The following is a 72,089-nucleotide window of genomic DNA, read 5'->3' on the forward strand; positions in this document are numbered from 1 at the left end:
GTGTTATGAGGTGAGGCACCTCTACCCCCTCTTTTATATTCCTTGGTCTTGACAAATAAGGAAAGTTTAAATAAAACCTTCCTTATCCTCTTTGCCAATGAAAGGAAAATTTAATTAAAATTTCCTTTCTTATTTCTATTTGGCCGACCACCTCAATATCCTTCAAACAATGAAAGTTTTAAACAAAAATTAAAACTTCCTAATTTGTTTCCGAAAATTTTAAAATAAAAATTTTCTTTAAAAATTCCCTTCATGCTTGGTTATAAAAAGAAACTTTTATAAATTAAAATCTCTCTATTAAAACATGTGGATGATTACAATAAGGAAAGTTTTCTCCAAAATTAAAATCTTCCTTTCAATCTACAAATAAGGAAAGATATCAAACTTTTCTCTTAATCTTTTGTAGAAACTATAAAAGGAAAGATTTAATTTTAAAACTCTATTTTAAATCATGAGGATGGTTACAAAAAAGAAAAGTTTTATCAAAAATTAAAATCTTTCTTTTAACTACAAATAAGGAAAGATATCAAACTTTTCTCTTAATCTTTTGTAGAAAGTTATAAAAGGAAAGACTTAAATTTTAAAACTCTCTTTTAAAATTATGAGGATGGTTACAAAAAAGGAAAGTTTTATCAAAAATTAAAATCTTCCTTTTAACTACAAATAAGGAAAGATATCAAACCTTTCTCTTAATCTTTTGTAGAAAACAATAAAAGGAAAGATTTAAATTTTAAACTCTCTTTTAAAATCATGCTTCCACATAAGGAAAGATTTTAAAAAATAAAATCCTTTTAATTTAATTGTGGCCGGCCACCTAAGCTTAGGTTTAAGCTAGGGTCGGCCACCTACTTGACCCATCTCACCTTGGTTTGGCCGGCCCTAGCTTGGGGTCCAAACTAAGCTTGGCCAACGACCTTAAGGTGGGTAAGAAGGTGAGTATGGGTGGGTATAACACTTTATAATTAAGAGGCTAACATAGGAACCGAGAGGATGAATTGATTTTGGTCTCCCGATGAACTTGAGCTTCCCGTGTTCGCCCCGAACACCCAACTCGAGTTCATCAATTATAACTCATACCACTAAAGAGTTATTATTGAACTATCGCACCAATCTCATATTACTATATGGGCTCCTTCTTATCATGAGTGTGTTAGTCTCCCTATGTTTAAGATATAGAATGCCCACTAATTAAATGAGTTACTGACAACTCACTTAATTAATATCTAGCTCCAAGAGTATTACCACTCAACATTATCATCATGTCGGACTAAGTCCACCTGCAGGGTTTACATGACAATTCTTATGAGCTCCTCTTGGGGACATCATCAACCTAGATTACTAGGACACAGTTTCATTCTATAATCAACAACACACCATATAAATAATATCATTTCCCAACTTATCGGGCCTATTGATTTATCAAACTAAATCGCACCCTTTGATAAATTAAAGAAATGAATATTGAGTATATGTGCTTGTTATTATATCATGATTAAGAGCACACACTTCCATAATAAAAAAGGTCTTGTTCTTTTATGCAGTTAGTATAAAAAGAACTTACCTTAAATGATCCTGCTCAATACACTCAGAGTGTATTAGTGTAATTTTATAGTCAAGATAAACTAATACCAAATTACACTATGACTATTCCAATGGTTTGTTCCTATTCATCTTAGTCGTGAGCTACTGTTTATAATTTATAAGGAACTGATAACATGATCTTCTGTGTGTGACACCACACACAATGTTATCTACAATATAAATTAATTGAATAACTACACTTAACATATTAATGTAGACATTTGACCAATGTGATTCTTTATTTCAAAATAAATGTTTACAAAAAGCTAGGCTTTTAGTATACACTCTAACATAGCCATCTAGAACGGTCATGGCCAAGGCCGTGGTCATCCAGCACGACCGTGCCCATTCAAAATTCTCCACAATTCCTACAAATGGTAGGCCATGCTAGCATTCCATACTTACTCCAGCATCGACCATGGGTATGCTGTGTCGTTGCCCGGAAGCAGCCACAGTGCTCGACACAAGCAGGCCATGCCTGTGGACAAGACTGTGTCAGGCATATAGAAACCAAGTATAAAAGTTTGATTTAGATCTAGAGGTGGGGATCTGAATTATGAGCCGCCTAAGGGCCCTAAAAAGACTTTGGAGAGCATATACAAGGGATTTTCGATGCCTTAACACATATATTTCAAATAAAAAAGCCTCCGAAGATGATCCTATACATCAAGACTAAGCTTTTCTTCCCTTTTTTCTGAATTTGTCTTGCTTGTAACTTGTTTGAATGATGATCTCTGGTTGTAACTCTGAGTTTATATAATAGACTTTTGATTCTAGGATTAGGGATTAGCCCTTTTGATATATAAACACTATTTTACTGAATCTATTGAGTTTGAATATTTCTTATTCAATGATAAGTGTGTTTATGGTTTAGGTCCATTATGTATACATTATCTTGATGCCAAAAGCACAATATTCATATTTTATGTGGTGCGGAAATGAACTGAAAGGAAAATCCAATCCTTTGATTCGTAGAACTTGAGACATGGTGAGTCATCCATGAAAGTAGATCGGTTTTCCATGAGGAGCAATAGACCATCATAGATATTAATGGATCGGTTCCAATTTGTCACCACACAGTAAGAAAAGGCAACTTGGGTGTTATAGCGTGATAGAGATCTCCTTAAGAAAGTAATCCCTTAGCTATGCTGCTCTAAAAGTAGACAACAAATTGGAATGAATACATCGGTGTAATCTCAAAAGTTCACATCGGATATCATACGATAGTCTACCTACATAAATAATAATTGAGGATATGAAATCAAATATAGATTAAGTGTTTATAATCATTATGGTGAAATCGAAATCCTAGAATTAATTTTTCCATCGAATTCTCTTATATCACTCTCTTTTCTCTTCTCTCATCTCACTAAATACTCTTCCCTCACCATATTCTTTGATTTGTTTCTTCTTAGATCTTTTACTCTTGCACAACTCAAACCCCATGATTAGTCTAGACAATGACATTTGTTTAGTAGACTAGTACTTAGTCACAATCTCTATAGATTGATATTTTTATTACTTGACAACATAACACGCACTTGCGATTTTCAAAATATCACCTATTGCACATAGCTCAAGGGGCAATACCTCTAGATATCGACCCAATAAGAGGCCAATCAATGATACACCTATTTTACCAATGTCAGTGATGCCTCGCCTTGACAATGTACTATTGGTAGATGAACCAATAATGCCTTCATCTACTAGAAGGGTGGCGGCTCAACATATCGCCTTCTTTGAGAATATTTTAAAAGAAGAATTATCTCAACATTTTTGAACACCGCATATGCCAAAGTACAATGGCTCATTTGATCCTATGGATCATTTGTGTCGATTTGAGAATATTGTTTTTCCACATCAGTATACAGAGGGGATTAAGTGTCGAGCCTACCACTCTAGTGGGATCGGCTCAACAATGGTTTAGTACTTTGTGATTTGGATCTATATCTTCTTTCGATGATTATGCAACACTATTTCTGCACCATTTTTCTAGTTCCAAGAGGTACATACTCAGCTCGCTTAGTTTATTTAATCTTATGCAGAAGCCTCAGGAAACTTTGCACCAATACATGTAATGTATACTTGTGCAGCATGGGAAATCCCTTCACCAGTACCCAAAATTCTAGCAGGTGTTTTTGCTCAAGGACTTAGAGAAGGAGAATGTATTTGTTCTCTATCAAAGAAGTCCCCAGTCGATTATGACATGCTTCTCGTCGGGGCTGAAAAGTATATCAATATAGAGGAAGTACAACCAGCTCGGTAGGAGCAAAAGGGGCCTAGGCCAATTGAGATTGTAGAATATCAGCTTGAGCACATAATGTTCAACAGAGGAATAACCCTACACTCCTTTATGGTATTCTGAAGAAAAGACTATGCAGATTTGTGATGAGCATCAACTCTTGAGACAACCTATGGGCTCGAAGTGAGGTCCTCAAAAACAACCCACTCCTATCATTTATGATTTTATTCAAGAATATGGGCACACAACTCATAGTTGTCAAGGACTAGAGCAAGAATTGGACCAAGTTATTGAAGATTATCCTTGTATGAGAAACATATTGACTGACCTTGCTGAGAAGACAACCTCCTCACTATCCTCCGAGAAAGGGCCACCTAGGTCCTCAGTGTCTTACTCCACCTCCTCAAAATTAACCTCCAACACCATCGCAAGGAGAAGCACCAGCTCAGGAGCCTAACCAATCGAGGAATGATTAATATGATCTCTACATATACTACTGATGGTGATTCCAATCTGTCTCGAAAGAGGTATGGTTAAGAAGAATGCATGACCATTCATGTACCTGAAGTAGAAGTTGTAGTCGCACCTGTCTTGGGATTTGGTCCTAGTGACCTGAAAGCCATCATCACTCCATACAATGATGCCCTAGTAAACATCCAATAGTCTCTAACTATGATGTTTCTTTTCTAGATGCAAGAAGTTCTATCAACATTCTTTATTGGCTAGTCTTAAAGCAAATGAGAATCAAGTTGGATGATCTACATTCTATCACCACCTCTCTGTTTGGGTTTTTTGGACATGAAGTACAATCGTTTAGTCAAATTAAATTACCTCTTTCCTTAGGCGAGGTACCTCAAAGGAAAACTATCCCGACCACCTTTATTATGGTCGATGCCCTTTTCTCCTACAATTTTATTTTGGCTCAACCATCTCTCAATACCTTACAAGTTGTTGCCTCCCCTTACCATCAGAAGATTAAGTTTTTGATGGGCGATGAAGTTGGGGAAGTTCGAGGAGATCAACAAGCCTGTTGAAAGTGTTATGTAAAGAGCATTTGAGCAGAGTAAAAAAGAACGATCAAGGAACATAGGCAAATAGGAAGAATCAACCAATGGAGAGAGTGCATAACATTAGCAAAGGGGAACATTCGCAAGTTTCTATGTTGAAAGTAGAAGTAGTTAAAATAGTCCTTGCTCGTCTAGAAAGAATTTCCAAGATTTCCAAAGATCTCCTCGCTGAATTAAAAGAATCAGTTATTGTTTGTTGATACGGGTTATGATAGGTTGGCCTATTAAATAAAGAAGGAGTTAGGATTGAGAAGGATGGGAGAAGTATATAGCCGAGTGAATGTATAATTAATCATGAATGACTAAGTAAAAGGCATTTTTGAGAGCGCTCGGTAAGGCAAAGCCCAACCGAGTGTAAAGACATTTAGCCTTATAGAAGCTTGTAGGATATTATCGGCCGAGTGAAGGCCGAGCGAGCATCAAGGTGTCTGCACGCGCTTGGTCAGGAAGTGTCTGACTGAGCATAAAGGCATTTAGCCTTATAGAAGTTCGTAGTATATTACCGGTCGAGCGAAAACCGAGCGAGCATCAAGGTGCTTGCATGCGCTCAGTCAGGCAAAGCCTGACCTGGAGGTCGTTGGTCGTGAGAGCATGCTCACTGATAACTCGTGCTAGGGTGAGAGTCTAAAGGCATGAGAGCATGCTCACTTATAACTTGCGCTGGGGTGAGACTCTGGAACCCAGACCGGGAGGTCGTTGGTCATGAGAGCATACTCACTTATAACTCGCACTGGGGCGAGAGTCTGGAGGCTCGACCTAGAGGCAACCGGAAAGTAATCTGGAAGCCTGACTAGGAATTAGTCTGGAAGCCTGACCGGGAAGCAGTTGTGGATTGAAGGAGATCTACCCGTAGACTTAGCCCAATCCACCTGCGATCATGAAGTGTATTACATAAGTTATCAGTTAAATTTCAATTTTACTCTGATTCCAACGTTGTGATGAGGCGCCAAATTTTTATCGACGCTTCCCGCCGCCTTCTACTCTATTTCCCGAGATAACCACATGGAATTTCCAGTCCTTGAGACATGGTCTTCGTAAGGTATGGTGCCACTGTTTTCATATCATCTCCATGATTTTCCTGTCCTTTCCATCATAAATACCCTTTTATAGGGAGCTGACACGTGCCCCATGAACTTTTCTTGTTATGATGTCTGACGCATGCTTTCTGCACGTGACCCAAGGGCGCTTCCCCCTCTTGATCTAACGGTTACCGTGTGTCCACAGTTTCAATTTTAGAGCTCGAATCCTGATGCTCCTTAAGGGTTTTGGTTTAAAAACCCTAAAGTTCTTTACCAGTTGTCCATCAGCGCTTCGTCTTCCTTCAACCTTTACTCCTTTGCCTGCTTTTGCTCGTTCACTTTCCCTTCCATGTAAGTGCTCCTTCTCCCTCATCTTTTGCTCCTTCTCTTGTTGATTCGGTAATGGCCGGCAAGACAGTAGTACCAGGGTATGCGTATTTTCGTTCAGATTTTGATAAGAGTGACCTCAGGTCTGTACAATCTAGTTTGTAGTGCTCTGAAGCATACCAGTGTCGCGTTCCCAGACCCAATGACCATCCTTATCCTCCTCCCGCCGACTTCGTGACCTTCTTCAAAGACCAGCTTCTCGACGGTCTTCGTTTTCCTATCCATCCTTTTTTTTCTCTCCTTGAGTCGGTATTTTGGTATCCCCTTGTCCCAGTTCACTCCTAATGCCTTCCGCGCTATGTGTGGAATGGTAATCTCGTGTCGCCTGTATGAGATCTCCTTGACTCCTCAACTCTTTCACCATTTCTATTCTCTTAAGCACTAGGAGTCGGGCGTCTTCATGGTGCAATCTAGGACCAGGTATAGATTTTTCGAGGGCATGCCATCTTCCCATAAGGCCTAGAAGTTCCACTTTTTTTTATGTCTAATTGCCCGAGTCCCTAACCTGACCTGTTGAATGGCGTCTCAATCTTCTCTCTCCTTTTGAGTTGAGAGATCATCAACACTGGCTTGTTTGTTTGACTGCTTCTGAAGAACTGGACGGAGTGCGACTGCGACTCTCTTCTCTGCTATGGGAGAGTGTGTTGTATACCTTCGGACTAAACCCCATCTAAACGCCTCTAAGTGCACATTTTGTAAGATCATTCGACTTTCCTTGCATACCTCCAATAACTGAGATATTTTCCTTTGCCTGCAGAAGTCGTCATGTTCCGAGCATTCGCCCTCGACTCTTCCGCGATGCCTAGTGTAGTCCTGCGGAAGCGAGGTAGAGAGATCATGGCTGGCCAGGAGGTTCCCCAGTCCAGTGCCTCAGTAGGGGCTACTGCTCAATAGTTGGGGGACCCTGAGGCCCCTGAAGCTGAATCACTTCCCAATAAGGTAGCTGTTAGTGAGAAGGCTCACTCTCTAGCTCCCGAGCAAAGCTTACGCCTTCAATGCAAAAGACGACGTGTTACTCCATCAGTCCAATCGTCACCCTAGAGGCTGCCTATGTCGTGGGCATCCTCCAAGGCCAAAACTCCTGCTCGGGTGAACACCCGAGGGAAGGCTCACTTTCGTTAGAGGCTACACCCTCTTCTCCTGTTCCCGTACCTGTCCAGGAGAAGGCAACCACCCGAGTGGAAGGCCAGCCCGAGACTACTACGCCTTCTATTCCTTCCTCCTCGAGCCAGGAACTGCCTTCGGCTTCGGCTCCTACTTCCTCTTCTCACCCCAAGGAACGTCTTAAAGGGTGATATGCCTTTACTTCTTCGTTCCAACTATTATCCCTTAAATTGCTAGGTCCCATTCCTTCTGCCAACACTTCTTCCAATTGCGGTCAGATGCAACTTCATGGTGGTCTGGCCGATTCATGGAAAAACACTGCCAACCAGATTTTGGAATGCCCCAAACTAGACTTGACCGACCAGTTCTCTCAACGACTAGTGTCGGTAAGTTTTATCTACTTCCTTTTCATATCCTTGAAATACTACTATTCCTACCCACGCTCTTGACAGACCTGCGTCATGGGGATGAGCCTCTCCTAGTACGTGGCCGGTCTGCATCGGGAGAACGAGTCCTTGAGGGCTCGCATTCAAGGGCGGGCGTCTCCTATGACCGTTGGTTGTGCTGTTGACCTGACCACCACTGAGAGTTTGCTTCGATCTCACATGCAGACAGTGGAGGAGCAAACACGCACTGCCAAGGACATGACTCATGCAGAATCAGAGAATGTGCAATCCTTGAAGACCGCCTTGAAGACCAGCGAGTTCAAGCTTAAGTCTGAGGGCCTGAGGCACGTCCAGATCCTAGCTGACCTAGAGGCGAAGGAGACAAAGGTGGCCACCCTCTCTTCGCAGCTGCGGGAGCTCCAAGAGGCACACGCCTCTCTGAAGATAGACCTGGCGGCTAAAACAGCAGATTTGTCTGCCAACACTGATCGGGAGACTGCCCGTCAGAAGTAATTAGATGCGACCCACACTGATCTCAAATCAGTGCAGGCGGAGTTTTCAGCGGCCAGGGCGGAGATAGTGGCCGCACGCCAGGAGTTGGTTAAGGCACGGGATGATGCAGACAAAGCCGGGGAAGAGCTGAAGAATTATCAGGCGGGCGAGAGCTCTCGTCTAGCAGCGCACAAGGCCTCCTTCCTAGCCTCCAAAGAGTTTGGATCGAAGATAGGAAACCTCATCGACTAAATGCTTTGTTATGGGGGTCCAGGGGCCTTGCTGCAGTTGCAAGAGAAAGGCTTGCTCCGGTCGACTCCCCCTAAAAACTTCTTAGACCGTACCCATCTCCTCAACGAGCTACCTGATGAAGCTTTCCCTACCTTTGAATAGTTTTGTGATCCCTTGTAACTGCCTTTATTCTGAATGATGATGTAAAGCTTCAAACCTCTGAGCGCCTTTAATTGTGACTTTAATCTTGAAATTTCGTTTTTTACTTTATATGACTATGTAACTTGTCACGTGTTTGACCCCTTTGTGGACATCTGATCGGCTTATCACCTGGGTAGGCCTCTACAAGGGTCGTTCCCCCTGATCGGGCGCTAATCATTACTGAGCGCTCCATCTTCCCGAACTGATCACTTAGTATACCTACTCGATTAGTTGTGAGCCACGGTGATTCTGCGGTCATCTTGCCAGCTCGGGCGGGGCTTACTGTAGCCTCGTCTACTTTTGAGGCCATAAAGACTTCGCCTCCACGTGTCCTTGAATCCAACTTCTCCTGACAGGACCGCTTCTGCACCATATTCCAAGACGATCCAACGGCCACCATTGCTTCTACGCCTATGGCTAACACTAGCTACCTCGTCTATGGATCACATGATTGACACTGATATCAAAGTTTTCTTCCAAACATCTCCTCGCACTACTATAAATAGTCTGCTTCTCTCATTTAGACTTCTCACGAATAGTTACAGTCGTCTTCCCTTCTCTTCCTCCCCCTACATTTTTACTTTCCGATCTTCTATTTTTTGCCTTGACCTTTCCATGGATTCTCCCATACCTAGGTATGTTCCTGGAGTCTCCACCTTTAGCGGTGCAAATCTGGACGATCTTCGTTTCGTGTATGAAGTATCCACAGCCATGCACATCATCATACCCTCCGAGATCCATCGACTCTTCCGACCACCTCAGGGCTATGTGACTTTTTTCAAAGAATAGGTTGTGGTCGGTCTTCGTTTTCCTATCCACCCCTTCTTTTCCAATGTGAGTCACTATTTTTGTATTTCGCTTTGTCAACTCACCCCCAACTCTATTCGGATCCTATGCGGGTTCATTCTCATCTGTGACTTGTACGATATTCATTGGACTCCTCGCCTATTTCATTACTTCTTCACTCCCCACCGTCATAGTGAGGGTATTTTCCGCTTCCAGGATTGTATCCAGACCAACCTCTTTACGCCCTTACCCCCTTCGGGAACAGAGTGGAAAGATAAATACTTCTTCCTTCACTTTTCTTCTATTGTGGAGTGGCCTACTGAGCGGCGCTTCTATATCCCTTCTGCGCCCCTTCTGAGAGATTATCGCTCGTACCCTATTTTTGTGGAGGCGTCATCACAGCTAGAGGGCTGGTGCTTCGATCTGAGCGTTTTGTTAACGGAGGATGTGATGTATTTATTTAGGTTGATTTCGTTCCTTCGGAGTTACCACACTCCTTTGGTAAGTGTTATCTTCACCTTAACTTTTTCTTGCCTTTCGTGCTAACCTTCATTTTGCTGCAGTCGACACTCTCGCCCGATCATCTTTGATCAAGCTCGATGACGTTGATTCTTCCAGTCTCCTCCATCGTCACGTTCCAAAATAAGTGAAAGAAATTCCCATAGACAATGTCAAATTGATCCTGGCCGGAATCTGAGTCAGACGAAGGTCGACTGAGATGTCGTTGATGTTGACGGAGAAGCGACTTGGACACCCTTAGCGTATGTGCCCAGGAAAACGGACCCCCATGTGGAACTGACGGATGACAATGATTAAATCGGCGGTACTTGGGCTCTGCACACACTCAGACAATCACACGGAACGTTAGAGACCAAAAATCAAGGAAAAAGTCCCCGGCACAGGCCCTCCGATGCTCAAGTTAAGTACTTTTCCCCAGAAGAACAATGTACGAAGGAAAAAAAAATTGTAGAAGACAAGTGCGAATGTGCACATACCTACTCAAGGGAGAGGACCTCCATTTTTATATGACCATGCGTACCTCTGGAACCTGATCGATGTCAGAGAATGTCGAGTGTCAGGGTCTGTCGGGTGATGAAGGACACGTGTCGCCCTCTTATGGATTGAGAGAAGGTTCTATTCGCAGATGACAATAAATTATTGGAATATTCTCTGACATATGACAGTTATTCCCTGATAGATGGTTACGATTCTCAGACATTGTTGTCGCCTAGTGTCTTCTGTCCCGTCCGGGTTTAGCTACGGGCAATTCGGGATGATTGTTAGGGCGTGGCGCCTGGCTCAAGTTTTGATGAGGGAGACAAGCTGCGACAAGGGTCTAATCTTTCACGCTTGGAGTATTGAAGGGTCGACCGGGAGTTGTCTTACTGAAAGTACCAAACCTATCTACGTAGATCAAGTTGAGGAAACTAGATCAGTCGGAGGAGGTCAAGGCTTACTCCAGGCCGCATCTTATGTCTCTGATCTAGGATCCTGATCTATCAGTACTCGATCAGGAATTATGCGGCTGATAATATTAGGCGGTCTAAGTCCTTCTCCCTAACTGTTGACTGTCACGTCCCCTTGACTTCTGATTATCACATCCTCTTGATTTCTCATTGTCACATCCCCTCAACTTCTGACTGTATGTCCTTATCGAAACCTACATTTATACAGTATCAGGGGCTTTATAAATCATAGGATGGCAATAGGAAGAGTAGGAATAGAAAGCACGGTAGCTTCTTAGTTTTAAAACTAATCATAAGTACTTGGCAGAGCGGGAAAAACGGAATCACCACAATCTGGTTAGTCAAGGAATAATAGGACTGAACTTGTATACAAATGCGGAAGAATTGCTGAGCCTCCAGTCTAATCATCCTATCCTTTTTTTTTCCTTAATAATGGGATTTTTCGAAAGTTTGCATATAAGAAATACCAATAATAGAACTTGAGGAAAAGCCCTTGGTGCAGACATTGGGTTTATATCAGATCCAATTTGGTTACATGAAATTTCGATTATCTGGTCAAGTGACAGTTTCATTACTCAACCTTGTTTACGATTACGTTAGACCATTTAATAGTTGGGGACGACCTCTGGTCTTAGGAAAACACGTGTACATACGAAGTCACAATGAGATACCTAGGAAAACAAGGGAAAAAACATAGATCATCGACCAGAAAAAACAAATAGTCCTCATAAGGTAAATGGAAAGGTTTTCAGACGCCTAGTCTTACAAAACAAAGCCTGTCACAAGCTAAACTAGCCTATGATACCAGTAGATTAAGAGCTCCCTGACGCAAGTTTGCACTTTTCTAACCTTTCTTGTAGATCTTGAACAGTGGCTTGTAGACTAGCGTTTGCTTGGAGCAATTCCTGATGTGTAGGAGCATTCTCATACATGGAGTTATTTTCTTCTAATTCTTTTACACGACCCTGCAACCTGGTCACAACACCTAGGGTTGAGACTTCTCAACGCAGTGATTCTCTCATGTCAACATTTTTTTTCTGCCTGCGCTTCTGTTAAGATGCTCAAGTGTGTGTTTGCCGCTTCACAGAGTGCGAACAGCCCACTATAAGACATTGGGTAGTTATGGTTTCCAAGTCTTTCAGCGCACCGTGATAGGCCGCTAAAAGAGGGGTTTCCAGTCCAACTATTCCTGTATAAGACGACCATATTCAGACCAAGTTGCAGGAAAAATAGCATGAAAAATATCGCTTACCCTGTAAGAAGAAGACCAAGGACACGCCACTTGCTTAAGGGTAATTTCTTAAAAAAAAAAAAAAGACAAAAAAAAAGTAAACCGGTGAGGAAGCTGAGTGGAAAAAAAGTTGAAAAGTTTCTTTAGAGCATGCACAGTCATGGAAGTTCTCCATGAACTCTTTCAATTCCACATTAGGACTATGTCAAAATTAAAAAATCCTACCTATCTTCTCACTATTAAAAAAACCTCTTAACAATTCTTTTATGGATCACATTAACAAAAAAACCTCTTACCAACTCTTTTACAAAAAAAACTTTAAAAAAACATTTTAATATAAAAAAAAAAAGAAAAACGAAGGAACGACTCTGTAACCACGAAGTCGCTCCTTTGTTTAATCAAGGGAGCTCCGTCCCACTATGGGAGGGAGCTCCCTTCCATTGGCCACATAGGCAGTGGGAGCTCCAAAGGACCTCCCACTATAGATGCCCTTAGTACTCTTGGGTTCATATAGCGTCTCTCCAGTGGGGCGGTTAAATTCGTAATAAAGGAAGAAAAGAAAAGTTAGGAGAGAATTTATGAAAAGGAGGTTGGATCTAAAAACTCAAATCAGTCAAACAACGGTATTATTGCGGATTCATATGATACTGGTTGACGATATGGCTAACTAATGAGAATATTAACTCATGGTAAGAAAAGTGTGAGAGAGAAGTTATCAAATTTAACCAGTCCTATGAAGTATGCAGATTTTTATATGTAGGGCAATTATTACCCGAAGGAAGATATCATCAGACATTACAATAATCAGTCTTATTCTTCCATCATGTGGTTCTAGCCTTACTCAACTATATGGATTTTTCTTATTTTATGGGACAAATATATCTTGATAGCCTCTAGACAAACTATAACGACCTATGCCAGATACTTTATATTCGTCTTCGGGACAACTTACAATAGTCTATACACTATAATATATTATACCAGCTTTCGGGCATACTATAATAGCTAATGCGCTAAATATATATTACTCTCCTCGGGACAAATTATATCAATTTATTTGCTAGATAACTTACTATTGCCTCCGGACCAACTATAAAGTCGCCACAGGCAAAATATAATAGTCAATGTGCTAAGTATAGACTTTCCATCTCCTAACAAATTATAACAGTCTATGTGCTAGTCTAATTATATAGATTTCTACCTTCGGACAAACTATAATAACCCTTATGTCATATATTCTCTGATTATAATATTCTAACTCAGCCCCGAGCCATCTTACTAATATCCCCTGGCCGGGATCGGTCTTTTGACCTTTTCAAGCTTCCTCAAAGGATACTTGGTAATATATTATTTTATTGACACTAGTCAGTAATATTTCTAAGCAGGAATCCTTATTTTGGTTTTCTCACATCTCCTTAACTGTATCCCCAGACAGGATTTGACATTCTCAGTTTATCAATATTATTCTTGAGCATAGATTAGTCTTTCATTTTTATTTTTTCTCCTTAACAACGGGATTTGCATTCTCATTTTATCAATAATATTCTTGAGCACATGCTAGTCTTTCATTTTTATCTTATCTCCTTAATGGGATTTGGCATTCTCAGTTTATGAATATGATTCTTGAGCACAGATTAGTCTTTCATTTTGACCTTATCTCCCTAACAACGGGATTTGGCATTCTCCATTTACCAATATTATTCCTAAACATGAGAATCCTTCGTCACATTACCAAGAGAAATATATTGGTATTATCAATATTACTCGAGGTTATCCATAAAAGATGGGGTTTCTTAATCAGTCCGTTTTGCTAGCTATTCCAATATTATTGTAAAGGATGTTTGACATCTGGTCGAGTTTTCTCGGTTATCAGAAGAAAGCTTTAAGGGAATCTAATTATTCACCTGGCATGGGGTTTTCTTTAGCAGCTCACCGACTTATAAAGAGGGAAGTTCTCTTTGTTGGAAATGGGGATAGTGGGGAACGTGGCCCATGTTCCCCACTACACATAATGGAAAAGTCCATTATGCCCCTAGTATATTTCCCTATATAAAGGGGGTCCGTCCAAGGCTCAGTGCGTGTGAAATTGGGCGTTGGAGATGAGAGTAAGAAGAGAACATCCAAGGCGGCGGGATTTGATTTGTGGAATTGCGGAGGGCTTTCCGATTCTGTGATCGCTCTTCCGATAGCGAGCTTCGTCATTGTCGATTGCGGATCTGCGGGAGATCGCTGTAAGTTTTTACCGCATTTAATTAATTCGTCTATCATGCATTTAGAACATATTTTCAACATTGGTATCAGAGCGCGTAGTTATTTCTAAATGCTTAGAGACGAATTATAAAATCGTTGTTCGGATGTTTTCTCGATTTGTCATTTTCCGTCGCTGTTTTGCACGACTAATGTGTCGTAGCATACACGTTGTGCCAAATTTATAAAATCGAGATCGCTGGATTTGCCGGCAATGGCAGTCTGTGGCCGTGGTTGGCGTCCTGGCTGGCCGGCTATGTGTTGGTGGCTAGGACAGGCAGAACCACTGTCGGCGATCTCGTCGGGCCTAAAGATGACTGGTTTATGGTACCGAAAAGGATCGATTGCCACCGGCAGAAGGTAGACATGACCAGCGACCGTGTCCGTCGCGGCGTGGGCGGTTTCCACGGTGTGATTGAATTAGGCAGTAGTGGGCGTGGGCAGCGTTCGTGAGGAAACATTTCATGAAGAAAAATTTGATTTATTTAAATCAAATTTATATATATATATATATATATATATAAAAAGATGTTGCATGCCATTAAAAAAAAAAACCGAAACCTTTTTTGATTTCGAATTGCTCTTCCTGTAAAATTTTTTTTTAAGCTTCTGTATTTAAAAAAAAAAAAATTTATGCATGTTAAAATTAATTAAAATTATGATTGTTAATCTAATTTTAATTAATTAGGTGGGTTTAAATTAGTTGGTCCAATTAGACCCAGTTTAGATTAAACCATTGGGTTTAATTAAACCAATTTGATTCAACCCCAAATTAATTTGGGTTGATTAATTAGAGCTTAGACCAAATATAATCAAATGACCAGATTTGTTCTAATAGGTCAGATTTGATCATAACAATTAGATTTGTTCTAATTGATCGGACTTAAACCAATGGGCATTGGTTTGATCAAACGGACCTGAGTTTGATCAATAGGTCTGAAATTGGTAGAAATGGAATTAGAGAAAAAAGTAACAGAACATAGGTACAAAAATCCCTATCCAATTAGATTAGTTCTAATTAAGGACAAAGAACTGAGCTTAGGATCTGGATCCCTAATCAACCGATCCGATGGATCTGACCAATAGATTAGTTCTAATTGTCGACTTAACTCCTAAAATCGAGAAGATTTGTTTTTCTTGATTTATTATGTTGGTACTATGCCTGTATAAATTGAAATAAGCCGGTTTTGTACTGGTTAGTCAGTTTTGCACTGACTTATTTTATTTTCAATTTTCAAATGGCTAGTCGTGATTTACGACAACATGAGCTTTGGGAGGAGATTAAGGAGCTTGATTTCGACCCTGTTCAAGGACTCGGATGGCTTATTGGTCGGCTCGATCGGTTGTTCTGGAAACTCGAGCGAGAAGAATTTCCAGTCGAAGACACACACAGAAGATTCGCTCTAGTCTATTCACTGCCAGAAAACCTTAGGCAGATAGCATTCCAACTTTGGGATGATTATGATGGACACATCTCGTACTCAGAGATGTGCAGACAGTTGTTTCATCTCTATTGGGGTCCTGAAGACCCAGAGGAGGATCCAGATGAATCTGAAGAGGATTCAGAAGATCCTGAAAATCCTCCAGAGGAGGATCCAGAAGAATTTGAAGAGCATTCAGAAGAGCCTGAAGATCCAGATGAATCTGAAGAGGATTTGGGAGAGTGTGTGTGGGATCCAATTGAGAACCTTGAAGCTGTCTTGCCTGGGATTACCCCAAATGAGTCCAGGCTGAGAGGGATTATATTAGGCACTGCACTAGTGTCTGTCCTAGTGGGAGTGGTAGTTGCCTATCTAGTTTATTAGAGTTCTGTTATTTTTATTGTCATTTTGTATGAACAATAGTTAGTCCATTTCATTCATGTCAGTTGGTTATATGTTAACAATTTGCAGCATAATTTTATATTAATGATATGTTCATTTATTTATGCTGTTTGCTTGACATGATGCATGATTAGTTTATGATGTATTAAATGATTAGTTCATTTAATTAAAAAAAAAACATGATATATTAAATGATTAGTTCATTTAATTAATGAATTCATGATATTATAAATGATTAGTTCATTTGTTGGGATGTATGTAATAGAATTGATTAATATTAATTTGATTGGTCATAGGGATGATGAGTGAAAACATAGTTGTCACTTGATTTTGTAAACCAACTCAAAGTAATATTAAGTCAATCATAAATTGCATATATATGATATACACTGAATACTAAATAATTTGTTTATTTATGATAGATTATGACAACCAAAAACATAATAGCTGAACTCAACAAAGGTGAAAAACTTAATGGGGATAACTACAAGATCTGGCACCTCAAGATACAATATGTACTTGAGGAACAAGAAGTTTTAGAGGCTGTAAATCAGGTTATGGAAGTACCTGTAGATGGTCCCACTGCACAACACAGACGAGATCTTGATGCTTATAAGGCATGGAAGAAAAAGGACTCCACTGCAAAGGGTATATTGATTAGTTCAATGGTAGACGACCTAGCTTTTGAATATGAGTCATATCTTACGGCTCATGAAGTCTGGGTTGCCCTTAAAGAAAAATACAGTGGAGTAAGTCTGAGCAAGCTTCGACAGCTGACAATTAAATTTGACAGCTACAAAAAGCGTCCGAATGTATCAATGGTTCAACACCTCAGGGAGATGTCGAACATGATTCGGGAGCTTAAAACTGTTGGTCATGAGTTGACTGATGAACAACAGGTTCAAGCAGTTATTCATTCACTTCCAGATTCTTGGGAGACCATGAAGCAGACCTTAACTCACAGTGAGAGTATCAAGACTTTCACTGATGTCTCACGCCATGTAGAATTGGAGGCGGAGAGAGTTGAATCCGCAAGGATTTCTGGACAAGCCTATGTGGCTGTAAGTTCTGCTGGATCATATGGATTCAAGAAAAAGAAATGGTTCAAGAAAGGGAAGGGAAAGAAGAGGGAAGCTGCTATTGTGGGACAAGGCCCAATCAAGAAGATAGTCAAGAAGACTGGAAAGAAACCTAAAAACAAGTTAAACAAGTTGACTTGTTTTAACTGTGGCAAAAAGGGCCACTTTGCTCGGGAGTGCACTGAGCGGAAAAAGGTAAATACAAGTGTGTCTTCTTTTCAAGAGCATTTTGTTGCTAGTTCAGTGTTGTTAGCTGATTCTTATCCTTTGTGGATTATAGATTCGGGAGCAACCAACCATGTAGCTCGGGAACGAGTTACATTTGTTGAGTACCGTCGGGTACCAGCTGGCAACAAGTGGATCTATGTGGGAAATAATGCAAGAGTTGAAGTCAAAGGAGTAGGCACTTGCAAACTCAACCTACGTGATGGTAGAGTTTTATTTCTACATGATGTCCTGTATGCTCCTGAAATTCGACGGAATCTTGTTTCCGTTACGTGTCTTCTTGATTTAGGGTATTGTATTAATTTTTACAGTCGGTCTGTTGAACTTAAGATTGACTCAGTGTCAATCGGATATGGTTTTTTAACAAATGATTTTATGGTTCTTGATGTAGAACCAGATGTCAATTATGCTATTGATGGTTGTTTTTCAAACATTGCTTTAACTAGTGATGCAGATATAACTGATGAGGTTTGACATGCTAGATTAGGACACATAGGACAAGAACGTATGAATCGATTAGCTAAAGAGAGTCTATTGGGCACTCGAGCTAAGATTCAATTGTCTATATGTGAGCATTGTCTTGCTGGAAAAGCAACTAGGAAACCATTTGGTAAGGCTATTAGATCTGAATCAACATTGCAGTTAATTCATTCGGACATTTGTGGTCCAATGAATGTGAAAGCTAGACATGGAGCTTCCTATTTCATTACATTTATTGATGATTTCTCTAGGTTCGGTCATGTGTATTTGATTTCTCTTAAATCCGAAGCATTAGATTGCTTCATTCATTATATGAACGAAGTTGAGAATCAAATGGAACGTAAAGTTAAGACTTTACGCACTAACCGTGGTGGGGAGTATTTGTCTGATATGTTCAAGACAATATGTAATGATAGAGGGATTATTAGACAGTTGACAATCCCTGGAACTCCACAGCAAAATGGGGTAGCTGAAAGAAGAAATAGGACTCTTCTTGAAATGGTTAGGTCTATGATGGCGCAAGCTAATTTGCCAATTTCCTATTGGGGAGATGCATTATTAACTGCAGCCTATATACTTAACAAAGTGCCTTCAAAGTCAGTTCCATCTACCCCATATGAACGTTGGACAGGCAGAAAACCAGATTTGAGTAATCTGAGACCCTGGGGGTCAGCTGCTTATGTTCATGATAGTTCTCACAAGTATGGAAAACTGGGGCCTAGAGGTAAGAAATGTATCTTTATAAGATATCATGAGACCTCCAAAGGTTATGTTTTCATAGGTGAGCAACTAGATGGAACCATCTCCGAAATAGACTCGAGAGATGCGACTTTTCTCGAAACAGAGTTCCCAATCAGAGGTGATGTTGATAAAAATGTTCTTCTATTTGAGGAGGATGAGATATTATCAACAAGAGAGGTGTCAAAAGGGATACCTGAGTCTAGTCAACCGAGTGGGAGTGATATGCCGAGTCATGAGTTGACTTCTCAACAGCCCAACTTACGGAGAAGTGTTCGTAAGATCAAACCTAAGAAGAGGTTTGATATTGAGAATGTGGCATTGGTTACACTTCCAATTGACGACGACGAGCCTCAATCCATTGAGGAAGCATTGGGATGTAGAAAAATGGAAAGCTGCAATGGTTGAAGAGATGGAGTCCATGATTCAAAATCATGTTTGGGACTTAGTCGATCTTCCTCCGGGCCGAAGGGCTATTGGGAATAAATGGATTCTCAAAATAAAGAGGAAAGCAGATGGATCGATTAACAGATACAAAGCTCGTTTAGTTGCAAAAGGATATACTCAAATGGAGGGTATTGACTTTGAAGAGACATTTTCTCCCGTAGTGAAATTTGTATCAATAAGAGTTATTTTGGCCTTTGTGGCACATTATGACTTAGAATTACATCAAATGGATGTAAAAACCGCTTTCCTTAACGGTGATCTTGACGAAGAAATCTATATGGTTCAACCGGAAGGTTTCATTCTTTGAAGGCCAAGAGCAAAAAGTATGTAGACTTAGAAAGTCTATATATGGGCTAAAGCAAGCGTCAAGACAATGGAACATAAGATTTAACGAAGTCGTTTTATCTTATGATTTTGAGATGATCAATGAGGATCATTGTGTTTTCCAAAAAAGGGAAAAAGGAAAGTATGTCATTTTATCATTATATGTTGATGATATGCTGATAGCTGGAAATGACATAGGATATGTGAATGAAGTCAAGAAGTGGCTGTCATCACAATTTGATACAACAGATATGGGAGAAGCTGAATACATCTTAGGGGTGAAGATCATAAGAGATCGTCCTAAAAGACTTTTGGGTCTATCACAAGAGTCTTATATAAATAAGATGTTACATCATTTCAGCATGTCTAAATGCAACATAGAACATACACCTATTGTGAAAGGTACTGTGTTGAGCAAGAGTATGTGTCCTAAAACTCCAGATGAAATAGCTGAGATGAATAAAAAACCATATGCCAGTGCTATTGGTAGTTTGATGTACACTATGTTGTGTACACGTCCTGATATCAGCTATGTTGTGGGCTTGGTCAGTCGCTTCCAGTCAAACCCAGGACCGAGACACTGGAAGGCAGTAAAAAGGATATTCAAATATCTGAAGGCGACAACAGATTATTGTCTCTGTTTTCAAGGATCAGATATGAGTCTGAAAGGTTATTCAGATGCAGATTGGGCTGGAGACCTGGATGATAGAAAATCCACATCAGGCTATGCATTCTTGCTGAATGGTGGCGCCATCTCTTGGAACAGCAAGAAACAAGCTTGTGTAGCTTTGTCGACTATGGAAGCTGAATATGTGGCATGTTCAATGGCTTGCAAGAAGTGGTCTGGTTAAGAAAATTGCTGAGAATAGTAGGAGTCCTGTTACATCTACTGTGACAGTCAAGCTGCAATAGCTTTTTCCAAGGATCCCAAATATCATAGCAAAGACAAGCATATAGAAATTAAATATAATTTTGTAAGGGATATTGTGGCTAAAAGAAAAGTCATTCTTGAGTATGTCCTACACGTGTTATGCTTGCAGATCCTTTTACTAAGCCAATGACTAAAGAGTCATTTAAAGAACATGTAAAGTCTTTGGGACTTCGTAGAATGTAACAATATTGAAATAACAATCAAACTTTGTGTTATGATTGTGTAATTTGCCATAATTTATTCAGTGTATATGTTGTATTTGTTACATTCATGTAAGATCTCGGTGAGCATGTTGGCAGGTGGAGATTGATCCACTCACATGGACAATCATCTCTATTTGTTAAGTACAAATAGGGGTAAGACCGTTACTTATGAAACAGCTTACGTAGATGAAATTATGAAATTAGAGACAGATTCATAAGTTGAGGTCGCCTTGATAATTGTGTCAAGATGAGATCATTTATGTGTAAATAATGATCGAAGTAAATGAACCCACCATTTACTGAACCTGTTGAAAGCCAGATTAGAATTCATATGTTGAATTCAGGATTAGACGTTAGGTATGTCTAAATCGAAATCTGTACGATGTTAAATTTGAAGACAACATGCACTCTTTTTAGTAAAGAGAATAACATCGTAGCATGTGATTCATACCACATGTGCTATTGCGACAATAAAGGTAGTAGGAGAATGAATCCCCGTTTCTCTACTATGTGAGACCTTTGAGATTATATGTTAATCTCAATTTTTTGCCTTAGTGACTATTTAGCTGTCTACTTGAAGTTTTAATCAGTGTCTGCTACTTTAGCGTGTATCCTATGACTATGGATGATTCGGTCTATGGAGCATAACTAGGAAAGCGACTGATTAAAATGAATTGATTCTAGCTAAAAAGGAAGATTAAATATATTTACATCTTTTGTTGTTATTCACTGGTCGATTCATTTCTGTTATGTACGGAAATGAATGTGAATATTGGATATGGAACATGCTCATGACATAATGGTCATTATAAGGGATTAGAGATGTTCATATCGATGTAAATGAAAATTATTTAATCTGGGTAAATAGCAAGACATGGATATCTTCAAGATAATGGCTGTGTGTCACTTGAAGATTGGATGAATTCTGGATAAAGGCTATGTGCCACCAGGAAAGAGGTTACGTGTCATGAAGAGTGTGTCTCTAATTTATTTGAGCAGCTAAGTAAAGTGTAACAACTTTATTAGCATTGATTGATCAAAGAGCGACTAAGTCAAGGTGTAACAATCTTCTTAGCAACTATCGCTCAGTGTGTTTGCTGTCGCACGAACCATTTTCTCTAAGTATGGATTGGATGTTCTTATATGGTCTATGTGACCAAACTCTCTAATAGTCTATGTGACTTATTAAGTCTTTGTGACTTACCTGAATGAACTAGTCTTAGTGACTTACCTTAGACGAGTGGGAGATGTTGGAAATGGGGATAGTGGGGAACGTGGCTCATGTTCCCCACTACACATAATGGAAAAGTCCATTATGCCCCTAGTATATTTCCCTATATAAAGGGGGTTCGTCCAAGGCTCAGTGCGTGTGAAATTGGGCGTTGGAGACGAGAGTAAGAGGAGAACATCCAAGGCGGCGGGATTTGGTTTGTGGAATTGCGGAGGGCTTTCCGATTCTGTGATCGCTCTTCCGATAGCGAGCTTCGTCATTGTCGATTGCGGATCTGCGGGAGATCGCTGTAAGTTTTTACCGCATTTAATTAATTCGTCTATCATGCATTTAGAACATATTTTCTACACTCTTAACCATTTATCTTACTAATTTTTTCTAATCGTATTTCATTTGACTCTGCTCCTCAGTCTAACTTGAAAGAGAGATATGTGATGAGGAGCAAAAGAGATGGTACGAAGAAGGGAGATTAGCATAGAGCAGGAAAGTTGGCATAGGGACAGGGAAGCTAGAGGACTTCATATTTAATCGAACTTCATTCGATTACACTCTTCAATCCGACTTGAAGGGAGACATGTGATGGTACTCGAGTTATTTCCCGAGCACCTAGACTTAGAACTCGGATTTTAGGTTTTACTAAGCACCTAACCCTAGCGCTTAGATTCCAAGTTACATCGAGCACCCAATCCCAATGCTCAAAATCCATATTCTACCGAGCACCCAGCCCCGATGCTCGGATTCCAAGTTCCACCGAGCACCCAGCCCCGGTGCTCAGATTCCAAGTTCCATCGAGAACCCAGCCCTAGTGCTCGAATTCCAAGTTCCACCGAACACCCAACCTCGATGCTCGGATTCTAGGTTCTACCTAGCACCCAGCCCCAGTGCTCGGATTCCAATATTACTGAACACCCCCGCCCCAGTGCTCGGATTCCAAATTCTAACGAGCACTTTGCCCCTGTGATCGGATTTTAGGTTCTATTGAGTACCCAGCTCTAGTACTCGGATTCTAGGTTCTACCAAGCACCTAGCTTTGGTGCTCGGATTCCATATTCCACTAAGCATAGGGCTTTGAATCTCTTGTCAAGAAGTATGTGGTGCATTCTGAATGGAGAGGTTCGTAGTGGATGATGGCTCTGGTCCCTTGATAACCTTCCTAAGAATGCATGACCATCAATAAATAGAGAGGCAGCTAACGGTTATCGGATCTAGTCTCCTGGCTACCTTCCTCTGAATACATGGCATTCAATGAATCGAGAGGCATCTAATGGTTGTTGGATCTAGTTCCTTCACTAATTGATACTAGGAGAAGGGAGAAGAGTGCGACGTTTAACATGGAGATGCTTTCTTGATAACTATATAAACACTAGAGATGGCAAGTCACAGGTACGATGATTTTTCTTCATGCAAGCGGAGGTAACTCTTCTCCACTAAGCTTTCTTCTTCTTCTTCCTTATCCTCCTCTAACTTCATATCTCTACAAACTCTAGTTTTCTTCTTCCTAGTGACTGACTTGAGCATTGAAGTGACCATACCGATAAAGTCAGCCAGCCTATAACTGGTGTTACCTTTCAAGCCACTGGATCTCGCGAATTTAAAGGACAAACGGTAGGATCAATGCACGTGAGAGGTGTTGGTTGCTACTCGGAATATCATATCGGTTCCCCTGTACAAAAATTTTATATAAGTCCCGAACCTTTCCTAACAAACTATTGTCTTCCTTAGAAATTAAATTAGGAATCGCAAATAGAACTTAACATTATTGATTCCAAATTCAATTTATCTGTTCTTAGAGGCTTAGACTTGGATCGCAAACGATGCTTAACATTCTTAATCCAAATATACCTATGTTACAAATTTGATTAAATATTTATTTCAGAGATCGGCTTCCAGGTTAAACATGACGAGGCACTAGGCCTTCTTGGGTATGGGATCATCCACCACTTCCTAAACAAAGTCTTTCAACGAAATTCAATATTTAATCTCCTTATAGTAACCGTAGATTTAACCAATAAGAATAATCGAATCACAAGATCGAAAAACAAAAGAAACACAAATTCGAATCATAAATCCGAAACCTAGAAACGTTAGCCTCTTGTGTTTGGTATTTCAAGATCTAAACAAAAAGATGAACTAGTTATGATATGGAAACTAATAACTAGTTATACCTTTTGTAGCTTATAGACCTCACTATCTTCTATCGTATTCCTCTTCTTATCTCGGACGTGGTGTGGGCAACGATCTACCGAGACGAGAATCCACCTAAGCTTCCTTCTTCTCCAAGCAAGTTTCGGCCACCACAAATCTTTAAGAAATGAAGAACTTTCGGCCACTAACCAAACTCCAAGGGATGCTAAGAAACAAAGCCTCCTATCTCTCCTTCTTCCTCTAACAAGATCCAGCCACCACCAAGCTCCTTGAGATGAAGATGTCGCCGGCCACACAAGGAAGAAGAATAGGAGAGGAAGAGTAAGAGAGGGCCAGCCACCACCAAGGAAGATAGGAATAATAGAAGATCTATTGTTGTTATGAGGTGAGACACCTATACTCTCTCTTTTAAATTCCTTGATCTTAAAAATAAGGAAAGTTTTAATAAAAACTTCCTTATTTTCCTGCCATTGAAAGGAAAATTTAATTAATAAAAAAAAATTTCTTTTCTTCTATTAATGGCCGGCCACCTCAAATCCTCCAAATAAGGAAAATTTTAAACACAAAATTAAAACTTCCTAATTTATTTCCGAAATTTTTTTAAAATAAAATTTCTTTTTAAAAAATTCCCTTCATGATTGGTTATAAAAGGAAACTTTTATAAATTAAAATTTCTCTATTAAAACATGTGGATGATTACAACAAGGAAAGTTTTCTCCAAAATTAAAATCTTCCTTTTAACTACAAATAAAGAAAGATATCAAATCTTTCTCTTAATCTTTTGTAGAAAGTTATAAAAGGAAATATTTAAATTTTAAAACTCTCTTTTAAAATCATGAGGATGGTTACAAAAAAGGAAAGTTTTATCAAAAATTAAAATCTTCCTTTTAACTACAAATAAGGAAATATATCAAAACTTTCTCTTAATCTTTTATAGAAAGGTATAAAAGGAAATATTTAAATTTTAAACTCTCTTTTAAAACCATGGCTTCCACATAAGGAAAGATTTTAAAATAAACTCTTTTTATTTTTTATGTGGCCGGCCACCTAAGCTTGGGCTCCAAGCTAGGGTCGACCACCACTTGGTCCATCCAAGGCTTATCTTGGCTGGCCCTTGCCTGGGCTCCAAGCTTGGCTTGGCCGACCACCTAAGGATGGGTAAGAAGGTGGGTATAAGACTTTATAAATAAGAGGCTACGACAGGGGCCGAGAGGAGGAATTGATTTTGGTCTCCCGATAATTTGAGCTTCCCGTGTTCGCCCCGAACACCCAACTCGAGTTCATTAATAATAATTCATACCATTAAAGAGTTATTATTGAACTACCACACCAATCCCATATTACTATATGGGTTCCTTCTTATCATGAATGTGTTAATCTACCTGTGTTTAAGATATCGAATGTCCACTAATTAAATGAGTTACTGACAACTCACTTAATTAATATCTAACTCCAATAGTAGTACCACTCAACCTTATTGTCATGTCGGACTAAGTCCACCTACAGGGTTTACATGATAATCCTTATGAGCTCCTCTTGTGGATATTATCAACCTAGATTACTAGGACACAGTTTCATTCTATAATCAACAACACACCATATAAATAATATCATTTCCCAACTTATCGGGTCTATTGATTTATCGAATTAAATCACACCCTTTGATAAATTAAAGAAATGAATATTGAGTATATGTTCTTGTTATTATATCATGATTAAGAGCACACACTTCCATAATAGCAAAGGTCTTGTTCTTTTATGTAGTCAGTATAAAAAGAACTTACCTTAAATGGTCTTGCTCAATACACTCAGAGTGTACTAGTGTAATTTTATAGTCAAGATAAACTAATACAAATTACACTATGAATATTCCAATGGTTTGTTCCTATCCATCTTAGTCGTGAGCTACTGCTTATAATTTATAAGAACTGATAACATGATCTTCTGTGTGTGACACCACACACCATGTTATCTACAATATAAATTAATTGAACAACTACACTTAACATATAAATGTAGACATTTGACCAATGTGATTCTTTATTTCAAAATAAATGTTTACAAAAAACTAGGTTTTTAGTATAAACTCTAACAATCTCCCACTTATACTAAAAGACTATGCCGCCATAAATGCTGTCATACATCTGATTCTCATTCCTTCATCATGCCCATCAAAAGCTCTTGCCTTAAGGGTCTTAGTGAAAGGATCTTCCGGTTATCATCTGATGCAATCTAGGAGACAACAACTTCTCCTCGCTTTACGATGTCTCGTATCAGGTGGTACTTACGCTCTATGTGTTTACTCGCCTTATGGGCTCGTGGTTCCTTCGAGTTTGCTACTGCACCACTATTATCACAATAAATTGTGATGATTTTGGGAAAACCAGGAATCACATTTAAGTCCATTAGAAAGTTCCTAAGTCATACAGCTTCTTTGGCTTACCTCAGAGGCTGCCACATACTCAGCTTCCATGGTTGAGTCTGAAACACATTTATACTTAACACTCCTCCATACAATGACTCCACCTCCTAAATTAAACACATAGCCTGATGTAGACTTAGTATTGTCCCTATCTGATTGGAAGTCAGAATTCGTGTATCCCACAGGGAGCAAATCATCTGTTTGGTAAACTAGCATATAATCTCTAGTCCTTCTCAGGTACTTTAATATATGATTTATAGCAGTCCAATGTCTTTGTCCAGAGTTACTTTGATATCTGCTAACAATGCCCAGGATAAAACAGATATCCGGTCTCGTACACAGCATAGCGTACATTAGGCTTCCGACAGCCGAAGCATAAGGAACTGCCTTCATGTCCTCTATCTCCTTTGATGTCTTCGGAAACATCTCTTTAGATAAAGATACTCCATGCCTAAAAGGTATAAAACCTTTCTTGGAATCTTGCATGCTAAAATGAGCTAGGATTGTATCGATATATGAAGCTTGGAATAAGCACAACATTATTTTATTACAATCTCTTATTACTTTGATCCCGAGAATATGCACACATTCTCCCAAGTCCTTCATATCGAATTGCTTGGGTAACTATACCCTTACTTTCGACAACACTTTAATATTGTTTCCAACTAACAAAATGTAATCTATGTATAATAAAAGAAATATCACCACGTTTCCATCACACTTGTTGTATACACAAGACTCATCTGGACACTGAATAAATCCATATGACTGGATTACCTCATTAAATCGGATGTTCCAAGACATTGAAGCTTGCTTCAGTCCATAAATAGACCGATTGAGCTTACATACTAGATGCTCTTTGCCCTTTGTAATAAACCCTTCTGGTTGCTTCAAATGGATATGTTCTTCAAAGCTTCCGTTAAGGAAAGTTGTCTTGACATTCATTTGCTAAACCTCATAATCCATATGAGCAGTAATAGATAAGAGTATCCGGATAGACTTAAGCATAGCTACTGACGAAAAGATTTCCTCATAATCGATTCCCTCTTTCTGAGTATACCCCTTCGCAACAAGCCTTGCTTTGAAGGTTTCCACCTTCCCGTCTATCCCTCTTTTCCTTTTGTAAATCCATTTACATCCAATAGCTTTTACATTATTTGATGGTTCTACTAGCTCCCAGACTTTGTTAGAATACATAGATTCTATTTCTGAATTCATTGCTCTTTGCCAAGATGCTGCATCTTTATCTTGGAGTGCTTCGTCATATATTCTGGGATCAAGTTCATGTTTACCTAGGATCAAGTCCGACGACTCTCCCAAAAACATAAATCTTTCAGGTTACCTAACAACCTTCCACTACGACGAGGTACTGTCTGTTGTTATGTATCATTTGTGATATGTGTTGTAGTTTCTTGTGATATTTCATCTTGCACTATTGGTACTAAAGTAGGCGTGCCCTCTCTCATTCCTTCTGGAACAATTTCACTCATTGGCTTATGGTTCATTATATAATCTCCTCTAAAAATCGAGCATTGGTGCTAACAATGATCTTCTGATTTTTAGGATTATAAAACAAACCACCTTTCGTTCCATTAGGATATCCTACAAACAGACAAACTTCTGTACGTGATTCCAACTTGTCAGTATCTCCCTTTAGCACATGTGCTGGACTACCTCATATCCGAATATGACTCAAACTAGGTTTACGCCCATTCCACAATTCCATGAAAGTAGAGGATACTGATTTAGAAGGTATCATATTCAGAATGTACACTACTGTTTCCAGAGCATATCCCTAAAATGAATATGGTAATACTCGATAACTCATCATCGATCTAACCATTTCCATTAGAGTTATATTCCTTTTTTCTGTCATACCATTCTGTTGGGGTGTACCAGGTGTAGACAATTAAGCTTGAATCCCGACCTCTGATAAGTAATTCCTAAACTCTCCAAAGAGATATTCGCCACCACGATCAGACCGTAGTGTCTTGATACTTTTACCATGACGTTTCTCCACATCAGCCTTGTACTCTTTGAACTTATCAAAGCATTCAGACTTGCGGCGCATCAAGTAAATGTATCCATATCTCGAATAATCGTCTATAAAAGAGACAAGTATTCGAAACCACCTCTCGTCTGGATAGACATAGGACCACACAAATCAGAATGAACCAGTTCTAACACATCTTTGGCTCTATACCCCTTGGCCTTAAAAGGTTTCTTGGTTATTTTACCTTCCAAGCAAGATTCGCAAGTTGGAAAGTTTTCCAACACTAATGAACCCAAGAGTCCATCGACTATTAGCCTTTGAATCCTACTCAAGTTAATATGACCAAGCCTTAGATGCTAAAGATATGTTTGGTTCATTTCCAAAGGTTCTTTTCTTTTATTAGAATTAGAAGATGTGTTATTAATTTCCCTTTGTTGCTTTGTGGGAGTTATCCTATTTAGAATATATAAATTGTCAACCAACGTACCAGAACAGATAACTTCCCTTTTTTTCTTGATAACAACTTTGTTATCAAAAGAGACAGAATATCAAGTTCTTTCTAAAACTTGGTACGTAAAGACAATTTCTCAAAATCCATGTTTATTCCTATAAACATCTCCCACTACAACAGTTGCTACTTCTGTAGCAGTGCCCATGTAAACAGTGATTTTTCCTTCGTGTAGTTGTCGGGTTTCCTGGAACCCTTGCAAAGATTTACAGACATGATCAGTGGTTCTTATATCTACATGCCAGGTACTGGTAGATAACACCACTAAATATGTTCCAACTACTAGAGAAAAAAAATACCTATATTGTTCTCTTCCTACGAGGGCAGTCTGCCTACAAATGTCCAAACTGTTTGCAAATGAAGCACTTACCTTTCGGCTTCTTCATTCCTGATTTTAGTCCAGCACCTAGAAATCATTCAGTCTTGCTTGTCAGCCCGATTCTAGTGTCCGAAGAATTCCTTGAGATTGTACATCATGTCATGGCCAGTAGTCATGGTCTGATGCTGATGTTACAGCACATTTGATATAAAAGTCAAATGTAACTCCGTGCCATCTTATCTGCCTTGACCCATTTCCTATGATACTCAATCTCCTCTTCACTAGAATCGCTATTAGGCACATTAGGGTAGACCTCTAACAGTATAAACTAATAGTCTTCAGTAATTAGGACAATGTCCAGGTTTTTTTTTCCAATCTATGTAGTTGGGACCAGTAAGTTTATTCTCTTTCAGTATAATAGCCAGTGAGTTGAAAGTCATCCTAAGAATCACAAAATAAACTTTTGGTCAAGACTATAAATTTAGAATAATATTGATTTCTCAAACAATACTATTTAAATTTACCAACACCTCAAAACACCGTGAATTTTGTATGTCACGTTAGTGTGGACGTATACAAATTCAACATTTGTAAGAGGAGGGTCTTACCCATTAATTTTATTCTTGTCATCCTAACTTTATGACAAATAAAATTAATAGTTGGTATTCCTTTGGTCACACAAATAATAGCAGTGACTCCATTGGGGAAGATACTATTGGATCGTGAAACGTCGACAGAGGGGGGGTGAATATCGATTCGAAAAACCCCGTTGAAAAGAGTTAAGCGCAGCGGAATAATAAAAAACAATGGACAAATGAACACGGTGTTTTTTACTTCGTTCGGAGCCTGTGACGACTCCTACTCGAAGGCCCGTACTCCGTGAGTACTTTCGTTGGGCAATCACTAGCAGTTCGAAAATGATTACAATTTAAAGTACAGGAATGCTAGAAAAATAAAGAAAATACCGACAAGAATTAAAGAAAAGAAAAGGAGCGTATTGTCGGATCTTTGTTAGCGTCGCTGAAGCGCAGAGCAGTAGAGCAAGCAGTAGAAGACTTTCTTTTCGTTGTTGTTCTGAAGCTCCCCTCTGACCCTTCTTTTATATGAGGCTCGAGGCGCCTCGGATTCCTTCCGGGCGCCCTGGTGGGACGTGGCAGGTCCAACTAGCAAGCCCCACATGGCGACGCGCGAGTTTGGATGAAATTTCCCTCCCGGGCGCCCGGATCCCTTCCGGGCGCCCGGACCTCCAGGCGCCTGGATTCCTTCCGGGCGCCCAGACCCTGTTTTCCCGCAGAATCCGTCCTGCAAGACAAACGTTAGTCCGGAGGTAAATTTACCCTGCAATACAGATTGTTAGCAAAAGCAAAGTGAGTATGAATTAGCAAAAAGGAGTATGACTTAGATTCCGTCTTTCCGAGACCGGAATCTAGTTATGATCTCGACTTAGATATCCGAAATAGATCTAAGCCGGATCGACGCCTAATGTTCCCTTCCCGGGAACGCGTCCTCGCAGTCACTCCCCTCCAGTGACTTACCTTACTTACCTGCCAGACGTCCGGTCAGCCCTTCGACCCGTCTGGACTTCTCGCCAGCTATCCGGTCAGCCCGTCGACCTAGCTGGTCTTCTCACCAATCGTCCGGTCAGCCCGTCGACCCGCTTGGACTTCTTGCCAGCTATCCGGTCAGCCCGTCGACCTAGCTGGGCTTCGTGCCAGACATCTGGTCAACCCGTCGACCTGTCTGGACTTCTCCTGCACACTCGATCAGAGTGTTTAGAGAACAACAGACTAACTTAACCTGATTTGTCATTCATCAAAATCTGGGTTAAATCGTTAGTGCTAACAGCACCAACAATCTCCCCCTTTTTGATGGAATAACAACCTGGTTAAGTTAGTGAAAACATATGCAAGAAACAACATGCAAACAACATGCATTTATGTGGTTTTAAAGTTAGTTTGTATTTTCAAGTTGGTCAAATTAATTTAGCTAACTTAACCACCTAACCCTCCCCCTTTGGCATTCATCAAAAAAAATAAGTATGGATTAAGTAAGCATCAACATAGACTTCAGACAAAGTAGGAAATTATGTCAAGTTAATCTGGGGGAGTTAAACTTTTGAAAACTTGTTTAAAGCATTAGCTGTTTAGAAAAATAGCTAAGTTTAGATAGTCTGATTTTCAAACATAATTGTATAAGTTCTAAATTTCAATATCAAGTTTAAATTTTCAAAACAAGTTTCAACTTTGAAACGCTTTTCAAACATAAGTTTACAAATTCAAAATTCTAAAACTAAGTTTTAGATTTACGGAAACAATCATTTTTAAAACTTTGAAATTTATTTTTCAACAAAAAGATTCAATTTTCAAAATTAAGGAAAAATGATTTTGTAAACTTAAGTTTATTAAAAAAAAAATCTAATTTTCACAATTTTCAATATCAAAGCAATTTTTAAAACTAAATTTTGTAAAAGTTAACTTTCAAATCAAAATGTCAAAATTAAGTAAAATCAAGTTTTAAATTCAATTTTCAAAACTAAGTTAAATCTAATTTTCAAAATCAATTTTCAATAAAAAGTAAAACCCAATTCTTAAAAACAACTTAGTTTACTTAGTTTTATAAGAGTTAGTTTTCAAAAATAGGTTTAAAAAATTGTTAAGAAAACATTTTTCAAAACATAAATTTTAAAATATTTTAAATAAAGAGAAATTTTTAATTAATTCTTCCCCCTGAACCTGACATAAAATTTTGAAAATATTTGCTAAGAATATTCAAAGTAGATTTTTTTTTTTTTGTGTTTTTTAAAATGAGGTAGAATTTTCTAGAGAGATTTTAAAAAGAAGATTAAAAAAATAACACTTAATGAGATAATTAAAAAATAAACCTCCCCCTGAATTTGATACTCCTTTAATTTATTAATCCTCCTTATTTATTACTCCCCCTTAATATAATGCTAAGGTTTGAGTGTGTTAAATTTCAAGTCCTAACACATTTGTCTACCTAAGTGTTCTAGGGGATTTGATAACACTTATATTATTTAGATATTTATCTCTGTATCCTTGATATAATTGTTTATTTGAGTTTGATTAATCAATAATTAATATTAGATTCAGACGCTTAAGCTTCAGTTAAAGGTTTAATAAGATAAACTTTATTAAATCAAAAATAGTTGGCCATTATCAATAATTTATTGATTAATTTTTACTTGATGTAACAATTTAATACTTAATAAAATAATTCAAATTTCATATTAATTGATTGAGTTGGTCAATGAAAGTGTTAGTTATAATTAATTTTTTTATTTACTTTCTTTTAAGTGGGATTAATTTAGTTTGAGGTTAGCATGAAATTATTAGACACAGTTAAGTAAGGTTTAATTCAAGTCAACTTTAGTTCTCAAATGAAGTTAAGCTTAAATAGTTAAGTTCTACTTATTAATTAGATAATTAAGTTTAAAGTTAAAGTTAACGGAATTTAAGTTTTTAAGTTAGGTGTCTAAGTTTTAAATGAATTTAAAAGAATTATTATTATTATTATTTTTAAGGGATTTCTAATTATTTAATGGCAATTAACATACGTTTAATTCAGTTTTGACTTTAGATTTAAATTAATATCAGTGATTAATTTAGGTTTAAGTTTAAGTTAAATTATTAAATTTTAATTGTAATTTCAATATTAAATTTTAGTTTAAGATTTAATTTTCAGTTAAGTTAAAATAAAAATGATGTTTAAGATTAAAAGTGAGTCTAAAGTCAAAATAATAATTTTTAAAGTGAAAATAATCTATAGAAATAATTTATTATTATTACTAATTTTTTTAAGTTAACAAAATTTTATTATAGTGAAAAAATAAGAAGAATTTTTCAAAATGATACATAATTTTTAAAAGAGTTTTTAAAGAATTTTTAAAATAGTTTTTTAGAAAAGAATTTTTAAAGTAGTTTTTAAAAAATTTTTTAAATAGTTTTTAAAGAATTTTTAAAATAGTTTTCAAAGAATTTTTAAAATAGTTTTCAAAGAATTTTTAAAATAGGTTTTAAAAAAGAATTTTTAAAGTAGTTTTTTAAAGAATTTTTTAAAATAGATTTTAAAGAATTTTTAAAATAGTTTTTAAATAATTTTTAAAATAGTTTTTTAAAGAATTTTTAAAAGAGTTTTCAAAGAATTTTTTAAAATAGTTTTAAAAAATTTTAAAATAGTTTTTAAAGAATTTTTAAAAGAGTTTTTAAAGAAATTTTAAAATAGTTTTTAAAGAATTTTTAAAAGAGTTTTCAAAAAAAAATTTAAAATAGTTTTTTAAAAAAAATTAAAATAGTTTTTAAATAATTTTTAAAGAGTTTTTAAAGAAATTTTTTAAAATAGTTTTTAAAGAATTTTTAAAATAGTTTTCAAAGAATTTTTAAAGCAGTTTTTAAAGAATTTTTAAAATAGTTTTTAAAGAATTTTTAAAAGAGTTTTTAAAGAAAAAAAATTTTAAAATAGTTTTTTTTAAAGAATTTTTAAAAGAGTTTTTAAAGAATTTTTAAAGAATTTTTTAAAATAATTTTCAAAGAATTTTTTAAAATAGTTTTAAAAAAATTTAAAATAGTTTTTAAAGAATTTTTAAAAGAATTTTTTTTAAAGAAATTTTAAAATAGTTTTTAAAGAATATTTAAAATAGTTTTTAAAGAAGTTTTGAAATAGTTTTTAAAGTTAATTTAATTTTAATAATTTTCAAAGTTAATTTAATTTTTAAAATAATTTTTAAAGTTAAAATAATTTTTAAAGTTAATTTATTTTTTAAAATAATTTTTAAAATTAATTTTTTTATTTAAAGTTAAAATAATTTTTTAAAGTTAAAATAATTTTTTTAAAGTTAAAATAACTTTTAAAGTTAGAGTTAAAATAACTTTTAAAGTTAAAATAATTTTTTAAAGTTAAAATAAATTTTTTTAAAGTTAATTAAAAATAATTGTTAATTTTAATTTTAATTAATTTTAACTTAATTTGAAAATTAATTAATTTAATTCTTATTCATCTCACCTGATCTAGATTATCAATCAGGGTATCTTATAATTTTGTGAGATGAATTAGATTTAATTACAGAGTTTGGTTTAACTTTTGTTAGATTCAGGTTTAGCTTTGGTCTCAACAAATAGGCTTTCTTCGGATAAACTTCTAAGCTTGGTGAGTCACCTGGACATCATTAGAAGTAACCAACCCTTCGAGGTTTTCCGAATAGTCCTATCCACGGAGCTTAGTACTAAACCTTGGTCTACCTAGTTAGGATCCGTAAGGGGTAGCTTCAGTCAGTTCCACTTGGCCAAATGCACCAGATCGAAGCCATATCTTTCTAGACATGCGATGTCCAAGCTTCCCCAACGTACTATCATCCAAAACTTCACCAGTACTACTTGTCAAGTTAAACTTTTGTCTCTATTTAGTCTATTCCTAACTACCCTGCCAGGTAGTCTACTCTTATTTTACCCTTGTCGGGTAGATTAATTTTGGAGGTGCCAGCTATTCTGGAGCCTCCCCTGAATTATTGGCCTTTAATTTAAGATTTTTGTATAATTAGAGTTGGTTTTAGTTAAGTTTTAATGTTTAATTTTAAATTTAAGTTTTTAATTTTGAATTAATTAAATTGGTCAAATTGTCTTTCTTTAAGAGAGTGTATTTAATATTTGAATTTTCTTTCAATTTCAATTTTATTGGGTTAATTGAATTATCTTTCTTTAACAGCTTATTTTTAAAGTTTAAGTTTTTATTTATTTTTAAATTTGAATTAACTAAACTGTTTGAATTATATTTTCTTAACAGTTTATCTTTTAGTTTTTTATTAATTGCTAATTTTGAGATTTCTAGATTATTTTTTGTTTAATATGTTATCTTTAACATTTAATTTTAAGTTTGTTAAATTTCGTTTTGATTTTATCAAAGTGTTTGATTTTATCCTTATATTTTCCTTGCCTTTTAAATTGATATGGTTAATTGAATTTATTAGATTAGTTTTATCTTTAAAGTTTAATTTTTTATTAATTAAATTATCTTGGTTTTGGATAGCATTTTCTAGACTGATTTTATCTTGATTATTAAATATTTTATCAAGGTATTTATTGATTTTATCCATTTTCTCATTCTTAGCATTTAAATTCAAATTTATTTTAATGTTTGATTTATTTATGTCTAAATGCTCACCTAATTTTAAATTTTCTGAATTAATTAAATTATTTGAATTGATTTGGTCATTGTTCTGTTTGACCAAGTCAAGATTGATGCCAAATTGATCAGAGTCTTGATTGACTTGATCAGAGTCTAGATTATTTTGTGATTTTGAATTTAAATCATTTAAATCTTGGTTATCATGCACCATACTTGGACTAATTTCATACTTATCATCATGCTGATTGTTTAAACTACTATTAGCAGGGGTATTTTGGTAAATATTACTAACCTTGAGCGCAACCCCTAATTCAGTAGGCTTCTCCGTTGGATTTGACTCGAGTCCATATTTGATTTTAACTTGATCTTCTAGCTCTATCGGCGTCTCGTGAAGCTTGATCAACTGGGTCCACAGCTCATATGCATTCTTGTACTTTTCTAATCTGCATAAAATATTGTTAGGTAAAACATTACAAATAATGTTACTTACCTTTTTGTTCAGTTCCGAGTTTTGAGAAGATTTCCTCAAAATTAGCATAAAATCGATGTCTACGCTTCCTAAGAAGCATTCCATTAATCGCTTCCAGTAGTTGAAGTCTTCATGATCGTATAGTGGTGGTTCGCAGGGGTTCCGTCCTTCTAGAAGAGTCATAATTTCCCGACAAGAGAAACAAACAAAAAATCCCAAGACTTGGTCTTGGATTAACAGTGTTGGAGAAAGAATATAATATTGCACTAATTTCGAAAAATAATAAAATAGTAATAAAATATTAATAAAAAAATATTATTCCAAAATTTTGAAAATATAATATTTTATCAATACTAAGCAACGGTGAAAAGATGATGATGTGTTTTTCAAAAACGGTTTTGGAGGAAAAAACGAAAGGCGTAAGGTTTTATTTTAAAGACGAACGATATCTATTTTTCTTTAAAAAAACACCCCTCTTTGCCTGACTGGTGGTTGCACCAAATCAGAGCGGTACCTGCTCTGATACCACTTGTTGGATCGTGAAACGTCGATAGAGGGGGGGTGAATACCGATTCGAAAAACCCCGTTGAAAAGAGTTAAGCGCAGCGGAATAATAAAAAACAATGGACAAATGAACACGGTGTTTTTTACTTCGTTCAGAGCCTGTGACGACTCCTACTCGAAGACCCGTACACCGTGAGTACTTTCGTTGGGCAATCACTAGCAGTTCGAAAATGATTACAATTTAAAGTACAGGAATGCTAGAAAAATAAAGAAAATATCGACAAGAATTAAAGAAAAGGAAATGAGCGTATTGTCGGATCTTTGTTAGCGTCGCTGAAGCGCAGAGCAGTAGAGCAAGCAGTAGAAGACTTTCTTTTCGTTGTTGTTCTGAAGCTCCCCTCTGACCCTTCTTTTATATGAGGCTCGAGGCGCCCCAGATCCCTTCCGGGCGCCCTGGTGGGACGTGGCAGGTCCAACTAGCAAGCCCCACATGGCGACGCGCGAGTTTGGATGAAATTTCCCTCCCGGGCGCCCGAATCCCTTCCGGGCGCCCGGACCTCCAGGCGCCTGGATTCCTTCCGGGCGCCCGGACCCTGTTTTCCCGCAGAATCCGTCCTGCAAGACAGACGTTAGTCCGGAGGTAAATTTACCCTGTAACACAGATTGTTAGCAAAAGCAAAGTGAGTATGAATTAGCAAAAAGGAGTATGACTTAGATTCCGTCTTTCCGAGACCTGAATCTAGTCACGATCTCGACTTAGATATTCGAAATGGATCTAAGCCGGATCGACACCTAATGTTCCCTTCCCGGGAACGCGTCCTCGCAGTCACTCCCCTCCAGTGACTTACCTTACTTACCTGCCAGACGTCCGGTCAGGCCTTCGACCCGTCTGGACTTCTCGCCAGCTATCCGGTCAGCCCGTCGACCTAGCTGGTCTTCTCGCCAAGCGTCCGGTCAGCTCGTCGACCCGCTTGGACTTCTTGCCAGCTATCTGGTCAGCCCGTCGACCTAGCTGGGCTTCGTGCCAGACATCCGGTCAGCCCGTCAACCTGTCTGGACTTCTCCTGCACACTCGATCAGAGTGTTTAGACAACAACAGACTAACTTAACCTGATTTGTCATTCATCAAAACCTGGGTTAAATCGTTAGTGCTAACCGCACCAACAGATACTATTAAATGTGTCTAAGTGTATATCATTACTTGATACTTAGTCCATTAAATAGGATTGTGCCCCTTCAGTTGGAGAAGATCACACGCTCTTAAATAATTTTCTATAACCATCCATAAAGAAAGTTTGATCTAGTGATATGCAAACAAACTCATCCGCTATGGAGGGAGGCACTAAGAGCCAATACGCAAGTTTGTTGCATCACTTATAAACCAGTAATGGAGACCGTGGAATTTATTTACTAATCCCTCTCTCACTTAGTTATTTAAGGTGAGGAATTTTAACATGCACACACATATCACAGCAAATAAAACAATAAATATGGAAAAATAATTTTCCAACTATTATGGTATTTTCCATCACTGTCCTCCGTGTGCTGTCAACCCTAGCTGCTGCCATATTTAGCCACCGCAATCGGGTCTAGTCACCACATCTATCTTACTTCTTTTTCCGCTGCGCCTCTGGTCCACAAATAGTACCACGTCTCGCAAGGATACGATCCTCCACAATAATAGAATTTTACATATATCGATCCTATATTCCACAAAGGAATGTACATGTAATATAGATCGAAACAAAAATATAAAATTCTAAAACAAATATAGCTCCTGCTATATTTAATACATACAATCATGCACACACATAAAATACCCTCGACATGTCCGAGGGTCCAATCACACACAATCACATTAGGGCCATAATAGTTGGATCTAGGATGCTTGCAACCACAAAGTTAAATTTATTTGCACATCCTACTATTATCTTGCCTAAAATATGTAATGACATGTGCAAAATTAAACTGAAAATCAAACACACAGAGGCAAACCCTAGCTCTGATACCAATTATTGTTTACTACTCGGAATATCGTACCGGCTCCCCTGTACAAAAATTTTGTACAAGTCATGAACCTTTCCTAACAACCTATTGTGTTCTTTAGAAATTAAATTAGGAATCACAAACAGAACTTAACATTATTTATTCCAAATTCAATTTATTTATTCTTAGAGGCTTAGACTTGGATCGCAAATGATGCTTAACATTCTTAATCCAAATTCACCTATGTTACAAATTTGATTAAATATTTATTTCAGAGATCGACTTCCTGGTTAAACATAACGAGACACTAGGCCTTCTTGGGTATGAGATCATCCACCACTTCCTAGACAAACCCTTTCAACGAAATTCAATATTTAATCTCCTTATAGTAACCGTAGGTTTAACGAATAAGAACAATTGAATCACAAGATTGAAAAACAAAAGAAACACAAATTCGAATCATAAATCTGAAACCTAGAAACGTTAGCTTCTTGTGTTTGGTATTTTAAAATCTAAACAAAAATATGAACTAGTTATGATGCGGAAACTAATAACTAGTTAATCTTTTTGTAGCTTATAGACCTCACGATCTTCTATCGTATTCCTCTTCTTATATCGGATGTCGTGTGGGCGACGATCTACTGAGACGAGAATCCACCCAAGCTTCCTTCTTCTCCAAGAAAGTTTCGGCCACCAACCAACCTCCAAGGGATGCTAAGAAACAAAGCCTCCTATCTCTCCTTCTTCCTCTAACAAGATCCGGTCACCACCAAGCTCCTTGAGATGAAGATGCCACCGGCCACACAAGGAAGAAGAATAGGAGAGGAAGAGTAAGAGAGGGCCGACCACCACCAAGGAAGAGAGGAATAATAGAAGATCTATTGTTGTTATGAGGTGAGTCACCTTTACCCTTTCTTTTATATTCCTTGATCTTGGCAAATAAGGAAAATTTTAATAAAAACTTCCTTATTTTCCTTTCCATTGAAAGGAAAATTTAATTAATAAAAAAAATTTCCTTTTCTTCTATTAATGGCCGGCCACCTCAAATCCTCCAAAACAGGAAAGTTTTAAACATAAAATTAAAACTTCCTAATTTGTTTTCGGAAATTTTCTAAAATAAAATTTCTCTTTAAAAAATTTCCTTCATGGTTGGTTATAAAAGGAAATTTTTATAAATTAAAATCTCTCTATTAAACGATGTGGATGATTACAAAAAGGAAAGTTTTCTCCAAAATTAAAATCTTCTTTTTAACTACAAATAAGTAAATATATCAAATCTTTCTCTTAATTTTTTGTAGAAACCTATAAAAGGAAAGATTTAAATTTTAAAACTCTCTTTTAAAACCATGAAGATGGTTACAAAAAAGGAAAATTTTATCAAAAATTAAAATCTTCCTTTTCACTACAAATAAGGAAAGATATTAAACCTTTCTCTTAATCTTTTGTAGAAAGCTATTAAAGGAAAGATTTAAATTTTAAACTCTCTTTTAAAACCATGACTTTCACATATGGAAAGATTTTAAAATAAACTCCTTTTATTTTTTATGTGGCCGGCCACCTAAGCTTGGGCTCCAAGCTAGGGCCGGCCACCACTTGGTCCATCCAAGGCTTATCTTGTCCAGTCCTTGTTTGGGCTCCAAGCTTGGCTTGGCCGGCCACCTAAGGATGGGTAAGAATGTGGGTGTAGGTGGGTATAAGACTTTATAAATAAGAGGCTACGACAAGGACCGAGAGGAGGAATTAGTTTTGGTCTCCCGATGAACTTGAGCTTCCCGTGTTCGCCCCGAACACCCAACTCGAGTTCATCAATAATAACTCATACCACTAAAGAGTTATTATTGAACTACCGCACCAATCTCATATTACTATATGGGCTCGTTCTTATCATGAGTGTGTTAATCTACCTGTGTTTAAGATATCGAATGTCCACTAATTAAATAAGTTACTGACAACTCACTTAATTAATATTTAACTCCAATAGTAGTACCACTCAACCTTATTGTCATGTCGGACTAAGTCCGCCTGCAGGGTTTACGTGATAATCTTTATGAGCTCCTCTTGGAGACATTATCAACCTAAATTACTAGGACACAATTTCATTCTATAATCAACAACACACCATATAAATAATATCATTTCCCAATTTATCGGACTTATTGATTTATCGAACTAAATCACACCCTTTGATAAATTAAAGAAATGAATATTGAGTATATGTGTTTGTTATTATATCATGATTAAGAGCATACACTTCCATAATAACAAAGATCTTGTTCTTTTATGCAGTCAGTATAAAAAGAACATACCTTAAATGGTCCTGCTCAATACACTCAGAGTGTACTAGTGTAATTTTATAGTCAAAATAAACTAATACCAAATTACACTACGACTATTTCAATGGTTTGTTCCTATCCATCTTAGTCGTAAGCTACTGTTTATAATTTATAAGGAACTGGTAACATGATCTTCTATGTGTGACACCACACACCATGTTATTTATAATATAAATTAATTAAACAACTACACTTAGCATATAAATATAGACATTTGACCAATGTGATTCTTTATTTCAAAATAAATGTTTACAAAAAACTAGACTTTTAGCATACACTCTAACAAAAGGAGGTGAATCATGTGTATTTTAAAAAACGATTATCTTTTTGAAGTACGAGTGTGTAGCGGAAAAATAAAAACAATTAAGTAAATAAAATAACAGAATACGAACACAAGGAGTTACTTGGTTCGGAGCTTTCGACAATTCATACTCTAAAACCTACGATCCCTCGAATCCTATTGATGAGCAATCTACTATAAATCTCTTCCAAAACTGTCGAAAGAGTGAATCGAATACAGCAGTAAATTAAGAACAAGTGTAACAATCTACACTTTCCTTTATATAGTAATTAAAAAACTAATTGACAATTTTGTTACCCAACACGTGAATACTATCAAATTGAGCTCAGTGTTGGATAACTTCTCAGCAGTAGTAGGATGTAGCAGCATCGCAACACAGTGGGAGGACAAAGTCGGAGCAGCAGGAAGCTTGAAAGATCGCGTATAGAAGTTCTATTTCAGTTGTGTTGAATGTTGGATCGAACCTTCCTTTTATAGGCTATTGAGGGTGTCTCTAATCCTCGTCCGAGACGCCTCCAAGTGCAAACGTATCCCATGAGCTTCGTACTCGATAAGTTTCATAGCATGCGGCCTTTATCCGCACGAGGGCACTTTCCAGGCGCTCCGAGGGGCCTCCGCGATATGCTCTAGGGCGCCTCCAACCATATAGGAGGCACCTTCGCTCCTTTCTGCGCGGATCTTCGGCCAAGGCAGCCAAGGCGCCTCCACTCAAATAGGAGGTGCCTCGAATCACTATTCACCCAAGGCTTGAGGTGCTTTTCACCCCTACAAAATGCATTAGTCCAAATAATAAATTATACCCTGCAAAACAGAGTTAACACAATAATAAAATAGCATTATTAATTAGATAAGATATGTCAAAGACCAAGATCTACTCATGGTCTCAATTTAGGCATTTAAAATGGACTAAACTGAACCAGTGCCTAAAGTTCCAACTAGGACTCGTCCTCACTGGATCACTCTCCTCCAGTGCTTACCTTCACTTACCTGCCAAACATCGGGTCCTCCAGATATGTTTGGACTTTCTATGGTTCTACTTAGTGTATGATCAATCTGATTCACTAAGACTTACCTGCAACACTGAGTTAACACGATAAATATAAAATAGTAAGGTAAAATAATGTTAACAGTATTAAGAATTTGCTGGTTCGATCGACAGCGCACGGTCGACCGAAAACTAGTCGATCACACATACTTGGAGTTTACTCCTCCAAGACTTCTCATTACCTAGGATTACCTCCCCCTAGGGTTGCCCAACTTCCCTCACTAGAATTTTCATTGTCTGGCTTTACTCACTAGGGGCTGACTTCACTCACCAGGACTTCTACTACCTAGCTTCACTCACTAGGACTTCCACCACCTAGCTTCACTCACTATGGTCTGGTTTTACTCATCAGGACTTCCACTATCTAGTTTCACTCACTATAGTATGACTTCATTCACCAGGACTTACTACCTAGCTTCACTCACTAGGGTCTGACTTCACTCACCAGGGTCTGACTTCACTCACCAGGACTTCAGACTTTTCCTTGTCAGTCATCTAATCTTGACTAGACTTCTCTCTTCCAATTGAATCAACCCTTAACTATATTGGTATATTGTCAAATATCGAAACTCTAGAGGTCGATTGCATTAACACGATCTAGCTTTCTAGAGAGGAGGAGCCCGAACGAGCATAAAAAGATACCATCATGCGCATAAACAGAAATTAATAATGAATAACTTCATTTGATCAAATTATGTATGAGTAAACAAAAGTATTGAATAATATCTACTCTTGTCTGAATCTAAATGGACTAATCTATCCCTATTTGTGAAAGATGAACCTATCTTGAGGTTGTTAGGAGATGAAAGGACCAATCTCTTTATTGATAGGCCTCAGCTCCCCTATAAACAAGATAAAGAGAAGGGGGTTCAATGCACCTTTTTTTTTCGACCTGTGGTTTTTGTGCAGAGGGGGCAAGTTTTGTCTGCAGAAGTAGCTTGGAGTTTGAGTATGTCCAAGTTCCAATTTGTTTAATTCACCTCAACTCCCAAAAGCTTAAAGTTGTTATATAATTATGACCTAACAACTTAAGTTTATTATGAGAATTGTCATCTGATAATTGGTCTCTTCTTTGGACTATGGAGAACATCAAAGAAACTATTCTCATCCTCAACATCAAGTTGTGTTTGTTCCACTTTTTTAGGTTGGTTATATATAGATATCTTATCCCAGTTCAAAGAAATTAATTAATTATTCGATTCTGTCCAAAGAAGTTCCTCCATATCGAACAGTCTCTCCAATCATACGACAATGCAACAAAGAGATAAAACCAACTATATGACATGTGACTTCCACAAAGACAACATATCTCCTAAAGCCAGATCATGTTTCACAGAAGATCTGCTTGCTAAATGATCCAGCTGGTAGAGGCGAGGAGATGATCCAGGTTTGTGAATGGAAGTGCAGTATAACAAACAAACAGAACCATGACAACCCCAACTAGGCCCCCCTGCTCATTCTAACTTTATGCCCTCAGTTGAGGGTGTAATAATTAAAGTAATCTTGGTGCCACTTTTTCCTCCTTAACGGAAACAAAGCATGAGCTGCTACAACATAAAAAAGTGGGGAAGTAGGCCTAGGTTGGGACATCTCTCTCCTTACGCTATTTGGCTTGCATAACAGTTATTTTTCTGCAGGTGAGGCTAATTACCTGTACCATTTCAAGGTAGATACAAGCTGGATAGCACTATCTTTAGTTAGGTCAAATTGTAAACAGGTAACTTTATAAGTAGTTAATACTGAAGCAAGCTCATGAGATGTACCTTTGTTTTGAAAGAGGCCAGAATGTAGGAAGGGACCGGTGCAAATAACTTAGCAACGAGAATTTTGCAGGACAGATGGCTAGCAGTGATCAGTAAGGGCCCATGAAGTTCCACTAATGCAAGAGTCCTTTAGTCCTATTTGATTCCATCTCTGCTGCAGCTCCACTTTTTGTCGAAGTATGAATTCTGATCATTGATTCCATTAGATAAAGGTCATGCATCCTTTATTTTGAAGTTCAAGTAAAACATCTAAAAAAAACAGGAGTCATGAGTCCATAACCAAGGGGAAAGGACTAATGTATGATATAAATTATAAAGCACAAGATACTAAATTCTTTAGAAAAACAAAACTACAGTAGTATCCCAGGATTTAGTTTAGATTTCAGATAAACATATTGCAGTGGCAAAAAATCTAGGAGTATGTCTACATCAGAAATGGTATCTCTAAGACACTAATTCAACATTATCCTAAACTGCATTTGATGCATCAGTCACATAATGCGGAAATCAATCTCAGGAATCATTTTAGAAAAGAAAGAAAACCACCAGCATTATTCAATCAATGGGTTATGAACTAGTGCGCTTCTAAATCCCTGCTTTATTTAATTCCATGCGCCTAATTTTTAATTTAAAAGCAATATTTCAGAAGTTGCATCATCCACAGTGAGGTGTAAGACCTGTTTTTTTTCCCATCAGAAGTGAAAGTTTCTGATTAAGATGCAAGCAATGTGATGCTTCAAAAGTAAAATTACTAACAGGGAAAATCCCGAAAAACTACGTGCTCTGCATTCACTAATTTGTCATTACCTCCGCACCTCTTTGTTGCAAGGTGAAAGATATCAATTTTCCATTTCGGAAAGCAAGATTCCTATAAAGAAGAAAGCCACATTCTCTGATCAGGAGAGTGGATATGTGATTCTACTCACAATATAATGAAGACAAACCAACCACCTTACGCCAAGAATACAAGGCCACCATCCCACTCATCCCACTGTTAGGCATCAATGCCTCAGTTCCTCAATATGCTCCTGCAGTGCATCACACACCACCTTCTCCCTTTAAAGCCCTCATTCCTCTATCTTCTCTCAAGAAAGGAGAGACATTGGCGTAAGTAATTAACTAATCGTATGGCCGGGTTAAGCGTTATATTGGAAACAAAAAATAGCTTGCCAAAATATACAAACATATTGTGCAAAACCTCCCTTGTGAAGAACTCCTCCTCTTCCTGCAGCACCAGCCCTTTTCTGGAAAATTGCTACCTGTGCCGGAAGAAGCTGCAACAGGGCAAGGATATCTACATGTACAGGTGAGCGGAGAAACCTCCTGCTTTGATGGATCTCAAAAATAAAAATGCATCCTTAATCTCTCTCAGCATTTCCCTCGCCTGGCTTTTTTGTAGAGGGGATCGAGCATTCTGCAGCGAGGAGTGCCGGCGCAGGCAGATATTTATGGATGAGGAGAGCGTGCGGAGGGACCAGTGCTCCGTCTCCGCTTCATCAACTGCAGCGGGGCGTGGCCGGGCGAGGAGGATAGCCGGGAAAGGAGAGGCCACCTTGGCCGGTCGGTCTGCGTGCTAGTACTTCGTCCGTACTCTCGAGGGTGGGGAGCATATTTACCAAAATGCCCTTACTGTCCGATTATGTTATGGCTCTTCGACCTTGCCTGAGCTGTCTGCTTTTGTCGGTTAAAACTTTTTTTTTTTTATAAAAAAAAAATGCAGTTTAGTTTACTATCGAATTTACCCTTATCATTTGAATACTTTTTTCTCACAAGAACCCAATTTTCATAATTCATTTGATTCAGAATATCTTCTGAAGAAAGCAGAAAGTTTATTGAGAATATCAGTTGTTCTTCAGACAGTTCCTCGAGTAGAAGCAGGATAGACTTTCTGCATAAATTTTATATAATTCACTGCAAAAATTTAGAACATGGATTACACTTTTTTTTTAAGTGATTTTGCTTCTCCAATTTGAGATCCAACTTTGGTTTTTGGGAAGCATGGGCATTATTAAACATAAACAAGGAACATTCACTGTGTTTGTACTCCATCAGCAGCCTTAGTATTCCTGTTTAACATTAATCGTCGGCATTGAACATTAAATGAGATAAAAAATTTATTAGAAGAAGAGATGATATGGCTCATCTCAAACGTGCAGTATCATTATAAAATATAATAATATAGACTGAATCACATGATATTTTACCGAAATGCAAAAATGCACTTTAATGAGGCTTGATTTGTCAAATGAGACTTTTTTCATTTAAAATCAAATCTAAATGCACTTTTTTGCCATAGCAATAATTTTAAATAAGAATAAGTGCTCTCTTAGGGTGGAACCAAGGATATATTAAAAAGTGTAGTATTACTAAAAATCTAACACACTAATCGTCCAACATCAACTAGAAACAGCCATTGCTTATATATCGAAACCGCGTTTAATCGTCTAAAGTTGTCTAATATAGCCAACTAACTAATATTTAATCAACTAAATTTGAAGGTTATATTTGGTCAACTGACAAATTGTTAGGCAACTAGTAAATAAATAAAAAGTTGGTTTGGATTGCCTAAACAAATTTTAGTCATCTAAATTGGGTGGTGTCAAAATCTTAAACTTAAGTCTCATTGTTGATTACTTGGCTAGAAAATAATGAGTAAATTGGTACGAACATAAAGTTTGGATCATGTGTTAGAACCCAAGTGGAAGCCACGACTGTTTTGATGTATTATTAAATAAGTTTAAATTAGATCTTGCTTGTGTTATTGATATATATGTCTGAGTGTGTAAAAACTTGAGGAACACACAATGACTCATGCATCCACTATAAAAAAAAAAAAATACAATTTGCGACAGAGTACCATGCTGTCTCTTAAATATTTCTAGTTTGATTTTTAATTATGATATATTATAAAATATATTTTCATGGAAGGATAAATTTAAGATATTGAGTTATTACATCATCCATTGTTAACACTTTCAGATTATGGATGAAAAATTTTTATAGAAACTAATTGGATATAAGATCTAGTTAAAAAAAAATTAAAGGGCAATGCCAGACTTAAGGGGAGGCTCACAAAAATGTTATAAGTTAATTATAAATATAATTTTTTTTTCCAATCTTAAGCAACCTCATTATTCAAAGCAAGTCGTAAAGAAAAAATATATAAAAAATATTAGAACACAAGCATACTGTCATTGTGGCGATAGTTAAGCGATGGTGCTAACAGATGACGAGGACACTTTATATTTTAAATGTTTTATTTAAAAAATCTCATTAATAAAAAGAATAACGACATTTTATTTTAAAGGGTTCCTTTTGCAGCGGGGAATGGGTTTTGATCCTGGCTAAAGGATAAGGAGATAGTGTGCTAGTTTAGATGGATGGTTTGTTAATCGGCGGAAGACCATCTTAACTGGCGATGGAATTTTTTTACGATTCTACGCACAATCTGACAATCTGACAAAGTATCTGACAATCCAACAAAGTATTAGTGGCCCAAGACTGGGGTTGGGATTCCTTGCTAGGTCCTCCGATGCTCAAGTCAATACGATTTCGAGAAGGTGGATGAAGAATAGTAGGGAAAGTGTTTGCGCAAAAATAGGGTTCAGATGCAAATGTTTATATACCTTGCCAATGGAGAGGATCCCCTTTTTATACCATCCAACATAGCCTCCGCCATCGTAGGGTAGTCCATGGTATGAGAGTTTGTTAGCCGATGAAAGAAAGTACAGTCTGGGTGTTCTATAGTGATAGACTGAGGAATCTTTTTTCTACTCACAGGCTTTTGTTATTTATACTTCGCGCCATTATTGAGGTGGTTGAGAGAATATGCTACTATAATTAATATGAGAAACATAATAACCTTTAAAGAAGACGTCAAAGGAATATTCCCTGACAATTCTACCAAGCTGTTAGAATGTTGTCTATTGCTTGTCTATTGAATGTATCTCGGCCAGTCCACAAGGTCAACTGTAGTACTAATCTACTCTGTGATATGTTAAATACTGGCAATATCTGTTCAGAGGCTAATATAGTATTCATAGTGTGTCAGAAATTCATTCAAGGAGTCATATGATAGATTATGTATGTTAGAGCTTTATTTTAGTTAACTTAAACTCGATCGACCTGTGCTTGACCGAACGAATATGTAGAGTTTCCTAAAGATAAGTGTCTTTAAGCCCGTCCAGTCTTTGCCCAGCCAGGCGTACATAGAGATCCTTATGCTTGACCGGCCTCTATCCGACCGACCTTATACTAAGAACTTTACGAGGCCCAGTGTCTTTAAATCCGCTCGGTCTTATACCCGGTCGGGTCTTATATTGAGAGTTTCATAAGACCAAGTATCCTTAAACCCGTCCGGTCTTTGCCCGTCCAGGTGTAAACGGAGAGCCTTATGTTCAACCGGCCTTTATCCGACCGGTCTTATACTGAGAGTTTCATAAGACCAAGTGTCTTTAAACTCATTCGGTCTTTGCCCGGCTGGGTTTAGACGGAGAGCCTTATATTCGACTGACCTTTGTTCAGTCAGTCTTATACTAAGAACTTTATGAGGCTAAGTGTCTTTAAACTCGTCCGGTCTCTACTTGGTGGGGTATATATGGAAAGTCTGATGTTCGACCCGCCTTTGTTAGGTCAGTTTTATACTAAGAGTTTTATAAGGCTAAGTGTCCTTGAGCTCGCCCGGTCTCTACCTGGCCAGGCATACACGGAAAGCCTTATTTTCGACTGGCCTTTGTCCGGCCAGTCTTATACTACAAGTTTTATAAGACCTAAGCACTTAAAGCTTGATCAGGTTTCCACCGGGCTAGTCTCCCTTGCATTCTGTCAACTACTTGACTAATCAAGTACATTATTTGCTGACGTCCAGAGTAAAATACTAGAGTCCTTATATCTGACCGGCTTCACAGTCGATCAGCTTTATTCGAGCATCCTACTTTGTAACCACTCGGGCAAGACTCTAGAGTTTTAATGGGGGAATCGATAAAATCATATGGGAAGCGGCCCCTCATTCTGACTTTTACCCCTACATCATCTTGACTTTGACCACCATGTCATCTTCGAGATCCGCTCATTATAACTCATATCACTAGCCTCCCCTTTAAGTCTAGTCGAAGGAGATGTAAATGACCGACTGGACTCAAGTTCTATTTTTCGCACCTCTGCCTTCTCACCAGGGTCGTCCGATAATTCATACTTTCACCCATACCAGAGGCACTTGGTTATTTTTTCATGAATTGCTCGCTGATAAGTGATTATTTAGAAAGGAGATAATACCAAGGACCTTTGAAAAGACATTTTATTTTCACAAAATGTGTCACTTATCATATTCATCATAAATGCCCATTTATATGTGAGTGTCACGTGGCACCACTACTCATTTGCGGCAACGTCTTCTGACATTCCCTATTTCGTATGATGTAACATCACGTCCCCCTTTGCAAATCAATGACCCTCCTTAGTCAGACCAATCCAATCTAATGGTGGCAATTAAACTCCCCTTTTTATAAAACCCTGGGCGTTGTGAGTTCTTCGCCCCTTGTCCTTCCTCCTTTTGAGTTTGTTTACTTCAACGACCTATCTTCTTTCGTTTATTTTCTCTAGCGATCTTCCTTGCTCTATATTCCTTCTTGATCGAATCTCAAACAACTCAGTAAGTTGTTCACTTTCTGTCTAAGATTTGTTCTATCATGGCCCAGGAGTCTTTTGCCCCATGGTATACTTCTATTTATTCAAGCTTCAATGCCTCCAATCGAGTATATCTCTATTCCAGATATGAAATCCCTCGTAATTATTGCATTCATCTTCCTTCTCTAAATGATTGCCCTCACCTTCCTCTTGATAACTATATTACTTTCTTTTTTGACCAATTAATGGTTGGTTTACATTTCCTTATCCACCCATTTCTATCATAAGTAAGTCAGTATTTCCACATTCCACTACAACAATTTATGCCGAATGGATTCCATTTTTTGTGTGGAATGTTCATGTTATTCCGCCTGTTCGGAATCCCTCCTACTCTCCGTAATCTTTATATGTTTGTCTATCATAAAAAATGAAAATTCAAGGTATTCCTCTTTCAGTCCTAACCAAAAGTAGTCTTCTTCGAGGATATGTCGTCCTTGAACAAGGGCTGGAAGTCACACTTCTTCTTCTTGGAGATGCCAGCTCTTGCTACTTAGTCTGTTAATTGGCAATCTTTCTTTCTCCCTCTTCTTGACCCTATAAAATTGAAAAAGGATCTCATCTACCTTTCATATCTTACCAAGCAAAGCTATCAATGTTTTAGCATTCACAAGTGGCTACAAGAGAGCTTTTTGTATCTTTTTGGTTTGAGACCCATTCAAAAGAGGCTATCTTGTCCCTTTGGTGAGTTTGGTAATTTTGATACTTACACTATCTCTAACTAAGGTATTTTTTATTTTGTGCAGTGAAAGCTATTCTTTCTCCCTTTGGTGATTGATGAGTCAATCGATCTGAAAAAGGTAGAGCTTTGTGCAAAGGAACAAGAATTATTGGCCAAACGGGGTTTACTAGTACCACCTCCTTCTGATGAGGCCTCTGCATATCCCATAGATGAGATAAACACAATTGGAGTATCTGGGAAGTTACCTTCGAAACCTTCTCTAACCCCTGTGAGCTCTTCTCCAGAGAAGGTAGCTTCTCGCAAGAGACAATGCAAGAAGCGCAAGTTAACCCTTGTCCCTTCTCCTACGAGGCAAGTCATCCCTGCTCAGTCTGTTCCTGCTCTGGGAGATATAAGAGAACAGTCCCCCGAGCAAACCTTGGCTGTCCTTTATCCTATCCTATTGACTCCCACTCTTGACCTCAAGAGGACACTTCCTTACTAGGCTGTTATTTAGATCCCATCCTCTCTATATATCCTGGATCGAGCACTACCTTTTGTTGGTGCAGGAAGCACCAGACGATCAAACCTATGTTTTGATAATGACAAAAGATTCAAAGTTAAGATGTCTTGTTGTCTAATAAGGTTGATTGAGCTTACAGGAAAGTCCTAAGTTGTCTTAGGTAAAAGTCCTAGTGGATTCTAGACAGATGGAAAACCCTAGGGGGTGATAACCCTAGGTGATGGAAAGTCCTAGCACCAGATGATCAAACCTGTGTTTTGATAATGGAAAAGGATTCAAAAGTTAAAATGTCTTGTTGTCTAATAAGGTTGATTGAGCTTGCAGGAAAGTCCTAAGTTGTTTTAGGCAAAGTCCTAGTTGATTCTAGGTAGGTGGAAAGCCCTAGGGGGTGGTAACCCTAGGTGATGAAAAGTCCTAGCTACGGTTAGGTAGGTGTAAAATCCTAGGGGCAATAACCCTAGGTATTTGGGGTGATAACCCTAGGTGGAAAGTCTTGGTGGTAGAGTACTTTGGGCAAAATCCTAGAGTTGGGGAATCTAGGTTGAAATCCTGGTGGTCGTGGACCGAGTGGAAGTCTGGGTGGGTCATAGAGCGAATGTCCAACATGAAGACCGGAAGTCTTGAGCACTTAGCAAAAGTCCAGTCAGTCTGGAGGACCGGTTTGGCAAAAGGTAAACTCTCCTGAGAGGAGTAGGTGAGGACGCGTTCCCCGAAGAAGGAACAGTTAGGTTCAACCTAGAGTTTTGATGAAATTCAAAGTCTGAATCGGGCAGTCAGAGGCTGTCAAATTTTATATTATATATATTATTTATTGCCTAGACTAACTTAATTTTGCAGAAAATAAAGGGTTGGAGAAAGCGGTGTTGGACCCCATGGTCTTTTTGATGTGATCAACCAAGTTAGATTATGTCTTGTTTGATTTTGATCCCTATGTCTAAGTGTGCAGTAGCTTAGGAGCGATGGAAGTCGAGCGAAAGATGCAGCTAGCGAGAAGGACGGTACGGGAGGGGAGCCGACAGTCTCGGTGAGTCCGAAGGACGAAAGAGCTGCAGAAGAGTACACCGGTGGACGAGAAGAACGTGTGCGACGTTCGAGGGACGAGAAGCCGGGGTAGAAGCCTGCTCAAGGAGATGACCGGAAATTGAGTTCGGGTGAGCCCTATTTCAGTTGATCATAATCACCCAAGATATCGGGACTTTGGAAGCTAAAGAGAAGACGAAGAAGTGCTAGAAAAGCAGCTGGAGGCGCCCTCAACAACTGTTGAGGCGCCTCTGCCCTCACTAGAGTGAGGGTGCCCTCAATTGCATTGAGGGTGCCCTCAATGCCCTTGGAGGCGCCCTCAACTGGGTCAAACATACCGTTTACGAGCGGATAAAGTTTTATCCGCTTATCCCCTTGGATGCGCCCTCAACCCCTTTGGAGGCGCCCTCAAGACTCGAGATAATATTTCCAGGAGCTATATAAAGGCCCCTGGAGGTAGGAAATTATTCAATCAACTTAGTACTCAATTCCTAGCAACTCTTAGAGCTTTCTTAGTGTGTAAAAGGCTTCTCCGCCTATAGTGAAGGAGACATTTCTAGTAGAGCTTTTCAACTGCCTTAGATTAACAACCACCTAGGTTGTAACCAAGTTAAATTTCTTGTCTCTTCTTTTCTGTTATTTTATTTTATTATTGTTATTGTTTTAGAGTTGAAAGCACGAGGAGGCTATTTTCTTTTTGCAGGCAATTCACCCCTCCCCTCTTGCCGGCTCTGCTGCGCCAACAATTGGTATCAGAGCAAGGACGCCTTAAGAGGACTAACTGCCGACTGAAGCAACGAGATGGCCGAATGAACATCTACCCACCAACGTTCGAGGGGGAGTTCGCTTTTTGGAAGCGACGAATGCAGGTTTATTTTAAAACTGATTTTAATATGTTATTAATAATGATGTATGGTTATGAAGCTCCAAAGGATACAAAAGGAGAAGAACTTGAGGAGCATCAATGGACTGACGAGCAGCTCAATGAATTCATGACAAACGGTAAGGCTGAATCCCACCTTCTGAGTGTACTAAGTACCCAGGTTCTCGAAAGAGTCGAAAAATACAGAAGCACAAAAGAACTTTGGGAAAATTTCTTGAAGCTCTACGAAGAACCATTTGAAGCCGACTCCTCGATGGACACCGAGCCGTCGTCAGAAGAATCCGAGACGGAGGAAATTACCGGGACAACCCTAACAGTCGAATTCCATCCCGATGACACAGAAAACTCATTCCAGATAAGCATTGATGAAGGGGGAGAGTCTTCAGAAGAAAGCAGCTCAATAGGGGGAGTATCAAAAGTCGACAAGGTAAGTCAGGTACGATCTCCAACTCCTGACCAATTGCTTAATTCAGTTAAACTACTACCGAAAGGTTTTTTCGAGTTAAAAATTATATTATCGAAACATTTTTGTGAGTTAGAAATTAAAAATAAAACAAAGAATAGTAAGTGCAAAGAAACTCTAGCAACAGATTGTCGATTAAAGAATCTCGACAAACTAACAAGAGAAAATGACATATTAAAGGAACAAATACAATTTTCTGCATGTTCAAAATTCCCTGCTTTAAATTTGAGAAATTATGACAAACTAAAAAGGAAATTTAAACATCACTAACCTAAACTGTGAATTAGACTTAGCGTTTTCAGCAAGAAAATTAAACAGTTAATTTTCTTATAAGGCTTTGTCTAAGAAAATGGTTGTTGCTCCAATAACCAAGAAGGTCTAGTGTCTCGCCACTGCCTGGAAGCCAAAATATTGAAATATTTAATTAACTTACTGATAAAGCATGAAAATAGAAATTAGATAACGGTTTAACAAGTTTTTTAACATTTTTTTTTAAATTGCCTAAAGGTTAGAGTTCTTTGTTAACTTAGAATTTATTTTGAAAAAAATCCTACCCTAATTTTGTTGTAATCAAAGGGGGAGAGATAGGAACAAGTTTAGGGGAGTTAATATTGGTACTTAAAATTTTTTTTGGAACAAGATAATATTAATTTTTTTTTGTTTACTTAGTGTTGTAAATTCTATTATTGCAATCATTATGCTTAAAATGTTAGTTTAGTAATTTCTTTAAATTGCTACTTGTCTATTTTTTTACCCTAACTTGAACTTGGGTTGATGCACATCAAAAAGGGGAGATTGTCGGACCCCATGGTTGTTTTGATATGATCAAGCAAGTTAGGTTAAGTCCTGTTTGGTTTTGATCCCTGTGTCTAAGTGTGCAGGAGCTTAGGAGCGTTACAGGAGCTTAGGAGTGCAGGAAATTGAGTGGAAGATGCAACTAGCGAGAAGGACGACAGGGAGGAGAGCTGATGGGCTCGGTGCATCCGAAGGATGAAAGAGTTGCGGAAGAGTACACCGGTGGACGAGAAGAACGTGCATAACATTCGAGGGACGAGAAGCCGGGGTGGAAGCCTACTCGAGGAGAAGACCAAAAATTGGGTTTGAGTGAGCCCTATTTCGGTTGGCCATAATCACCCAAGATATCGGGACTTCGGAAGCTAAAGAGAAGATGAAGAAGTGCTGGAAAAGTAGCTGGAGGCACCCTCAACAACTGTTGAGGCGCCTCCGCCCTCACCAGAGTGAGGGCACCCTCAACACCATTGAGGGCGCCCTCAATGCCCTTGGAGGCACCCTCAATTCCCTTGGAGGTGCCCTCAATTGGGTCAAACAGAACATTTATGAGCGGATAAAGTTTTATCCGCTTATCCCCTTGGAGGCGTCCTCAACCCCTTTGGAGATGCCCTCAAGACTCGAGATAGGATTTCCAAGAGCTATATAAAGGCCCATGGAACTAAGAAATTATTCAATCAACTCAGTACTCAATTCCTAGCAACTCTTAGAGCTTTCTTAGTGTGTAAAAGGCTTCTCCACCTATAGTGAATGAGACATTTCTAGTGGAGCTTTTCAACTGTCTTGGATTAACAACCACCTACGTTGTAACCAAGTTAAACTTCTTGTCTCTTCTTTTCTATTATTTTATTTTATTATTGTTGTTGTTTTAGAGTTGAAAGCACGAGGAGGGTATTTTCTTTTTGCAGGCAATTCACCCCTCCCCTCTTACCGGCCCCACTGCGCCAACAAGCGGGTCCGGGCGTCCAGAGTCGGTCCAAGTGCCTAGAACCTAAAAACTATCTACAAGCTGATATGGAGCGCGTCGATTGACCGAGCCACATGGTCCAGGTGCCCCGAAGGGGTTCCAGGCACCCGGAATAGCCTATAAAAGCAGGCTTCGACCAGGAGCTCAACAACAACATTTCGAACAAGTTCTGCTTCTTCGAGCTGCTCAAAAAATGCTTCCTCAATGCTCGAAAGCTTCCCCGACGACGATTGCACTAAGGATTCAACTCTCCAAGTCGTCTATATTGTTGTATTTCAAAGTTACTTGTACTTCAACTGTAAATCATTTGTAACCTTCGATCGATTAGTGATTTCTCATCAAAATCACTCTCACATGCGGGCCTTAGAGTAAGAGTCGCCACAGGCTCCGAACCAAGTAGCTCTTGGTATTTGCGTTGTTTGTTTTCCTCTTTTCCACTGCCTATATCCAAGTTTTATTTTAAAACGACCGTTATTCCCCCTCCGCCCCCTCTAGTGCAACAATCCTACACCTTTGCTACTCCGAAGGATCCTCCCCAATCATCAATCATTTTTTTCTTTGCCTTCTGCCCAAACTTCCTTTTATCTGACATCTCTTCTTCCTTCTACCCTCCCGATATTATTAGGTGGTCTCTTAATGGAAGATTGGATAGAGGCTAAAGACTAGCTTAGCAAATTCACACCCACAAAGCTGGCAGATGAATTATCATATGTGCGGACCAAGGTTTCATCACTTAGTCAATTATCTTTATCCCATTTTTGAGACTTGTAACTATGTTATTTTTTTAGCGTTGGGCAATCAGTATGAGCGTAGTGTTGGATTGAGACGCGCCTTTCACTTTCATTTCGGAGAATCAACGAGTAAATGCAGCGGAAATATAAAATACAACACAGAAAGACCCATGTGTTTTTACTTGGTTCGGAGCCTTAGGCGACTCCTACTCCAAAGCACACGCTCGTTGAGTGTTTACTTTGGGCAACAACTATAATCATAAAATAGTACAAGAGATTATTACAATTTAATTGTACTGAAAGACTATACCAACACAAGAGAATTGAAAAACTGAAGATCTTGGTCGTCGGTGTCTTGTTGTAGCTCAATCGGATCGTCTCGTTAGTAGTGCGTTGAAGAAAGATTTCTCAATCAAAGATTGATCAAGCTGCTAGTTGAGACTGCCTTATAAAGGTTGTTGAGGGTGCCTTCAAGCCCCTTGAGGGTGCCTCCATCACCGCCGGATCCGCAATGTGGATCAGCTCTGAAACAATCTTCGTCTATCCACTTGAGGGCGCCTTCAACGCCATCCAAGACACCACAGCACTCCATGAGGGCACCTCTAGCTTTGCTGCGTACTCTCCTCTGCCTTTGCACCCGAGGCGTCTCCAAACTTCATGGAGGGCACCTCGGGTACTATTCATTCGAGGAAAAGCTTGCTCCATTGTCCCTGCAAGATATGTTAGTCCCAAAAATACTCTGCAACACAAAGTTAGCACATAAAAACATGAATATAAAAGTTTGACAATCACCGGGCTATCCGGTTCTGACTTTGGATTTCAAACTGAAAACTCTAGGTCGAACCAACGCTTACTGTTCCCTCAGCGGGGAAAGCGTCCTCACCTACTCCACTCAAGAGAGTATACCTGTTGCCAGCCCGGTCCTCCAGATCGATTGGACTATTGCTCAACGCTCGAGTCTTCAAATCTTTCCACTGGACGTCCGCTCCATGATCTGTCCAGACTTTCCACCTGGTTCGCGACACTAAGACATTCCACCTAGAGTATCCGACTCTAGGACTTTTGCCCGAAGACCTCGACTTGCTAAGGCTTTTTGCCTAGGGTTACCACCCCCTAGGGTTTTCCTGCCTGCCTAACCGCAGCTAGGACTTTTGCCTAAGATACCTTAGTACTTTTCCTACAAGCTCATTCAGCACATTAGATCACAAATAATCTTAACTTTGAATCCTTTTCCATTATCAAAATTCGTGTTTGATCGTCAGATATTTCCCGCACCAACAATCTCCCTTTTTTTTATTATGGCAATAAAAAATTCAAAGTTAAGTAAAAAGACATAAGGAAATAAAGAAATAATGCTGTAAAGAATGACGGTACAAGTAAAAATTTAAATGCAAAGCTCCCCCTTAATTAAAGCTTAAGTGAAAAACTCCTCCTAAATGCAAAGCTCCTCTTTTTTCATATTTAAATTTTCATATACTCTCCCCCTTTGCCATATATAAAAAAAAACAGCAAAAAGAAGGTATAGACAAGTTGAGAAGTTGATTAATGTAAATTGATATTTATTGCCGAGACTTATATCGATGCATAGACATAAGCATTCTTATGTTCAGGCAGTATCCTATGCATCTCACACCATTCTAAGTGTTTTCATACACAAGCAAGTTAAACCTAGTGTGCTTGTGAGATGCTCTGGCTAAAACTAAGGGTACATGATTTCTAGGGGTAATTTCCTAGGCTAAGTCCGAATTTTTTAAAACTAATAAAATTGGGATTTTGAAAACTATTTTTCCTAGAATTTTTAAAGATAATTTTTAAAATTAGACTGATTTTAAAACATAATTTTTTAGAAAGCAGAAATAATTTTTAAAAGTAAGTTCTATTCTACCATGCACATTCCTATTTGTCTTATAAGTGCACTAAACTCAAGTTCAGGTAAGGGCTTTGTGAATATGTCCACCAGGTTTGATTTGGACTCAACATAGTTAAGCACAATATCACTCTTAGCTACGTGATCCCTTACAAAGTGGTGTTTTACTTCTATATGTTTAGTCCTTGAGTGGTGAATTGGGTTTTTGGTTAGATTGATTGAACTTATGTTATCAATTGAAATATTTGTATTTTGATATTCTTGTTGGTAGTCTTTCAGGGTATGCATCATCCATAATAGTTGAGATGCACTTTCTCCTAGGGTTATGTACTCAGCTTCAGTAGTGGATAAAGCAACACAGTGTTGCTTTATGCTTGACAAACTTACTAGGCACTGACCTAGAAATTGACAGCTACCACTTGTGTTTTTTTTATCTAGTTTGCACCCAGCATATTCTGAGTCAGAATAGTCAAATAGATCAAAGCTGCAAGTCGTAGGGTACCAGAGTCCTACATTTAGGGTTCCCTTAATATATCTAAGTATTCTTTTAACGTTTGTTAAGTGTGACTCTTTTGCACAAGATTGCTATCTTGCACACATACCTACTACAAAAAGGATGTTAGGTCGACTTACAGTTAGGTACAGTAGACTCCCTATTGTACTTCGGTAGTGCTTCAAGTCTACTAGTTTTCCTTCTAAGTTAGAATCAATTTTAATGTTAGTAGCCATTGGAGTATTTATATTTTTTAAATTTTCCATTCCAAATTTCCTAATTAATTCCTTAGCATATTTTGTTTGGAAAATATAAATATCATCTTTGGTTTGTTTAATTTGTAGGCCTAAGAAAAAATTGAGTTCTTCTACCAGGCTCATTTCAAATTCCTTTTCCATTAACTTGGTAAATTTTTTTAAAAAATTTAGTGTTGGTTGAACTAAAAATTATATCGTCTACGTAAATTTGGGCTATAAAAATATCTTTTTCTAAGATTTTTACAAATAGGGTTAGATCTATTTGACCTTGGTTAAACCCTTTAGATATTAGATAATTTGATAGTCGTTCATACCACGTCCTAGGTGCTTGTTTTAGTCCATATAAGACTTTCCTTAACCTAAAGACATGGTTTGGGTGGTTCAAATCCTTAAATCCTGGGGGTTTACTTACATAGACCTCTTCCTTGATGAACACATTTAAGAATACGGATTTCACATCCATTTGGTATAACTTAAATCCTTTGTGTACTGCATAGGCCAGCAGCATCCTAATAGATTCAAGTCTGGCTGCAGGTGCATAGGTTTCATCATAGTCTAACCCTTCTACTTGGCTGAACCCTTTTGCTACTAACCTGACTTTGTTTCTTACTATCTCACCTTGATCATCCAATTTATTTCTAAATACCCATTTAGTGTCAATTATGATTTTATTAATGGGTTTAGGTACTAGTTCCCAGATGTGATTTCTTTCGAATTGAGCTAACTCTTCTTGCATTGCTAATATCTAGTCTGGGTTTGGTAGGGCTTCGTCTATAGTTTTGGGTTCAATTTTGGAAATAAGGGCTATTTGACTTAGGTTTCTATAAGAAGATCTAGTTCTGACTCCTAGAGTTGGGTCACCCAAAATTTGGTCGGATGGGTGATTGATACTTGTTCTTGTTGGTCTTATATTTGGGTCAGTAACTGGTTCTTGTGATTCACTAGGTTTAAGTTGAATTTCTTCATCATCTTCTATATTTCTTGATTTAACATTTTGTATATTAATATTTTCATTTAATAGGTTAGGCATTTTATCTTCTTAATAAAAAATCACATTGGTTGTTTCTTCAACTTTTAGGGTCTCTTTGTTATAGACTCGGTAAGCTCTACTAGTTGTGGAGTACCCTAAAAAGATTCTTGGGGTTGATTTTGATATGAATTTGCCTAAGTAGTCTTTGGTATTGAGTATGTGTACTTTACACCCAAATACTTTTAAATAGATTAAGTTGGAAATTTTATTATAATAAATTTCATATGGTGTTTTATTTTAAATTTTATAATTAAAATTCTATTTTGTATATAATAGATTGTATTAATTGCTTCAGCCTGGAATTGATTAGATAAATTATATTCATTTAACATGGTTCTGGCAGCTTCTTGTAGGGTTCTATTTTTACGTTCTACTAGACCATTTTGTTTGGGGGTTCTAGGGCATGAATATTCGTGTTTATATCTGATTATTTCACAAAATTCAATAAATTTGTGGTTTTCAAATTCTCCCCCATGATCAATTCTAATTTTTTTGTTTGAGTATCTTTTTCATTTTCTATTAATTTACAGAAGATTTTAAAGACTTCATAGGTTTCATCTTTAGTTTTTAGAAATTTTACCCAAGTAAATCTTGAGTAGTCATCGATTATTACTAAGCAATATTGGTTTTTTGCTTAGTGACTTGGCCCCGTGTGAATCAAATAAGTCTAAGTGTAGGAGCTCAAGTATTGAATTAGTTCTATTTAAGTTGGTTAACTTATGAGTTGACTTGGTTTGTTTACCCTATTGACAAGCATTACAAATTGAATTTTCAGTAAATTTTAGTTTGGGCAAATCTCTAACTAAACCATTTTGACTCATTTTTGAAATGAGTTTGGTATGAGTGTGATCCAGTCTTCTGTGCCACAAATTAGTTTCCTCTTGTTGTGTCAATAGACACTTTAGTGAAGAGGATGGTAGATTAATTGTATAAATATTTTTTTTCCTAATTCCCTTAAGTGTGATTCCAGGATTTTCAATATTTTTAATTAAGCATTCAAATTTTGAAAATGTGACTAAGTACCAGAGTCACATAACCGACTAATACTAAGTAAATTAAAATTAAATTGATCAACTAGTATAACTTTTCAAATATAGAAATCGAAACTTAATTAGATATTACATGTTCCAATTACCTTAAGGATTCCGTTGTTGCCAAATGCAACTGACCCTAGGTTTTTGAGTTTCAACTTAGTGAATTTCAATCTATCTCCAGTCATGTGTTTGGAGCATCCACTATCTAGTATCCATTGATCCAAATCTTTATGTTCCTATACATAAAGTATTTGATTTGGGTCAATTTAATGGATTTAAGAGATAGTTTGATTGAAATTAACTCCTTAATATTCCATCTCACTCAGTCTAGATTATCAAACACGACATTCCTATGGGTAATCATGAGATGGGTATTTAAGTTTTGAGTATAAGTTAATTAGATTTTAAGACAAGTTAAAATTAAATTGGTTAAGTTAAATTTGTTAGATAAATTTAGTTCGGTTAATTAATTAGTCAATTATTTTTGATTAAATTAAATTCGATTAGTTTAAGTTAGTTAATTTGATTAAGTTAATTAAATAGTTGAATCAATTAACTTGATTAAGTTAATTAATTAGTTGTAAAATAATTTTTATTAAGTTATTAAGTTATGTTTAATTACATTAATTAAATTAAGGTTTAAATTGTATTGAATTGAAGGTTTAAATAAATTTGCCTAAGTTCATCCTAGATCCATCTCACCCAATTCTAAGTTATCAATTAAGGAATATTATGTATTTTTGTGAGATGGTTAACTTTAATTTAGATTATTTCTAAGGATTAATTTACATTTGAGTTAAACTTAGGTTTTTCAATTAGTTAATTAAATATACATTTCAAGGATCGACTCCTAGGCTGTGGCGAGGCACTAGGCCTTCTTGGGTATGGGATCATCCACCACTTCTAGACAGAGCCTTTCAAAGAAAGTATATATATATATATATATATTTTGAAACTCCTAGGAGTAACTAATCAAGTGTAAATTACGCCTGAGTCCTTAATCTAGCCTAATCTAGGTATATAATAAAAGCAGGAAAAAATAAAGCAATTATCAAATAATTCTTATTTATTTATAAAGATAGTTTTTTTATTTGCTCCCCCTGGATCATAGCCTCGATATGGTCTATTAAGGTAATGTATTTGATCCTTAGGGACCCAATAATGACCTGGTCCAACTTGATTGACCAAGTTAAACTTAGGTACCCATGCTTGAACTACTTTTCTATTTGGTCTGTTAATAAGTGATAGATATGAATGGTATTTTCTTTTAGTCTTAAATCCTAGTCCGGATCTATTGTATACGACCTTCTATTTTCCAAGAATCAAATCAAGATTCTTGGAACCCAGTGTAAACCGTTCCAACGTAATCTTCAAATCCTTGACTTGAGTTTTCAGATTGGAATTCTCCTCCTTAAGCTTTTGGACTTGAGTTGAGGTTTCAGTCTGAATAGGGGCAATCAAGGATTCGGAGTTAGTCACTTCTTTAAGAGATGTTACCTCCTTTAGAAGTGATTTGATCTGAACATTGGATTGAGCTAATTTATGCATAAGATAACTAACTAAGTTATACAACCGAGAGGTACTTACAGAGGGGTTAGGCCCTTCGGAAATGGATACGGATCTGTGGCTTCTCTCGGACTCAGCTTCTGATTCGTCCTCACTTTCGGATTCGTTGATTTGGTCCTGGACCGTCAATGCAAGGAAACTCGTCTGTTCAAGCTCTTCATCGGATTCTTCTGATGAGGACTCGTCCCAGGTTGCCTTCAGAGCTTTCTTTTTTTTTTGCTTCTTTGACTCCTTTTGATTTGGATAGTTGGCTTTGATATGTCCCTTTTGGTTGCAGCTGTAGCAGGTTACTTTGAACTTTATCTTGGAGCTTGTTTGAACCTCCTTGGACTGGATCACCTTCTTGACATCCTTCTTGTTGAAGTCCTTCTTTTTGTAGAGCTTTCTCACCAAATTTACGAGTTCAGTTGTGATCTCATCGTTGTCATCGTCCGAGTCTGGTTCTTCTTCTAACTCCGGTTCGGTTCTGCGTCTTACTTTTGGTTCACAGGTTCTACTTGTACCTACAATTAAAGCAATACCTTTCTCGGTCGATCGAGTATTAATTTGTTCATGCAATTCAAATTCAGCAAACAATTCATCTAATTTAATTGAAGAGAGATCCTTGGATACCTTGTAAGCATCTACCATTGATGCTCACAAGGTATTCCTTGGGAAAGCATTAAGTGAATACCTGATTATGTCTCTATTTTCTACCTTTTGTCCGATTGCATGGAGATCGTTGAGGAGGTCTTGGATGCGTGCATGCAGTTGGCTTGCCATTTCACCTTCTTGCAACTTTATATTATATAATTTATTAAGAATGAGATCCCTCTTACTTACCTTCATATCTGATGTACCCTCGTGTAGCTCAATCAGGTTTTGCCACAATTCTTTGGCGCTCGAGAAAGGGTCAACACGGTTCAACTCCTCCTTGGTTAGACCGCACTGAAGTGTACAGGTTGCTTTGGCGTTTGCTTCTACCTTCTTTATCAGAGTTGCATCCCAGTTCTCGCATGATATTAGTTTACCGGTGCCGTCAGTTGGTAGTTCAAAACCTATTTTGACGATCATCCAGACTTCGAAATGTGTTTGAAGGTACGACTCCATTCGACCCTTCCAGTAGCCGAAGTCTTCTCCGGTGAAGAGAGGAGGTCGGGCTGTACTGTAGCCTTCTTGAAGAGCCATAAAAACTTGCACAAGGAAAACAACAAAAAGAACTTGTCCCAGGACTTGATCCTGGATTAGTAGTGCAGGTTAAGAAAAACTAACACGCGATCTTGAGTGGTGTTGCACCAACTTCGAGAAAAATTCGATTACAAAAAAAAATCAGAGGGCAGTAAGAATATCGATTCCGAAAAACTAAAAATCACCACGAAAAATATTCTTTACTAGTGGTTGCACCAGATCGAAGCGACCCCGCTCTGATGCCAATTGTTGGATTGAGACGCGCTATAGGGGGGTGAATAGCGCTCGTGGCTTTCACTTTTCGTTTCGGAGAATCAACGAGTAAATGCAGCGGAAATATAAAACACAACACAGAAAGACCTAAGTGTTTTTACTTGGTTCGGAGCCTTGGGTGACTCCTACTCCAAGGCTCACACTCGTTGAGTGTTTACTTTGGGCAACAACTTTAATCGCGAAATAGTACAAGAGATTATTACAATTTAATTATACCGAAAGACTATACCGACACAAGGGAATCAAAAAACTGAAGATCTTGGTTGTCAATGTCTTGTTGTAGCTTAACCGGATCGTCTCGTTAGCAGTACATTGAAGAAAGATTGCTCGGTCAGTGATTGATCAAGCTGCTGGTCGAGACTGCCTTATAAAGGCTGTTGAGGGCACCTTCAAGCCCCTTGAGGGCGCCTCCATCACCGCCGAATCCGTAGCGTGGATCAGCCCCAAAACAGTCTTTGTCTATCCACTTGAGGGCGCCTCCAACCTCCTAGAGGGCGCCTTCAATGGCGTCCTAGGCGCCTCAGCACTCCATGAGGGCGCCTCCAGCTTCGCTGCGCGCACTCCTCATCTTTTGCACCCGAGGCGCCTCCAAGCTCCATGGAGGGCACCTCGAGTATTGTTCATCTGAGGCAAAGCTTGCTCCTTTGTCCTTGCAAGATATGTTAGTCCCAAAAATACCCTGCAACACAAAGTTAGCTCATAATAACATGAATATAAAAGTCTGACACTCACCAGACTGTCCGATTCTGACTTCAGATTTTCGACCGGAAACCCTAGATCGAACCGACGCCTACTGTTCCCTCAGCGAAGAATGTGTCCTCACCTACTCCACTTAGGAGAGTATACCTGTTGCCAGTCCGGTCCTCCAGACTGACTAGACTTTTTCTCAGCACCCGAGTCTTCAGGTCTTTTCGCTGGACGTCTGCTCCACGACCCGTCCAGACTTTCCACTTGGTTCGCGACACCAGGACTTTCCACCTAGAGTATCCGACTCTAGGGCTTTTTTTGGAAGACCTCGACCCGCCAAGGCTTTCCTCTTAGGGTTACCACCCCCTAGGACCTAGGGTTATCACCCCCTAGGATTTTCCTGCCTGTCTAACCGCAGCTAGGACTTTTACCTAAGATACCTTAGGACTTTTCTTGCAAGCTCATTCAGCACATTAGATCACAAATAATCTTAACTTTAAATCCTTAGTTTTGCCATTATCAAAATTCAGGTTTGATCATCGGATGCTTCCCGCACCAACATGTAACTCAATAATTGCATGATTTGGCCAAGGAGAATAAGTGGCTGAAACATTAAATCTTACAGCGATTTCTACATAAAACTCTGAGCAAATAAAAGAATTATCTACTCAACTAAAAGAAGCTCAATAGTTGGCCGAAGCTGAGCATGAGAAGGTGACTCAGTGGAAGACCACATCAGAAACTCTTAAGGCACAACTTCAATCAGAAACAAACTTCCGAGAAGACATAAAAACAAAGTTGGGCGAGCAGATTACTGAGAATGAGCGGTTATGCGCTCAACTTTATAAATTAAAGTCTACTCACACAACCGAGCTAGCTTCCAAGGAAGCTGAGTTGATGACTCAAAATGCTAAGCAAGATTCCTTACTCTCCAATTTACTGACCGCTCAATTTGAAACAATGACCGCACGAGCAACGTTAACAGCTTATCGGGTGAGAGAAGATGAGTTATTTATAGCGAGGAAGACAACCCTCTTCCACACCTACGAGTTCAATGTGCCCATTTCTAACTCCATTTCTAGGGCTCTTTTTCTCGAAGCCGAAGGAGCAATGATGTAGTTAAAAGAGGGTGGATATCTAACTTCCGATCCTCCAGTCATCTTTCTGACCATTTGTCTCGTCCGACTTACTTCCCCATTTTTCTTAATACTTTATTTTTTCTTATATGTTCAAGTTGATTCTTATCACCTACTAAGCTTTGAATGCATGTTTAAATCTTTGAATAAACTTATTGACTGTATTTTTATTTTTATTGTTAGTATTTATATTACCAAATTTTGCTATGTAACCCCCACCGTTTTCACTATATGGGTACTATAGTAAAGATAATTTAGTTCCGTCTAGGTAAAACCCAGACAAAATGAGACAGTGCCTCTCAGGGTCGCCCGCCCAAGCCAAATGAACTGTCGTATGCAACATCCATTTGGCCAAGAACGTCAATCCGTATGGAGGATCAAACTGGAGATTCATTTGAGTTCATACTCATCCGAACACAAGCCTTAAAAAGGACTAACTATAATACTCATGATCTACTCAAATAAAGAAATATGGGATTAGTCAAAATTAAACCCGTTCGGTATAACATCACTTAGTATGTCTCGAACCAACGTGATCTTCCGGGCTAGCACGTTCACCTAGTATTTTTTGGACGAATTTTGAAAAATCATCACAGCTTAAGACTACAAAGACTAATCATGCTTTCTCCTTAAGGAATTACATAGAAAACTGTGCTTGCCTCGGTAAAAATATTGACTCTTCTAGTTACATGCCCATTGAATCAGTTATCGTTGCGGGTTTTTCATTGGTGACACGTGTGTATGCATCATCCTAGGTGTACCACCTTTTACTTATCTATTACTTATTTTGACAATCGGACGGTTCACAACCGAGCTTGCCTTTTCATTATTGTAATCCAATGGTTCAAATCGAGAGGTGTTTCCAAGGAACCCCTATAAAATCTTTGTGAGAAAAATATAAAACCATAAAACTTTAATTTCTTCTTGTGTTTCATTGCTACTTCTCCTTCAACCCTTGGCCTTTCTCTTCCTCTGTTTGTTTAACAACCTTTTCTTTCACAAATGGATGCGAGTGGCGAATAGTATACACAATGTTCTTCTAGTTTTACCATCGACAATGCTTACGACCTCACCCTTAAACTATGGTCTCCCCACTTATATAGTTGTTTCTACTGAAAATAATCGCTCTCACCTTCCTCCCCTAGAGAAAATGTGGCTAATTTTAGGGAACAAATCATATCTGGGCTCTGTTTTCTCCTTCATTCGTTCTTCATCAACGTTAGCCAATATTTTAGTATCTCGCTGTACCAACTTATCCCTCAATCATTCTATATTTTAAGTGGTGTTGCCATCGTTTTTCATCTGTTAAACATGCCTCTATCTCCTCGTCTCTTTTACCACTATTTTATTCCCCGACAAATAGCAAATGGGCTATTCGAGTTTCAAGCCCCTCCTAAAGCGATTTTATTCAATACGGTGTCCACTTAGGAGGAATGGAGGGATAAATATTTCTTCATTCGTCTTCCAACCCCTTCTGCTTTCATCACAACTTGGTAACAAAATCTTCCTCCTATCCCTGACTTAGGTGACATTTCCACAGATCCCATACTTTGGGAATCTTTGGAGAAACTAAAAGGCGCTAAATTTAACTTACCGACGCTGACCATACAAGGCTTATTATTTACTTTTGGGCTAACTCCAGTCAATCTGGAACTAAGTGCCCCCTCCGGTAAGTAAAAATCCCTGTCTTCTTCTTACTTAATTATTTATTATTCACCGATCCTTTGTGGTATGAGCTTTTAACTTTCACTCTTTTTTATATTTGAGGCCATTCTCCTAGCTTTCTCGTATAAAAATACTCAATTAACAAGAGCAGCCTTAACCAAGATGGGGGAGGATTTATTGAAGGAGCATCAACTTAAACAAGCCTCCACCTCTAAGGGTCCTTATTCAGGAGTCCCCTTCCAACTCCTCGGAGTTATACACTCCTCTCATCATCAAGCGCCAAAAATCTCAAATAGAGGCTCATGTCCAAATATACACGAGCAACCCCTCCCCAAAAGGTCTCACCTCACTTTGGCCGAGATCTCTTATGATCGAGGTAAAGAGCTTGGGTCTCAAAAACATAATTATTCTAGTTTTACAATTGCTATGATAAGGCCAGGCCTTCTCGTACCTATGTCTCATGCAATTCCCTAGTTATCCAGCCTCCAAAGACATAATCAACTTCTACCACTATTCAGCCAATTCCCCTACCAGCTTTAAGCGTTACTTCAACCACTCCCTGCTCTAAGCGTTCATCCACTAAGAGATCGACCAGCCATATATATGAAGAATTAGTACCTGATCAGGGTCCTGGGTCATTTGGACCAACATCAGAATTTTTACCTATCCAACCAGCTCCAGTTCATTCACAACTGCCCGATACTCCTCTTCTCTTCCCTCGAGATCTATGTCTTCAATTAATTCCCCATGTCTCTTCCAGCATTCTATTAGGTTACCATCCCAATAGGGAATGGACGCCACTTCACCCTTACCTTATGGGATACTCAGGTTGAAGGGCTTATTATCTGAATCATGGGTCTAAACACACAAACAAGTACAAAGAACGACGATCTCCAAGTATGTTGAAGAACACAACCAGAATGCCACTACGGTAAGTTTATAACTAAGTTTTCTTAAGATACTTTTATAAACTATAGCTTTGCCATTATTCTATTCAGTTCTACGCCTCTGGATTACACTTGAGCTGACTACTTGTGGATCCAGAAAGGGCCAATAAAGTTTTGAAAGATCGCGTGGCAGAATTATAGCCTACTTCCACCCTTCCCGATAACGAGAAGATCCTCTTACAAAAGAAAATAGGAGAACAAGATGAGTTTATTTTTGGTGTAAAAAAGCCTTTACAAGACTACTAGCATTTATTAAAATCTCAAACAATGGACAAATAGAACTTAGAGCTTCAGTTGCAAAGCAGTGAGTCCAAGATCCAAGTAGAGAGAGCAATGAAAGAGAAAGCTCTTTCAGATCTAGCTCACAAGACTACTTTACTAGAAGAGGTGAGGCTTAGACATGTATCCTATTCTCCTAAGCTAATTCAGGAGCTATCCTTTAAGAATTTCATGCTACTACATCAACAAATGGAGTTGGATGCATGAGAAGCTCATATAGAATCCCTACAATCCCAGTTGGACGCTATAAAGACTGGAACGAACACCGCTCGGGCCAAATTATTCACTTATAAAGATGGGGAGGATGAACACATAGATATTGGGAGGAGAGCTTATCTAGACTCCATTAATTTTAAAAGGAAATTAGCTAAGAGATTTTTCGGGACACTCGACCATGTCGTGGGAGGAGTGATTCGACAACTGTAGGAGAGCGGTCATCTATCCTCAAAACTTTCTCACTAATCTATAGACCAACACCGACTCCTCATAGAGCTCCCAAGGGATCTCTTGAACAAGTTCAATTGAAGTTTTTCATGCAAGGACATGTAACTATATGTAATTATTGAAATAAAATCATAATTAAATTTTGAGCTGTGTATGGTATAGTATTGGGTAACACATGTTCTTCTTTTGTATCTTCAGAATCACTAATATTACTGATAAGATTAGATCCCATGTGTATTTCTTGTGCAGTATACATTAATCTGCATAAAATATCGGGCGAGACAATAACACCAAGTACAATAACCCAGCTTCCATATATCGCCAAGTAATCTTCATAATAAATTCTCAAATGAAATAATAAGTTAGTTAACCACATAGTGCCGAGCGGAATAAACCAACCAGACTTTTATAGGTAATTTTCATAAAGAGTTCCCAGATTGAATAATCAACTGGACGGACATATAACATTGAGCGAAATAAATAGCCCAGCTAGTTATAGGTAGTTTTCATAATGAATTTCCAGATTGAATAATGAATCGGACATGCATATAATGTTGAGCGAAATAAATAGTATAGATAATTATAGGCAATTTTCATAATAAATTCCCCGACTGAATAATGAACCGGACAGGCATATAATGCTGAGCGAAATAAATAGTCTGGATAATTATAATCCCTTAATATTAGAATCCGTCCATGATGAATACTTGTTAATAATCTGTCCAGGGTCTCGGAGGCTTAGAACAAACATGACTACTTGAAGATTTAAGAATTCATAGGCGTCAGAACACGCTTACCCATACTTGAGTTTAAAGTCACAGTTTGACTGTATAGAGTTTAAAATCTAATTTGACTATGTAGAGTTTAAAGTTGAGTTTGACTGTATAGAGTTTAAAGTCGTAGTTCAACTATATAGATTTTAAAGTCACGTTCAACTGAGATGAATTTTAAAGTCACGTTCGACTGAGATGAAGTTTAAAGTCACGTTCGACTAAGATGAAGTTTAAAGTTACGTTTGACTATATAGAGTTTAAAATCATAGTTCAACTGAGATGAAATTTAAAGTCACGTTCGATTGTGTAGAGTTTAAAGTCATAGCTCGACTGTATAGAGTTTAAAATCAAGTTTGACTATATAGAGTTTAAAGTTGAGTTCGACTGAGATGAATCCGCCTACACTTTTATTAAATGTATAAAAGTTAAATAAAATATAAGAATAAGTTACAGGCGTACTTGTCAAGCTCTATAAAAATGTAAATGATTGACACTCCAAGGCATATCCAATCTCTGGCATTCAGCATCTTCAAGATAGTAAGAACCAGAGGCGAACTTTTGTACCACCTTGAATGATCCTCCCCATTGTGACTCTAGTTTATTAATATCTCTAACTTGTTTGATGTGCTTCCAGACTAGATCGCCCACTTGAAAAAATCTAAGAATAACCCTTCTGTTATAGTTCTGTCTCATCCTTTGATGATATAACATAAGTCGAGCTACAGCCTTTTCCCAGACTTCTTCTATTAGGTTGAGCTCCATAAGACACCGGTCGGTATTATCTTTGTCATACAAACACCTGTGATCAGATTCTACCACTATTTTGACCTAGATCATTGCCTCACCACCATAAACTAGGTGGAAAGGAATTATATCTGTCGATTCTCGGGGAGTTGTGCGATAATCTCATAATACATTGGGTAATTTATCCACCTAACTACCCCCAACATAATTCAATTTAATCTTTAAACCTTCTGATAATTTCTCTATTTGTTACTTCAGCTTGTCTATTGCTTTACGGATAAGTTACAGAAGTAAAGGCCCATGTAATACCATATCCCAGACACCATTCTTGGATCCTTCTGTCCTAGAATTGCCTCTTATTATCGGAAACCAACTTATGTGCAATGTTGAATCTGCAGATAATATATTGCCATAAGAATTTAATAACCATTTACTCAGTTTTTTTAGCTAAGGACTCAACTTCCACCTATTTTGAGAAATAATCTACTGCTACCAGTAAATATCTCCTCTGAGCAGATGCTAATGGGAAAGGTCCTACTATATCCATCCCCCATTGATCAAATGGACAAGAAACCAGAGAGGTTTTAAGTAATTTTGTGGGGGTGGTGTGGGATGTTCTAGTGCTTCTAGGAAGATAAACAAGTCCTTACTAGTTGGGATGCATCCTTCTATAAGGTAGCCCAAAAATATTCAGCTAATAATACCTTCTAGGCAAGAGACCGACTCCCTATATGACTTCCACAGAAACCCTGATGCCTATCCTATAAAATATAGGGCACATCATGTTGGATCGATCGCACATGAAAGGGGGGTGAATTACGTGGTTTTCAAAAACTTATTTTGTTGATTTTAAAATTACGAGTATGCAGCGGAAAAGAATAAGAAAATAGAAAAATTGTTCGGTGCTACTCAGAATTCCATTCTGTTTCTCCTATACAAAATTTGTACAAGCACAAAACTTTTCCTAGCAACCCATGTGTTCTTAAACTTGGATTGGAAACGAAACTTAACATTTTTACTCCAAGTTCAAAACATGTATTCTTCATAAGTTAAACTTGGATTGGAAATGAAACTTAACATTTTTACTCTGAGTTCAACTCATGTGCTCTTCAGAAGTTAAACCATATTACAGAAGTTGAATAAATATCTATTTCAAGGATTGGCTTCTAGGTCGTTGGCGAGGCACTCGACCTTCTTGGTTATGGGATCATCCACCACTTCCTAGACAAAACCTTTCAAAGAAATTGAATATTTAAACTACTCACAGTAAACCCTAGGTTTAACTAAAGAGACCTCAATCGAAGCACAAGATCAAAACACAAAATTGAAGCACAAAATTGAAACACAAAATTGCTAGCCTCTTGTGTTGGTATTTCAGGATCCATACAAAGAAAAACTAAACTAGTTCGTAGCGGAATAAAGAACTAGTTGTACCTTTCCTTGTAGATAAAGACCTCTTGATCTTTTGCTGTATTCCTCTCCTCCTCTTAGAAGTCGTGTGGGTGACGATCTACCAAGACAAAGACACCCGACCTTCTCCTTCTTTTCCAAGATTTCGGCCACCAAAGAATACAAAGTGAAGAGGCCTCCTCCTCCTTCTTCTTCTCCTCCTCCAAGCAACCGACCACAAAGTGAAGGTCCTTCTCCAAGTGTCGCCGACCCTTATGAAGAGGAAAGGGAAAAGAGGGAAGAGCCTGCTACAAGAAATTAGAAGAGGAGCCTTAGGTTGTGTTTTTTAGAGAGCATCCCCTCCTCCTCTTTTATAATCTTTTCTAGCAGCTAATAAGGAAAGTTTTTAATAAAATTTCCTTTTATTTGCTATTGTAGATGGTTACAAAAAAAGAAAAGATTTTAACAAAATTAAAATCTCTCTTTTAAACCATTGTAAATAGCTATAAAAGGAAATATTATAACAAAATTTTATTTTAAACAAAATATTCCTTTTATTCCTATAATGATTAGTTACAAAAAAGGAAAGATTTTAATAAAATTAAAATCTCTCTTTTAACCATTGTAGATAACTAAAAATTTTTTTTTTTAACAAAATTAAAATCTCTCTTTTAACCATTGTAGATAACTACAAAAAGGGAAAGATTTTAACAAAAAAAAATCAACAAAACTTCCTTTTCTCTTCTTGTATGGCCGGCCCCATGCTAGGGCA

At 37.9% G+C, this 72,089-nt stretch overlaps 1 protein-coding gene and 1 long non-coding RNA gene across 2 annotated transcripts; one reads left to right on the forward strand and one right to left on the reverse strand.

Annotated features, from left to right (window-relative positions):
* Positions 1 to 11,670: 11,670 nt before the first annotated feature.
* LOC122034669 lies at positions 11,671 to 44,937 on the reverse strand. Its single transcript, XR_006126751.1, has 4 exons — positions 44,799 to 44,937; positions 44,655 to 44,715; positions 43,848 to 44,033; positions 11,671 to 12,151 (listed from the first exon to the last, which is right to left on the reverse strand). It is a non-coding gene; the product is annotated as an uncharacterized LOC122034669 (long non-coding RNA).
* LOC122034668 (FCS-Like Zinc finger 15-like) lies at positions 44,825 to 45,605 on the forward strand. Its single transcript, XM_042593988.1, has 2 exons — positions 44,825 to 45,153; positions 45,247 to 45,605. The coding sequence occupies exons 1-2, from the start codon at positions 44,975 to 44,977 to the stop codon at positions 45,422 to 45,424; spliced, it is 357 nt and encodes a 118-aa protein (XP_042449922.1). The 5' UTR covers positions 44,825 to 44,974; the 3' UTR covers positions 45,425 to 45,605.
* The last annotated feature ends 26,484 nt before the right edge of the window (positions 45,606 to 72,089 follow it).

The sequence above is a fragment of the Zingiber officinale genome, chromosome 11B (genome assembly GCF_018446385.1).
Source record: "Zingiber officinale cultivar Zhangliang chromosome 11B, Zo_v1.1, whole genome shotgun sequence".
NCBI lineage: Eukaryota > Viridiplantae > Streptophyta > Magnoliopsida > Zingiberales > Zingiberaceae > Zingiber > Zingiber officinale.

Coding starts and splice junctions, on each gene's coding strand:
- LOC122034668 (XM_042593988.1), top strand. CDS start 44,975: ATGGCCGGGTTAAGCGTTATATTGGAAACAAAAAATAGCTTGCCAAAA. Junction 45,154..45,246: donor AAGGATATCTACATGTACAG/GTGAGCGGAGAA, acceptor GCTTTTTTGTAG/AGGGGATCGAGCATTCTGCA.